We start from the raw sequence: 72,089 nt of genomic DNA on the forward strand, positions 1-72,089 counted from the left end.
ATTCTCTGATACCTCGCCTGAAAGGGACATGCTCCCTACCTGTCCTTTACTCTGCAATCATCAGCGCCCACCCCGAGCGCACTGGCGAATGGAAACTCAGTTCCCCTTGTAACCTTTCCCTTTTGATTCTAGTTCTTCCCATCCAAATTTTCCTTTGTTTCCTGCTTTTGGACCAAAACCAAAAACAAGAAAACACCAGCCCAGAATGGAGTCTATGACGCCAGATCTTCTCAAAAGAATCGGTCAGCCCCCAAAGCGCACTCTTACGACCATCCGAGTGCGGAATCTTGCGCCCGGAACCAGTCTGGACGATGTAATAGCCGCTTTTAGCGACTTTGGCGAAATACTAGACTGTGTCCTCAAGCAGCGCTACCACGGACAGCTGCTACAAGTATCAGCTTTGATCCTTTTTGAATCTGAAGCGCAAGCCGCGCGGGCAATACGCGAAATGGACGGCGCGGTGGCCGACGGACAGATACTGGTCGTGGAACTCAAAGCAAATAAGACCTCAGCTCAAATTACTACTACGAATGGCGCAGCGCAGGACGTCGGATCTAACGCTGCGGAGGTACCTGTCACACAATCCCTCCTGTCACGAATCTCCTGAAACCACCCAGCGGCGAAAAATGGCAACTCTTCATTGATGTTAAGCCAAAGGAAAACCCTAATCTAAGTTACCTTTAATACAAAGCTATAAAACAGTATAAAAATTATAAAAAGACATAGAAAACATATTGAAATATTAAAAATACTTAAGAAAATTCTCTGCATAATATAAAATCCTAAAAAAAACAAATAGTACCAGCCAGGCCCCATCTTCTTCTCTTTCTCTTTCTTTCTCATTTCCTTTGCTTTTCCTTCCCTCTTTTTTTTCTTTCCTTTCTTCTTTTCTCATCATCCACTATATGAAGACCGCCTCATTCTCACTTTAGATGATGGGGACATCATCAAATTTGGGGGTGGATGTGGTGAGCCTCATCAAAAGCACCTTCACTCTCCGCAGGCCCCAGGAATCAACTATCAAGGCAACCAACCACTCAGGACAACAACACGGAACACCAGACACAGGACCCAGGCGCCTCAACATCAAACACTCCATCATCGCCAAATCCAGACATGCATCAAACATCAATCCACATTGGTCATCAACTCAACAGCCCTTTCCTTGTCTCTTGGTTTCACACTAATGCACCTACTTTGGGATTAGTACTTGTCTCATCTTCATGCGCCTCATCCCTTTTGTTCATTTCTCTTACACTTCTCCTTGATTGAAGTTTTTCACTGTTTCAGTTTTCCCACAACCACAAGTCAACCGCCCCCCAGATTGTCTATATAAACTGCCCCTTTGTCCACACTTTTGTCCCCCATCAGCTCATCAGACAGTAGTTGGTCAATAGTTATATAGTCTCATAGTTACCTTATAGTCAATTACAGTAGCCATTCTGCCTTGACAATTATATCATCTTGCCTGCTCAACATCCAGTAACCATTCTGTGGGAGAGCATTACTTACTTCGCCATTTCATCACCTTACCCTGATATCTTCTTGATCTTCTGCGCCACACCTTTTCTTGAGTTTCATTACTCTATTGGTGTCCTCTACTCTTTAGCATTTCACCCGGAGGGCAGCCTTTTCACGCACTCATCCTCTCCACAGCTATCTCTATCCCACGGAGTAGTCCCCACAACGCGCATGAAGTTAATACCGCGGATTTCGCCTTTGATTATGTAGAGTTGGCCTTCGGTGAGGGGTGTGTCGGAGTTATTGTTTGCGCTCAAGTTGACCGGGAAAATTTTCTTTCCCTGGCTCCAAACGCCAGATGAGCTGGCGTAACTTTTGCTGCAATGTGGAGTTTGACCGTTGGGAAGTCTAAAATATTGTCGGACCTGTTTTTGTGTTGTAAGGACAGGTAAACTGTTGAGTGAGACGGGAGAGGCTGACCTTACTGACGGGTACAAATTTTCCAAGAAAATGTAAACGGTCTTCGCCTTCGAACACTGGGGAGTCGGGGCAAAATTTTAGTTCAGTTTTTGGAAGCATTGTATGGTCTTGGTTGTTCGAGCTGCGATTGACTTGGGGTTGAGGTTGGGGAATCTATCGAGTGCGTCGGAGAGTCGGATAAGTTTTAATTGAGGTTGGGCGGTCAATCTCAGGTAACCTTATGTAAACAGGTTACTTGAGGGAAGACCAAGCCAGAAAAATATGTTTGTGGTGGATTGGATTCCAGGGACTGCATTCTTGAAGGCGACCGTTGACGGGGAAGACGACAAATGGGGTCGGACGCCTCCTTGCAGTCAGCATGGCGTGATACTGAGCTGTTTACAGCGCAGGGGGGAGTGCCAGGTAAAGTGGTTTTGGTTGGCGGGGGGAATATAGGGTCTGCGCAACTGTTGCGATGGGGTCCAAATGGCCGTGTGATGAGAATTTGGGGCTTGACAAAAAGGGACTCGAGAAATTAAGCAATTATTAACCTTTAAGGGTTTTGGATTTCAGGTTATTAGTTTGGGTGTCGGGTGGTAAACCTATGGCAGAAAGATACACAATCACCAGGGATTGGGAGTTCAGTTGCCTGTAACAGCTCGAGTGGCTTTGTTGCCCACATTGTTGCTGAAGGAGATAGAAGGGATTATGCTCACAGTGTCGACAGTTGCTCCATTTAAAGCGTTATTCGTACCTCAGAATAGGTGGTGGATGATCGTAGCAGTTCGTGATTTGCTTTCAATCTTCCGTTGTCATCACTCTTAACCTTTCAAAAGACGCTCCACTAAGTACAAGTTATACAGACATAAAGCTCGATTTTCATACCCCGGCGCAATCGACAAGTCATGAACTGCATCACTGGCGCACCTTGGTTGGTTAATTCTTGTCTTCGCGAAAATTTGGTGTTTCAGGGAAAATTCAAGGCAGGGTCATCTGTAAGTCGGTTAATCCAACTGTTTTCTTGCTTATGGTAGTGGGAGCTGACTGTTGGGGGGAAGGAATCATTGTTCGAGTCTTCCGGGTTGGAGCGTAATGTTACCAATTCATATGCAGTTTTGGCAAGCAACTCGAGCAGTACTTTTCCTCAGATTGCTGTGACCTTGACTCAATATGCTTCGGATTGGTTGGAGCTTGAAAGTGGGGAGTTCTACGAGCTTGAGGGCGAGGTGTTGGTCGGCGACGAGCTGGGAAACCAGAACTTCCATTACTACACGTTGGGGTTCCAGCGTAGACGTTACACGAGATCGGCAGCGATCCCCAATCCAGTCAAAATGACCGGGTGCGGGACGATTTGCCATGTGAAGGTGGTCGACAACGAGAGACGGGACGGCGGGGTAAAATCGATAGCAAGGGTTGAGCTGATTGTTGCCCACGGTGCAAATGTGGGTCGGGGTGCTGTAGTCAAGTGGAAATAGCATTGAAACTGATGTCGGGCCGGAGTTTCAGTGTATGATAAGCGCGAGGTTCTACGTTAAGTATCTTGTAGAAGTCGACAGTTGCGTCGTAGGTGAGGGCGTGGCATTTGCTCCGGGAGTTCAGGTCCAATTGAAGGGATTGCTTGCAGGGTTTTCGGTGCGGACGGCGACTTTGGTTGTCAAAGTGAGTCGGCTTCAGCTTTTTGTGGTTGACAATGCTGACCAGTTTGTGGGTTAGGTAACTTCAGGCGAGGTAGGCCCAATCGCGGGGTATTCCAACGGCCCAAGGCGTGATGTCGTCCCGTTGGTAGATTAGTCCGGGGGGGGGGGGGGTTTGGACGGCGGGGCGCTGGCGACAATGTCTGGGATCTGGTGGCTACGCAACGGTTCTCCTATGGTTTGGGGGTTGTTGGCGTGTCGGCCTGCAATTTGTTTCCTAGCGTGTTGAAGATGTTCATCGGTTTTGTAACGGCCTGTTTTGTGTCTTGGTGGCACGTCATTCTCGCGTTGTGGTGTGTCATTGGGTGGCCCGCGGGCTCGGGATTGGGAGGGACCAAACGCAGCGTTTGACGGCTCGCGAGGCCGGGCAGGGGGTCGACGGGGGCTGGCTGCCGTGGGGGGGAAGGGGATCTCTGGAGTAACGCGTTGCTGGGGAGCCTAGCCACTCCCCCTCTGCGCAGGACAGGAAATGTTGTGGATGCCGGGTGCGGTTGCGGGGGCGTGCGGGGTGCCTGGGGGGGGGGGGTGTTGTGCGTGGCTGGAAGGGATGGCGGGTGGGCGCTTCGAGTGCGGCGGCGTAGCCGCCTTGTGCTCTAGTACTTCATTAAAATCAGCTCAAATATCTACTCCGAATACTCAGATCAATACAGCTATGGCCGGCATATTTTTCCTCAAAAGTTTCCGATTCGACGACTCTTTAAATTCGCTCATTCAAAATATGTATGACATCAATCCGTTTACATTCAAAAAACTTGCCGTTTGTATGAATCTCGAACACAGTCGAGTTGTGCAATCCGGTACTGGTTCAATAAATGCGTTGTCCTCAAAGCCGTTTATTCGTCCAAATAAGGATAAATTCAAGGCTGTTGGGAAGAAATTTAGAAATGTTGTTCCAACCAAAAATCGGACAACATCTAAAATTAATATGAGTGATCACGAATTGGATCAGCTTATTGAATCCTTAATGAAGCTTCGAACTCAGCGTCTTAACTCTGTTGAGGAATCCGAGGACAAGGACGTTGCTGAAGCAGTTGCCGAATTGTCAAATGAAGATCCGGATCCTGAAGACACCGGCTTCTTTGTTGAGGATGAAAATACATTTCATATTGGTCCTATCAATAACGAGAAGATTCGGCTAGTTCTTGATACTGGTGCTTCAAAATCCACAGTATCTGATGTTCGGCTTCTTTCAAATCTCCAACCCATCACAAAATCCATGCAAACTTACTCCAGATCAATTGATATCACTCATACCGGTTCAATGCGTTTCGGCAAATACAACATCTTTCCAGTTTATCTTGCACCATCTGGGAAGTGTAATCTCATCTCTGTTTCTCAACTCGAAGATCACAGATTTCGATGTGTACACAAGAATAAGTTATTCTTGGTGTACATGGGTACAACAGTCATCAAGCGATTTCCTCAAACAGGCGATTTATATGTTTCGTCTGGGTCTAGCGTTGTTACATCAAGAACGTTGTTCTCAATCAAAGAAAGTAACGCTCTGAAGGACTGGCATATTATTCTCGGTCACCCGTTGGACATCTATTTGAAGAAATTCTTTGAATTAATGAAAATCTCTCCGAACGAAAAATCTGGATCTTTGACAAACTGTGAGGTGTGTAGAATGGCTAAATTAAAGCGTTGTTCACATTCCAATCCCCTTCCTTCCGCATCTGCTCCATTCAAAATGATTCATATGGATGTGTTGCAGGTGTCTCCGAATTCTCGCGGTTCTTATTGATACATTTTGGTTTTAATCGACGATTTTTCCCGGTTCAATTGCATTTATTTAATGCAGAAGAAATCTCACTCCGAAACGAATATCATGTCGTATCTCAATGAAATCAAAAATACGTTAGATATAGTTCCATCAATTCTTCATACCAATCGTGGAGGCGAGTTTGGTTCAACAATCTTTCAGGCATTCTTGTCCCAGCGAGGAATTCATCTTGAGCAAGGCCCAGCCAATTCCCCGCAAACAAACGGTCTAGCCGAACGTTTTAACCAAACACTTTTAATGAAAATGCGATGTATGCTGGCGCAATGCTCGGTACCATTGAATTATTGGGACAAAGCGGCCAAATTTGCCTCAACATTAATCAATATGCTTCCAACATCTGCATTGAACTGGCAGTCTCCGAACTCGGTACTGGTTGAGGAACATGCCTCAATTGAAGAAGTAAGGCATGTTCATACTCTACTTCCTTTTGGCCTCAAAGTCTATGTACACACTCAATCCCCGTCTTCAAAAGTTCTGCCCCCCTCAAAACCGTATCTCTTCCTTGGCTATGAGCCCAGATCGGACGCTTTGCGTTTTTTCGATCCTATTTCTCGTCAAACAGTTATCAGCCGGGATTATACACCTTCCATTCTTTTGTTTCCCTACGGTTCTAAATCTGCAATGATTAAGTTGTCTGCGACTTTGCCCACGTCATGCGCAGATGTATTGAACAAGGAACATATAACTATTGATGTATCTGTTGGAAAAGGTTGAAAAACTATCAATTCCTCAACATCTAGTTTGCCGCCCCCTGTTCCTCCATTACCGTCTGCGCCTATCTCTCCTCCTGTTTCTGTGCATTCTCCATTGCCCTCTCCTCCTCCTGCTTCGTCCCCTCCTTTACAACTGCCAAATCGTCAAACTGACTTGCCGTCTTCATCCTCAAAGCAGCTTCCCACTAAAAGATTTACTTATGAGTGGCAGTCGAAGGATCAGTTGGCTCCGAAGAATATAAGTTCCAACATAAATCCGTCCAACATTGTGGAAGGATCTCGTCGTCTGAACAAGAACTTGCCAGATTTAAGCATCGCCGTTCTCTCTGAATTTCCCGATCTGAATTTGACGGAAACTGTGACGATCAGCAATGCTATGAATGATAAGGCTTCTTTGCCACAGTGGGAAGATGCTTTGTCCTCCGAGTTTCATGCACTTCAATCAAAGAACACTGGAACACTCGTTCCACCTCCATCTGACGATAAAACGATCGGGGGAATGTGGTTACTAACTCGGAAATTGAATGAATTCAAAGATGTTGTGCGGCACAAAGCGCGGTGGGTGGTTTTTGGTAACCATCAAGAACATATGTTGCATTATTTTGAAACATACTCGTCTGTTGCGCGAAACAAATCGCTGAAAATGATGCTGTCACTGGCGGTAAACAACAGCATGTTTGTGTTTCAATTCGACGTCGAAACGGCTTTTCTCTATGGAGACATCAAAGCTTCTATCTACGTGTCTCAAGTTCTAGGATGTGAGGACCCGGATCCGGCGAAAAAAGGATGGGTATGGAAGTTGAATAAATCTCTTTACGGCACGAAGCAAGCGCCGCGAATGTGGAAGGCTCACCTGGTATCAACTTTAAGGTCTATTGGATTTGAATCATCTGTTTTGGATGATGCATTGTTTCACAACGCGGACAAGTCTATCCTTCTACACATGCATGTGGACGACGGGTTGATTGTTGGTCGATCTCGTGCAGCAATTCTCGAATTTTTGAACGCGTTGAAGAAATCATACGTTTTGAAAGTTAAAGAACGACCAAATCAACATCTCGGCTATACGTTAGACTGGCGCACCGATGGCTCCCTACTGCTTCATCAGTCTGATTTTGCTCACAAGATTATTGATGAATTTAGCATGACTAATTCTACATCGGTCAAAAGTCCATCCCCGCTAAAGTTTCATCGAATTGTCGCATCAGAATCTTCGCCGTTTGACATCAAGACCATGCAGAAGGCAATTGGAATGCTCAATTATCTAGCTCTTCATACTCGACCGGATATAGCGTTTACGGTTAACGTTCTAGCCCAATTTGCCTCTTCCCCTTCCCTATCCCATTGGTCATTAATCAAGCATCTTCTCAGATACCTAAACGGTTCGGCTAAAGTCGGTATTCACTTCAAAAAAGGCCAACAATCCGACGCTTTATGCGGATGGGCTGATGCTGACTATGGGACTTCTCTAGTATCAAAAAAGTCGATGTCAGGATATGTTATAACATTTTTTGGCAACCCTATTTCATGGACAACCAAAAAACAATCAGTTGTTGCCCAATCCACCACTGAAGCCGAGTTTATTGCAATCAATAAATGCGCTAAACAGCTCCAGTGGATGTCGAATTTGATAACCTCCCTTGACATTGCTATTGATCCCCCTCTAATTCTGAACGACAACTCCGGCGCTGTGATGATAAGCAAAGAAGCTCAACTGAATCCAAACACCAAACATATTGAAATTTGATTTCAATATGTCCGTCAACTCATGATTATGAAAGTTCTCCGGGTTCAGCAAGTTTCAACAGTTGACATGATTGCTGATTGTTTAACCAAACCACTCGGCAAAATAAAACTCCAAGGCGCGTATAAACAGTTACATTTACTCAATGTGCGTGTTTAGGGGGAGTGTCGAGTTTTAAACTCGTACATTGAGTTTATGTTTAAATCTATGCATGCGGTGTTGCATATGGTTTGGTGACTCATAAGCATGACGATCGATCTCGATTCCGCCGGACTCTGGTTATCAAGACATTTTTTGCCAACAACTCTATTCTTCCCCTTTCCGTTCTTATTCCCACTCCTCATCATTCATTGCTACTCACCTCACTCACAAAACCTCATTGATTTCTACGCTACTCAAAGATAATCTTCATTGTATCAAATCGAATCAATCAAAGACTCAATCTAACAATTGTTGACTCCCCAAGCATCAGGAGAGCTAGATTCAGTCTCTGGGCAGGTAGTCATTTTATTCTATTCGTGTAAAATTGTATCGTAACTGTTGTTGACGTCATTCTTACAATTTTTCAATCTAGGCTGTTTTGTTGTGGTATTCCTTGTGCTTGCGCAGCGTCGTCGTTATACTTTGTGTCGAGATTTTCTTTTTGCTTTGGTTTATTCCTCGAGGTATTTATTACATTATTATTATTAAACAATCATGTACAATAAAAGCTAATCGTATTATCTTTTTCATTATTTAAGTGTATTACTTTTTATTGAGTTCTTATTTATTTAACTGTTTCAATAAAGTATTACTTCTACCATTTTTACACTGCGAGGTAGTAAGGGGACCAGGTGGCGTCAATTCAAGAAGCCGTGCTTTTAGGCAGATAGAAATTCAAATCGAGGGCAGGGCCGGGACTTACTGCAAAGTTCTTCAACAAATCTTGAAAGGTTCCACCAAGGGCAAGTTCGAGCCCAATAAACAAGAAATCTTGTGTCTGAAAGGCAGCTTCGATTTTCACAATGAATGGGTGAGAAAGGTTTGCCAAGATGTGGGCCTCTTTCTTTAAAGTGTCATAAAGACACGATATTACACACTTGTGCTTGGGCATGACTTTGATGGCACAAGGGTGGTTGTCTATGCGACAATGGGCGACGTAAACGTCTCCCCAGGCCCCCTGCCCAAGCCTTTTTGTGAAATGAAAGTCAGGGAGTGATGGGTGTTCTGGTTGTGGCGAGGGGCTCTGAGGCCAGGTCGATTGTGCATCACTGCCGGCATATTCCAAGAAATTGACAGAGCCGCCAGCGGCTGCGGTCAAGTCCGAAGTCTGGCTTGCTGAAGCCCACAGGGAAGGGCAAGTCTGAGGCTCAGATTTAGAAGAACAGGGATGAGCCATAGAGTCAAAAAGGGTGACAATTGAGGAGTGGCTTGGGGTAGTAAACTAGTGCTTTCAGGTAATATGGCCCCAACAAGGCTTGGATGCTTTGGATGCAATTGGTTGACAGGTGGGTGGGGAGCAATACTATGACTGGAGAACTGGTGTTTCTTATAAAAAATCCACTCGTGCATTTTTGAGAGGCGTAAGGCGGGAAAAGTTTAAAGTTTTGAAGAACTTTTGCCAATGAAATGTGCCATGGCTTTTGGAAGTTTGATTGTAGCTTTTGAGAATGTGCTGTAGCTTTTGATGCTTTCGCGGCTTTTCATAAAATTTGGAGCCGCCAAATGTTTGACCATGGTATAGCAGCAAGAGTAGACTGCTTTCTCCAGTATAGCTGCCCCTCTTTTTCTGAGGGGCGGGCACGTGCCCCTTGCGCGAGGCGCAATCCTCCGAAGGGAGTACGCGGCAAAATTTGGTGTGGATCCTTTTTCACATTTGTCTGGTCTGACCAATGGTGTATCCCGTTTATTTTTGTTGGGGTTGTAGTGATTGTTTTTTGTTGAGAATCAAAGCAGAGGAAATTGTCGATAAGTTATCAATAACATCAAAGGGGCAACAAACAATTATCTAATCTAAGTTTATTAAAACCACAGATCCACCAAAAAAAAGTTCAAGGGTTTCCCCTATACACAAGCATTTCCAAAAACAAAAGAAAGGTTTTCCCCTACAAGATAAAAAAAACAAAGTACAATAATTATAAAAGACTATATATACATGAAAAGCAACTGATTTAACGAACTCCCAGCCTGTGACATGCCACAGGTGAAAAGAGACCGGCTTTAACCCGCTCAGCCTGGCACAAGTGTGAGAAGCAAAAGTCGGGGCTGTGAGGACACCAACCCGCGCAAGTGCAACGGGGGATGCCCTAGGCTCACAACCCTTGACGCACCACTGGACTCTTTATATACTTGCTCTGTCGCTCTCCAAACTCAGTAAAATGTATCTCTCTGCCTGAATCAGCCTGATTGCCTCCTCCACCTTTTTGCCCAACCCTTGATGTTGCCAAGGAACCTCCAAAAAACATCCACGCTGCTAGCACAACTTACCTGGTTATGAAACTCATTTCCATTGCCACGGCTAACCACGACACCCTTGACCAACCTGGCACTTGGTTTCTGCCGCCCTGAAAACTCCTCAATCCTCCAATCTATTCAACAAGAATAAGTTGTGATGTGACGTCGAGACTCTTTGTTGTAAATCTTTGACTTTATTTTCAACCAGTAGTAATAGAAAACTAAACAAGTAAAAATAATCAGAAATCAACAATGAGACATAAGACACAAACAACCAAGAGTGAAAAGATAAACACAACGAACTGAATAGAGATAATATCCTAGACAAGACAACTGAACACAATGACGACGACAATGATAAGAACTCAAACTAAAGAACAATTAACTAGAAACAACATGGATTTAGTCAGAGAAACAAGATTATTAAACATTAGAGATAAAAGAAACCAACGTGTTTTACTCCTAATGTGTTTACTTGAAGTTACTGCTCCTAAAACGACTTGATGTTTCCTTGACTTGAGTGAGCTGAGTTTATTCAAAGGGTGTACGAGGTTAATGTTAAGTTGAATACTTGATGTGATAGTCACTCTGTACCTGTATCGCTGATTCTCGAATCACTAGGGCTTTCGGAGTTGTGATCTTCTTGTACTTGATTCCAATCGACTCGAGTGGTTGTAAGCGAGAAAGCCGAGAGAAAAAGAAACTTCCGAGTTTGCGAGTTCAGGAACACCCAGCCTCCACAATTGCATTTACATAATGCATATCCAAAATGCATAAGTGCTCGAATTACCCTCAACAGAAGTTAACGCAACCACGCCCTTAATCATACCGCACGTTCAGTTGGCCGCTTAGCCTGACCTTGACTAATTGTAATTGTACCACTACACAGTGCTCATCAATTGCATGAGTAACATAGTCCATTGTTCAATTAAAGTTGAATCAGGCTCGCTGGCCGCACGGATTTGTTCCCAACTGATCCCCATCCGCTCATACACAACTATCCAATCAACAGACTCTCGGAGGTGCAGTCCCGACTGATCCCCAAGCTACCCCTGATCCTGTCACTTCGTCACTTGGGCACCAACGGGTGAGAAGAACGTCCACCCAGGCAACTGTTCCACCCGCAACTATGAACCAGCCCAGAAAGATCCCAGCCTCTGTCATTGACAGCCAAAAGAACAGCTTAGGATTGTTGAGCCCAGCCAGCACCACCACCCAAAAAAAAAGTGCAATGTCGGTGCGGGCACCACCACCATCACGAATTTTGGCATGGCAGTTGTTGCACAAGCCGTCAGCCTGTCATCCTCCTCTTCCACCGCGTCAACTCCCTTGGGAAGCACTTCAAACATGCCCTTGGGACTCAAAACTCCCGACGGAATTAGCAGTGTCGTTAGCAGCTCGAGCAGCTTTCCAGTCATCTCCAAAGCGGACATGATGACTGTTGGTGGAATCACTGTGTTTGACAACAAGTCAGCCAATCAATCGCCAGCTTCTCTCTAAATTCTTTTCCGCTGGTTCCCAATAGGCTAAGCAAATCCCGCTGACCTGGTGCCATTCTTCTCCAGATCTTGGCAGATATTGCATTTCATCACATTGAAATCTACGAAGCCATTTGTACGGCGTTGATAATCAATGGCCGGGCCGAATGCTTCCAAACCGTGGACAGGGTTGTCTTGGCAATATCTGCAATGTTTATCTCATTCAAGGTCTGGTAAACAAGAAGCTTGAATTATTGTTCAAAGTCAGCTTGCGCTAACCTAAATTTGGTGAAGATTCTAGCTACTCAACCGCGAACTCAAGCTTCACAGCCCAGACAGGCTCAAATCTATGATCTGCGCGCTCAGTATCTTGTCTGGCGACGGTAGTAACCTACCAATGGCCTCTAGGCCAAACTGACGCTTCTGGCGGTGAGAGTAGCCCTCCAATGTCCCTGCAGCAGCTCTGCAATGGCCTCTAACAGTTGTTGGGTGTTCTTTAGCAGCCGACTTATGGGCTTTGGGAAGAAGGTACTGCATATCTCAATGGTGGGCGCCTTCCTATAGCCTCTAAGCTCAGCTTTTCTTTTCTACATATTGGTGCTGGCGGCCCTCTAATGGTCTGTAGGCTCCTCTTCTCCCGGCAATGACAGCCTCGACATGTACTCTTGAACGTGTCGCTCTACCACCTCCAGGATCCCACTGGTTCAAAAGAACTGCCGTCAAGCAGTGGCCTCTAAACAGAATATGCCGCCTCAACTGGTGGCATGGGCTCTTCAATGCCATAAGCCGCGCTTACGGTGGCAGTGGCACTTCTCTGATGTACTCTATGCTGGGTGTGTCGCTGCTTGAACCTTACTGTTTCATTCAGTCAGTTTGTTTTAAGTACTGTTTATTTAACTTGAAATGCCAAATGGGCATTGGGATTCATGAAGCTTTTTTCCATGTCAATGATGGGAAAAAGTTCCAGAAACCACAAATTTTTGGAGAATATTATGAGTACTGGATAAGTTTTACTAAATATTTCTCCTGACAAAGTGGGGTTGACAAAATATCTCTCCCAAGATTGGGTCTTCAAATTGATTTGCTCAACAAATTTTCATGTATAATATTTTTGAAACTATTCTATAAGCCACTTCCAGTTATTCCTGAGATATTCTCAGACAATCTAATTGCAAGCATCTTGGGAGAATGCTTTATCAAATTATTGGAAATATCCCTGGATCTGTGACTGGTTCCTCTTAACATTGGCACTGAATTTAGATTTCAAAATAATTTTTTGCACCTATGGTGTATGGTTGCTTGTGTTTAATGGCTGTTTCAGGTCCACCCAAGCACACAGATTTTTTTTTGCACAGTCACTTTGGATGATGCACAATGACTGTGCATTGAAGCTTGGTCAAACCACATTTCAACAAAGGCTTAAGTAAGACCGCAAGTTATCCTGTCAGATTTGAGCAGACCAGCAATGCAACATTGAAAGTTGGGGGAAGCTTGAATAGGTTTAAGATGCTGTGGGGGTTGGGGTAATGGGGTTGCTCCAACAAATACCCTTGAAAGTGCAGCGGCGTAGCCGCCTTGGAATCTAGTTGGAATAAAAGAGAAAAGAGACTTCTCAAGAAAAAAAAGATGTCAAGGTCAACAATATTCAGGTTTACTTTGCCTTCACACGACTGCTTGTTCTGCAATTTGGTACCACCACTGCTGGTTTAACATATTGTGTTTTCCAAATAGCTTGAAACAAGATGGTTTTTTATTTTTTATTTTATGCATTTATTCCAAGTGGCCAGATTAACTTCTGGCTGAAGTATCCCACCACCCTCATATCCCTTACAGCTTGTGTAACGGGTCTGGTTCTTGGTCCCTCCGTTGGGGTGGAGGGCAGTGTCCGTTTGCATTGGTACTGGGTGGGCTAGGTCAACAATGAGCTCCGGTTCAGAATCTGAACTCGGTTTTTACTGGACCCTGCTTCAAGATCATCCTCCAGAGGATGATGGCTTTGAGTTCTGGGCTGCGTCTGACACCTGTCAACTCAAAACTTGGACTGGATATGAAAAATATGCAATCTTCATGGATCCACCAAAAAAAAAAAAAAGAAAGGTTCCAAGCTTTACGGAAAAGAAAATACATGACAGGTGTAGCTGCTGCGGAGGCGTTCTCACTTTGAGTTGCACTGATTTTTGCTTGATGAGCGGGCTGGCGGAGTTTCAACATTAGCTTTATGGCTGCTTGACAAGTCAATTTGTCTGGAGGGAGAGGATCTTCCCAGTTTTCTTTGTTGAAAGGGGAGACATTCGCTGGAGCCAATCAACCACTGTTCCTTCGGACAACTTTTAGATAAATCAGCAAGGTGGTGAGGCAGGCTTGCGAGAGCCAGTCTTGAAAGTGCTGTAGGTAGCTCAAAATCAAGGAATCCAAGGAGGTCAAGAAAACAATGAAGACCAAAAAGATCAAAGAAAAAACCTTCAAAAAACCTGTCCACCTCCAAGACAGTCCTGGTAATCTTAGAGAAAAAATACAAGGACATGGAATGCTTGAATAACAGGCAAACCAAATGCTCAGACAATTAGGGTTCTCAAAGTTGAAAACATACAAATGTGACATACTGCCATACACACCTTTTTTGCAGGGAAGCGTTTGAAAGCCCCTGCAAATAAAGTTGTATGTTTGCATGACATATGCCGCTATGTTGCAACTTTGAGAACCCTCAATGACAAAATCAAATGCTTTGATTTCCTAAGACTGTCCCATAAGCCATAAACCATTATAAGTGTATACTTATTACTATGGCTTTCACATATTGGTTACAAGGGTGGGTCCGTATTTTGGAGGCCAAAAAAATAAATTTTTTAGCCCATGCAACTATAGATTCTACTAGGTCTGAAACATTTGAAAATGTGGTCACCTTGTGTTTTGGGTCCATAGGGCTAAGGATCATAAGGCCCACATCTGAAATGTTGTTTTTGCGGGCAGGGTAGAGTTGGTGACGGTCTATGCTGTGCGCAACTGTAGCCACTCAATTGTTGCATTTTGTTACAGATAGGATATTCAATCTGGCATATTATCAGAAATTCCAAAAATGGATCTTCAGAGAAATGGAATGTCCTTAAGGATTCCTTCAATCAGTTTTGGAGTTTAGGCCTAAAACAACAGATGAGGGTGCACATCAGTACTGCCAAAAAAAGCTTTCAATCTTTGTATCTATGCAGCTGGGTGTGTATATAGTTAGTAGCAAAAGATGTGATATTCAAATGGATAGTAAAACCAAACAAGAATAGCTTTACAATTGTGAAATTGACCTTTAGCTCTGGTTCTGCTGAAAAGAAAAAGATGAATATTGATGCATCTTTCAATTTAATGTCAACCAGAATTGCCAAAACATCTATCACTGTTTCCATCTCTTCACAATTCTCTGTCAAAGACCCTAGCACCCCTGTCTTTAGAGACCTTTTTCTGATTCTGTCACCATTTGTGACTCCCTTATATTTAGCCCATCTCCTCCTTCTTGCATCCGTTATCAGACTCCAATTCATCCCTTGGGTATTTCTAAAACACACCTGTTCTACAAGCACCTTAAAATACCCCTGCATCTACAGACCATGTTGATAATCACCCCAGACGGCACTTGAATATTCCTCAGAGCTTGCGAGGCCCCTCTGTTTTTTCTTTGGGATTAATATCCTATTGGAAGAATTCCCGCAGGATCTACGCCCCCCGTACAGAGTAAAATTTCACAGATCTAAACCTTACTGGCTGGTGAAAAGTGACTGAGATCAAGTTCTCACCAGCCAGTAAGGTTTAACCTGGCCTTGCAGATCTGGCTTTTTAGCTCATGGGAAGTCATCCATTATCCTCACCTGGAAGCATAGAAATATTATTTAGTATCATCCTTTGTGTCTCACAACAAACTATTATTGGCAGTCACAGGTGTAGATAGAAGAGACTTCATCTCTTGGCATCACAAAAGCTGACAGTGCTAGTAAAATTTCCCATAGCAATTAAATTGATCCCAGGTGCTTTATTCTTGCACCATCTCAACTCCCAGAGCCACACCCCAGACCCCATTGCCCCATGCCTCTTCCCTCATTGATTCTGGGGCCACCCACAATTTCCTGCGTGAATTATTTGCCTCCGCCATGGGGATGCATAATAATGCCACCACCTCAATTCAGACTGTCTCTTTTTTGATGAAAGTTCTACATCCAAAGTGGCATATGACATTGACCTGACCCTGAAGAAGGGGCCCCCAACCCTCAAGATTTATCATCACCTAGATGAAAGAAAACCAAAATGGCATCCTTGGCATGCTATGAATCTGAAGAAACAAACACCACATTGAATTGACCACCCAAACATTCCTCTCCAACCCCTCCAACATTTCAACTGCCACAGCAGTTTCATCAATTCCAAAAAACACCCCAACCAAAGAGGCAGGGAAAAAAAGGCAGTTTGACAAGGGGATGTGTGCTATTAAAATTTTAATGCCCCCACAATGTAATTTTGATAACCTGCCATCCACCACATCACCCAAAACTGTTAGCAAGCGTTTTTATCCCTTCGATAGCACACCACACCCCAACACTGGCATGACTACCGCTATAGCAGTATTTTACACTTGGGAAACGTCCTTAAAAGAGCAAAATAGGCCCAAGGGGAAAGATAGGAAAAGTGACAAGGTGTCAGGGCGGGTCTCTATAGTGACGCCGCCGTTAATGGAAACCTTAGAGATAACTAAGGTTCAAGCTGATCTCAGCTGTTAGCTGGAGCTTGAATTGGCCGCAGCACAAGGAGTAAAAGCCGCGCCTCCTTCTGGAGGGGCTGGTTGAGCAAATGCAATCTGAGTCCACGGACTCATTGAAAAGTCCTTCCTAGGATGGGAGAGAGGGAAGGGGGAAAGGAAAAGGCCCAACTTACCTAGTAGAAAAGGAAAGTCAGAGTCGCGAGGAAAGAGGTGAAATAAGGAAAAGGGATCAAATAAGAGCCCCAATTGTTGTGTTTGGTGTATTGGTTGAAAGCAACAATGTAGGTGGGCGTGGTAACTGATCTGGGGCCTATTCCTTTTGGAATAGCCCTCAGTACTTTACTTATAGGCCGTCCTAGACTGGCTGGCTTGTGGGACGCCATTGGTTGGACGGTGTTTGGGAAGAACTTTGTGAGAAGCCCTTGGACAATGCACACAAGATGCCCTCGTCGAGAAAAGACATTTGATGGCATCTCAGGGTATTTTCCTGGAAACCTCTACTACAAAAGACTTCGGGATGAGAGCTTATCAACAACTTCTCAGCCAAAGGTATCAACACTTAGAAGTTCCGGCGTTGCCTTCTCTTGGGGTTGCGTGAGCTCCAGGGTCGCCTGCGGCGGCACGTAGTATGCCTTCTATCGCGGCGGCCCGTAGTATGTCAGTATCTGCGCCTTCTGGGCTAGCAGGTGGCTGACACAAGGTATTAGGGGGGTTCACAATAGGATAAAAATAAAACTTGAGAGTCAATTTTAAGGCCTTTATCAACAACTTTTCAAAAATATGGCAGGATGTACAGGATTAGGTGTCCCCTGGCAATCAGAGGAACTTCTTCATTTTTTAAAAAATTGTCTGTAAAGGCCTTAAAATTGGCTCTAAAGTTTTATTTTTATCCTATTGTGAACCCCCCTATTGTGTGTGTAGACACATTAGCGCTCCTGCAATGTGAGTTTGATAAAAATAATCTGCAAAGCTTCTCCAAAAAAGCTTGCAAGCCTCTTTCCTTCCTAGAATAGTGCACTGCTAAGACATTGTGTTTGATGTTGGCCAAACTAGCGGCGGAGGGAAAAGTCACCATGGTGACCCAGACCGCCAAGGAAGTGGTTCAATAGTGTTACCAATGATAAACCAACATTTTATGGAAAACAAGCGCCATAATACTGGACTGTTGACAGGAATGGGGGCGGGCAAGTAGTTGAGGCAAAGAAATATTATTTTAAAATTCTGGGGAGGGCCTTCACTTGCTTGAATGCCTCCCTTTTATTCCGTATTAGCTATAGGAGGTGGCAACAAATGTCTGCTAGATTGTGTTGCCTGGTTCCAAGTATCTTGTTGTCTTGGCCGGATTTTGGTGGAAGATACTACAGGATCTCTGGCCACTCAGTCTTGTCCAGGCTTTGAGGGTAATGGGCATATTGGGTGATTGGCTGGATTGGCAGATCTGCTTTCAAAAATTTTAGGGCCTGTACCATGGGCTTCAGTTTTGCAAAATTTCTACCTTGATTTTCCTCTACACAAAGATTGAAAGCAAGAGGAGGGTTCAACTGTTGGAATTATTCAATTTTGGGCTCAAGACTGCATTCTGAATTTATGGTGATGTTCAGTTTTAGTTCTAAGAATTTTTTAGCAAGCTCAATTGGGAAAATTTGAATTTTCTTGCCCTAGTACAGGCCCTTAGAAGGGTAGTCTGCATGTTCTCTATACATGTGGTCCCTTCTCATTTTTCCTGTGAAGAGATCAAGGTGGCTTATAATATTTCTCCTAGTCAATCAGCAATCCAGATACCAATTCACTGAAGGCTATCCAGGCCAGGACTAGAAAAGAGCCACCAAGTGCTCTCTAGCTACACAGTAGCACTTGAGATTGTTGTTTGTAGGCCAAGAGGTATTCACCAGACCTCTTGGCCCCTAATCTGGGCAGCAGACTGCAGGTGGTGTTGGTAGATTGCCCCACTCCCCAGACCCCTTGGCTCCTGATCTAGGTGCAAGATCAAGTGCTCTAGTTGCTCCAAATGACCTATTAGCAGGGTTCAACAAGAAATTACAAGAGGTAGCAGCCAGAAATCTACAGATGTAGAGAAGAAAGTGAGAGGGTGAGCTTTTTCCCACTGGGTCTTTTAACACTGCCCAGGGACAGAATGCAGAGCCAAAACAGGAGGAATTTTTTCTTATTTTTCATTTTCTGAAGATTGATTGAAACAGAAAAGCGGGAGGCGTGAGAATTCAAGGAGGTATAATTTATGAGCTGTGAAGGGGGGATTTCCATGTAAATAGCCTATCACCTACATTTCACAGCCCACAAACTCATATGTGGTGTTCAAAATTGCAGAAGATGTTTTTACATAAAATCATAAACTGCAATTTTGGCTGGGAGATGTCACTTTTTGTTTCATGCACGCTGAAATCTCCCAGCCAAAATTGGCTTTATGATTTTATGTAAACCATGACATATGCAATTTTGAACAACATAATAGTTTGAGAGGCTTTGAATCCAGGCAGCTTCCTGCAATCTGCCACCTTAGTGGAGGACTTCCCGTCAATCTGGGATTTCAGATCTGACCCCCCAGATTTCAGATTTTTGGTAGGTCCACGGGGGAACCTGAGCTCTAGAAATATTCGAAGGTCTTTAAGCATCCTAGATCTCCTTTCAGCCATTTCCGCATCAAGTGAACACCAATCAATGGCGCAAAATAGCACGGCAAGAACTCAAACTCAAATGGACCCACCCGAAGTTCAAACAACTAACCCAAGGAGTGCTGCTTCCTCTGCTTCTTGGTTTCAACAAACAGCTCGTAGCTGCTGGAAATGACGCCAAATGAGATGTTGTTGGTGCTGTCCATGGTGTATTAAGGATGAGTGTTGGCCGGAATCAGGGTTGTCCATTGATCCAACAAGCACACATTGATTGAGTAGTCTTTGGAGCCAAGATGTTGGGGTGAGTTGATTGGAGTGAGGGCTTGGCCTCTGGTGATGCGCCAAGGCTAGATATATTGCAGTGACTTATAAATCTGAGGAGTGCAAGTGACGGAACAAACAATCTGGCGCAATCTGGAACTCTGGAATCTGAAAATCCAGATCTGACTCTGGAAGGCCTTCCAGATCTGACTCTAGAAGGCCTTCCAGATTGACGGGAAGTCCTCCAGTATCCAGAACCCCCAGGAACCCAGAAACCCAGACCTCAGACTCTTTCTTCCTCTCCATAAACCAGACCTTAACAAATAAATTTGAACAACCTGAAAATGAAGAAAAGAAGATGGGGGAAAATATTAATGATAGATTGATCAAGTGGCTATGAGGATCTGTTTTTAGAAGGGTAATAAAAAAGGTGCTGAAAAAAAAGGGTCAGCCTAAATGCACTCCAAACTTTTACTTTGTACACTCCACATTTTTGGCTTTGGGGGGCCAGCACTCCAAAAAAGTTGGAGTGCCTTGGTTTTGTACTCCCAAAAAATGGAGTCCCCAGATGGGCACTCCATGCTTATTGGAGTACACAACTGGGGACTCCAGAATTGACCAAAATAGGGGAGCACTCCAAAAAAAATGGAGTGCAAGTCCAAGCACTCCACCTTTTCTAGAGATAGTCATTCGGTACCCGCGGCGGGTACCTAGTACGGCTTCGCGGGTACCCCCTTGCACCCGCCTTGCACCCGCACAGTGGTGCCGGGTGTGGTACTAGGTACTGGGTTTTGGCCGGAAAGCGGTGCGGTACCCGGGTACTGCCTACAAGTACCTCCCACCCCCCGGGGGATTGAGAGCCTGGACTTGGTAGATCCAGCTTGGCGAAGGCCTCTCAGCAAGCTGGGAGGATTCCTCTCGGCGTATCCAGCTCGCCAAGGGGACTCCAGCTTGGCAAGGGATGTCCACCGGGCATGCTGGACGCATGTCCAGCTTGCTGGGTGGACTTGCCTCTTTGACCAGAGCCATTCCTCCGGTCGAGATGGCAGGCCTCCCGCGGTGCACGTCGACCAGCCACGAAGAATTCAACTGGAGCGCCATCCCAGCCGATCCTAATCCGTTTGCCTTCCTCATCAACCTTGTTTCTCCGCGGTAATTCATACCGCTCTCCAAAATGGCAGCCACCTTCATGCTTGTCTTTCTCATCTTCCATCTGCTCATTGCTGTTTTCTGTGTCGCCCTCTTGCTGCTGCCCTGCCTTCGGGGCATGAAGCAATCCCATTGGTTTTTCCAGAGACTATACATCAAAGATCACACGGGCCCAAATGGTAAAACTTGACGCTTCAACCAAATACACAATCACACATCTTCAGCTTCCTACTTTTAACTGCCTTTGGCTGGGCTTTTTTTTCTGTTCAAGTTTCCAAGACCCCGTTGATCTGGGTCAATGCCGGGATTGTGATGACCACGCCTCCAATTGGATGGATCAATTCCTCTGGTCAGAGGTGTGTATTCCTCCTCAACCGGAGGGATTCCTCCGGTGTGGAGTTCTGGTGCGTACTCAGGGTCAAGACACTAGGAACAAGGCCTCAAGATCATCAAGACCTTCAATACCCGGTGGGCGGCGCGAGCAACATCCTCAAGATCTTTCCAGGCTCCTGTTCTCATTTCTCTCTCTCTCTTTTCCTTCCTTTCTTTTCCTTTCCTTTTCTTTTCTTTTCTTTTTGTTGGTTGTTTTGTCTTTGACTCCTCTTTCTTGTTATTATTTCCTTACATATGTTTTTCTTTTTTTTTATGTTTCTTCCTTGCGCGCGTTGGATGGATGAGTTGGTGGTGGGTTTGTTTTGGTTTTGTTTGTTTCCTCGACCTCTGTTGCTGTTTTGTCTCTTTGGTTGTTCTCTTTCTTCCTCTGCTCATCTTAGTTGTAGGGGCGCGGCGGGCACAAGGGCTCGTCGCGCGGCATGTCGCGGCCTGAATCCAAGTTCAGTTGAACTTGGAGGAAGGATCCGCATGGTATCCACCTCTGAACCACAAGGAGTATCATCAATTCTGAGTTTTTTTGAGTTTATTGATCCCGGATCGTGTCGATCCTTCCCCGCATACTTCTGAGTTTTGAGTACCCGAGCCTTCTGAGTTTCGATCCTTCTGATCCTTCCCAATATCCCGACGAACGCGCCGGCTTCCCTCCGAGTTCCTCTTTCCTGATCTTTTCTGACCAACCAAAACCGCCGAGGGTATTCCATCCCCTCGTTCCCTCTCACCAAAAAAAAATCCCCCCCCAACCGCTATCACTTTGTTCGAATTTTCCCAATACCTTTTGCAGGACCACCAAAGAGGGCAGCACTCAGCACCATCCCCTCCACCGACTGCCTCGGCTCAGACCCGACAGGAGTCCACATTTGGTCCCCCGAGCCGGGATCGAACCAGCGACCTCAAGATTTACAGTCTCGCCTCAGGATTTCAAGACGGACTGGTGGTCTTAGGCTGGATTCTTTATTTCTTTCTCTTTTTCTTTTAGGCGATTCTCAATTACCTGAAGAGGTTTCAGGATCCGCGTTTCAGGATCAAGATTGGAAGGAGACTTTTTTTTTTTTTCTCTTTTTAGGACGTCAGCCGTGGGGCATAGGGGAGACAAAAGTAAGTCCCCTCCATAGTAGCACCTCCGGGCATCTCTACACGTCGTCGAAAGCATTACCTGCCACGCTGTGAGCCGCAATCTGTCCGCCGTTTTTCGTTCTCCAGTCTGAAGATCCATCGGAGCGTCATGGCCGAAACCAACGTTGTTGAATCCGTCAAGATCAAGCCGCCGCACGGCAAGAGCCTAAAGTTCGATGGAACGAATGTAGAGAGGTTTCTGAGCCAGTATCAGGTGGCGGCTCGTTTGGACAAGGCCTCGGGAAGAGACATGGTCAAACAGCTCTTTTTTTTTGTGGATGATAGCTTGCTGGACGTACTAGAGACTCTGGACGGCTACGACCCCCCGGACTGGCCCAAGTTAAAGGCTTCGATGCTGTCGTACTGGGAGGATATCGACGCGGCTAAATTTACTACAAGTGATATTAAATCCCTCAAGGACAGTTGGTCGGCTAGGGGAGGAGTTTCTTCAGTCTCTGACTACCAGACTTTCCGTAAAGAATGGGAGCCGGTACAGTCTTACCTAGTCGCTAAAGGTCATATTGAGTCCGTCGAGGAGATTCGGAACGACTATTATCAGTCGTTTTTGGCCGGTGTCCAGGAGAGAATCAGGGATCAGCTTTTCAAGGACGAGACGATGATCACTACGTCGGACAGGCGCTTCAAGCTTCCCAAATTTGATGTGCTTAAGAAGACAATAAACAAGGTGATGAAGAGGCAAACGGCCTTGATTTTCGAGGATCCAAAAGCCTCCAAGCCAGTAGCTTCAACGACGATCAAGGAGTCCAACAAAGTGATGAGGAAGATGGGAACGGATAGGCGCGCCAAGGACGTGCCTCAAGCGGACAAGCCCACTCCCACTATGGACGACTTGACAAGGATGTTTGAAGCTTTCGAGCAGAAACTGGAGCAGAAGCTAGCCGCCGGCCCCAATCGCCCCAATCCAACAGCAAGTCGACGGCCTCCCATGGTCTGTTACTACTGTCATCGCGAGGGCCACGGTACCGCTCGCTGTTTTGAGCTGCAGAAGGACAAAGAAGAAAAATTAGTCGAACAGAGGGGCACAAATTTTTTCTTACCCAATGGGGCTCATATCCCATGGGATTCCAGTCGACCGATTCGCCATGTAGTGGCTTCATTCCCGACCCCGCGCGTTAATCAAGCGGCGGTGGATCCCCCTGCAGATTTTAAGGTCGGGTGCGGTTCTCTTCAACCATGGTACCCCCCGGCAGTTTTGTCTCAGTCTTCTGCAGGAGCCTATGAAGCGGATCCGGCCGGGAAGAAGCGACACGAGGAACCCAAGCCCTATAAGGCACCCTCGGTCCCTAGTAGCACATTGAAAAGACCCATCCGCCGAGCGCCGGTTCCGAAGGAGTCTCAGGAAATGGAGGAAGAACCCGAACTTTTCGAGAGAGGTTCTGGCGCAGCCCCTGAGGAATCAGTTGTGAAGATTCGGGCTCCGATCCCGCGCCAAAAAGGCAAAGAGGCTCTAGGTTCAAACCTAACCCATCCAGGGAGAGAGGTCAGTCGACCGCTCCTCCAGACTATGCATATGCATATGTCCCAGGCGGAAGAATAAGCCTTGAGCTGACTTCTCCGCCCCAAACAGCCTCGTCAATAATCGACGCAGAGCCCCCTCAGATCAAGCTCAACGCACAACCTCCAAGGTGAGTGTTGGCTGATCCCCGATGCAGCGACGGTCCCACGGCTGATAGTCTGATTAATCCTACAGCACGGAAGGACACGAAGCGCATCAAGGCCGACTCGGCTCCAGCCTCAGAGGACGCATAACCCCAGCATCGACTGGAGGTAAGTGACTCCTCTGCAGAGCCTTATGATCAGATAGAGGAAGCTGACTCTGCAGCACGCTGTGAAACAGAACGTAGCGCGAGCAGCTCCCTATCCCAGTGCATCGTCTAACCGGAAGGCGCTACTTTGCAGGCAGCCCAACGTGAGAACGATAGCGCCGTTAGATGAATAACTCTCAGCTGAAAGACAAGTGCTGACATTCATCGTTGTCATCACTTAGTGCTTTCAGGTCTTCATCTCCATCAAAACCTCAGCTGCAATCCAGCTGTCAAATCTCTTCTTTATACTTTTCATTCTATCTTCATCTCTCGAGTTGTATTGCGACTCGCTCCTAGGTACATCATCCTTTCAATAAGTGTACCTAGTTTATAGCCTCAGCTAATCAGAAATACATCCTAGTTGTCTGAGTTCTAATAGATTTACAGTCTCGGTTGCTTGACTTCAACGACCCCAACCAATAACTAGGAGCGACTCGCAATGGTCGGCCGATCCTCTCGTCAGACAGTAGAGACAAGCACCACTTCTACTACGTCCACCACCGATGACAAGGACTACATCAAGTGCCCGATACTTGTTGGCGAAAACTTTCCGATATGGCAAAGGAAAATTCGGACGTACCTCAAGGTGAAAAAGCTTCTTAAGTGCATCGAAGAGCCCATGTCCGAGGAACCTACCGAGGAGGAGGAGGATAGATACGCCCGTGCTGCTCACTTCATTGGAGGCCACGTCACCGATCCGATCTACAACCACATATTCACAGAGGAGATCGAAATGGATGCTTTTCGTATCTGGGCCAAGCTTACCGATGAGTACGCGTCATCCTCAATCCTGGCCATATATCGAGTCTGGTGTAAATGGGAGGATGTCCAATTCAAAGACGACATTCCCAAGTACATTGTCGAACTTGAATCAGTCTTGGCCGAGTTTGCGGCTATGGGTTTTGATATTCCGTTGCAAATTGTCAGCTGCGCCATCATCGCTTGAATCCACAAGAAGAGACCAGCCCTGATGGAAACACTAGTCAGCAATACGGAACTTCTTTCGCAGCCAAGAAAAATCATCGCAAAACTCAAGGACATTTCTCACCATGATGCCGTTACCGCTTCGAAAGCAGCTCAACTGTATACTCAGGAAAGCTCCACGGCACTTGCTACATCAGCCAACGGGAAGCCAGGTGGTCAAGGAGGTTCAGGATTTTGAAAGAGAAAGCAACCCCCGTGTCGAGGTGGTCACAATCCAGCGGCTACCAACCATACGGCCGAAACTTGTTGGACTCTCCATCCTGATCAGTATGCTCAGTACAAGAAGGCTCGCACTGCTGCCACCGGATTAATAACGACTACCGGGGAATCTGCGCAACCTCAGGAACCTATAGTTTGACCATCCTTTGGCTATCTCACGGGTCCAAGGTCTGGTGATGACGCCCCCCATATGGTTCTCGACTCAGGCGCAAGCCATCATATGTTGAACTCACTCGAGCTATTTGGCGCCACTACTCCAGTCGCTATTAGCATCGCCACCGGTAATAAGAGCGACCAGCAGGAGCTCCTAGCCACTGCAAGAGGAGACGCCACTCTGCACTTCACGAATGGTGCGAAAATTATTCTTAAGGACGCCCTCTATGTTCTGAACATCACTCGGAACCTAGTATCTTTTGTGCAGCTCCTCGGTACGTCAGCAACCATCAGTCCCGGTCCGCTAGGTTTTGAGGTCAAGATCGACAACCATAGTGCAATCACTGTTGACACGTCGAACAACATCTTTGAGATCATTGGTATTTGAGACACAGCTGAGTTTCCGCAGGCCAACTTCACCGAGGTAAAGCGCACATCTACACCCAATGAAATGGTTAAATGGCACAATCGTCTCGGCCATGCTAGTCGCCAAAGAATTCAGGCTATGATCGATCGCCCTATTCCGACTTCTGCTACGACCGCTTGCGACGCATGCATGCAAGGAAAGATCACCAAGCTGCCGTTTGCTAGCCATTTCAAATCGGTCAACAAGCCTCTCGGGGTCGTTCATGCAGATCTCGTTGGACCTATCTCCCCGGCCACGAACGCTGGCGCACAGTATTTCTTGACAATCGTGGATCAATTCACCGGTTACATTCACACCAAGATCCTCAAGCTGAAAAGTGATGCCAAAGAAGCCATCCTTGAATATCGAACTTTCTTCGAGAAGCAAACTGGATGTTCACTCAAGAAAATGGTCAGTGACGGTGGAGGAGAATTCGTGAACAAATCACTCAGCGATATTCTCAAGGACGCGGGTATTCAACATGTCGTGTCACCTCCATATACGCCCGAACACAACGGGTTTGCGGAGCGGGCAAACCGTACAATCATCGAATTGACTCGCACGCAAATGATGCAGGCAAATTTGGCTCCAGAGTGGTGGGCTGAGGCCGTTTGCACGGCTACGGCAATCACTAACTGTCTTCCATTGCTTGCAAAATCAAGATCCTCCCCACTTGGGTTGATGTTCAAGCTGAAGCCGAACATGAACTTCTTTCGGCCGTTTGGATGTCGGGCCTGGATTGTCAAGCCGAAGCACTCGCGAGAATCAAAATTTGGAGCTATATCTTGGAAAGGCATCATGTTGGGTTACGACAACGACTTCTCAGCGTACAGAATATACCGCCCAGAAGACAAGTCCTTTGTAACTACCAAGCACGCCCAATTCGATGAATCAGATTTTCCTCAATGTGGCGCAGCGAGTCGAAGTCTCAACTATTATGGACTCAACAAACTCCCCGCCTTCCACCACTCCGAACCCCTTCCTTACTCGGAAGAAGAGGATAATGAGGAACGTTTAAAGGATAGGCTTCAGGAAGAAAAAGAGCAGGCGGAAATCCGGCAAATCATGTCTGACCGTTCACCGTCGCCTGCAGACCGATCACGGTTCACCGAAGAACCTGAAAACCGCCCTCTTGTTGAATCCAGGACGGTTCCGGCCATAGACGGACAACCACCAGCACCACGTCGACTGATAGTCATAGGCCCAAGGCCCCCGACGTTGATCAATGCTGACATTGATCCAAGTAACATTCGAACAGACAAGAGGAGACATGCTTATCTGACCAAAAGTCTTGAACCCTCAAATCACCGTGAAGCTATGTCGGCGCCCGACCAGCAGCAGTGGAAAGAAGCTGAGTTGAAGGAGGTAATCAACATGAAAAACCATCAAGCCTGGATCGAGCAACAAAGGCGGGACACGGACTTACCAATCCCGGCCACTTGGGCCTTCCGCAAGAAGCTTGGACCAGAAAACCAAGTCATAGAATATAAGGCGAGGATTTGTGCTCAGGGCTTTTGCCAAACGCACGGCTATAACTACGGCGAAACATATGCTCCAACGGGCCGCCCTGGTTCCTTTAGACTTCTCCTCTCTTTTGCAGTCGACAATGACTATGAAATTCATCAGCTCAATGTTCGGAGTGCGTTTCTCACCTGTCCGCTGGAGGATGAGGTGACGCTCTTGCCGCCGCCCGGTTTAGACTGTCCACCGGGAACGGTCCTTGAGCTCAAGAAGGCTGTCTACGGCCTTCGCCAAGCCCCGCTGGTCTGGTACAAGCGGCTTTCAACCTTCCTGAAGAAAATCGGCTTCACAGTCTCTCTTGCCGATCCGTGTGTTTATTTTCGTGTCAACTGCAGCGGCAAGGAAGATACGTTCTTGTACGCGCACGTAGACGACTTGATTATGATAAGCAAGAAACCGGAAATCTTCAAGGCCGAGATGGAAGATGAGTTCAAGATCAAGTATCCCGGGGAAGCCACTTTTCTACTTGGGATGAACATTGACAAGACTAGTGAAGGAGTTCACGTTCATCAAGCCCAGTACATTGAGCGCAAGCTGGCGGAATTTGGGTTCGACACTCTAACTCCCGCATCTTGTCCCTTGAACCCCAAGGCATATCTCAAGAAGGCATCGGAGGACGAGCGCAATGAGTTTAAAAACCTTGGCGTCAATTACAGGGCCCTTGTTGGCTCGTTGAACTATCTTAGCGTATTCACTCGTCCCGATATCTCCTATGCGGTCAGCGCGCTTTCTCAGTATCTCGAACACCCGGGGATCCACCACTACTATGCAGCAAAGCAAGTGTTTAGGTATCTTCTCGGTACTAAGACGCTCGGGCTGACCTTCAAGAAGAATTCGGACTCGCGACTGAGAGCTTTTGTGGATTCGGATTGGGGAAATTGTCCCGACACGAGAAGGTCCACCACCGGCTATGTCGTTCTAGCAGGCAACCATCTCTTATCCTGGAAGTCCTCAAAGCAGCCGACAGTATCACTCTCAACGGCTGAAGCAGAATACAAGGCCCTCTCTGATCTTGGTCAAGAGCTCGCCTGGTACAAGAGCTTAATATCGGAAATCGCTACTCATCCAATTCCCAGCAACATCAAAGTTCTAGTTGATAATCGAGGCGCCATTGACTTAGCCAACAGCGAGACGTCCCAAAACAGTTTCAGGACGAAACATATGGACATTCGCCTTCATTTCGTCAGGGAACTAGTAGTCGATAAATTGATTCACCTTTGCTACGTTCAGTCAAAGGACAATGCTGCGGACATCCTCACCAAACCGACAGGAAGATCAACAATCAGAAGATCGCTCCCTACCATCGGCATCATGGATCCCTCAACAGTTGCTTCAAACCTACAGGCTCGAAGCAAGGTGGGCTGTGAAGATTCGGGCTCCGATCCCGCGCCAAAAAGGCAAAGAGGCTCTAGGTTCAAACCTAACCCATCCAGGGAGAAAGGTCAGTCGACCGCTCCTCCAGACTATGCATATGCATATGTCCCAGGCGGAAGAATAAGCCTTGAGCTGACTTCTCCGCCCCAAACAGCCTCGTCAATAATCGACGCAGAGCCCCCTCAGATCAAGCTCAACGCACAACCTCCAAGCTGAGTGTTGGCTGATCCCCGATGCAGCGACGGTCCCACGGCTGATAGTCTGATTAATCCTACAGCACGGAAGGACACGAAGCGCATCAAGGCCGACTTGGCTCCAGCCTCAGAGGACGCATAACCCCAGCATCGACTGGAGGTAAGTGACTCCTCTGCAGAGCCTTATGATCAGATAGAGGAAGCTGACTCTGCAGCACGCTGTGAAACAGAACGTAGCGCGAGCAGCTCCCTATCCCAGTGCATCGTCTAACCGGAAGGCGCTACTTTGCAGGCAGCCCAACGTGAGAACGATAGCGCCGTTAGATGAATAACTCTCAGCTGAAAGACAAGTGCTGACATTCATCGTTGTCATCACTTAGTGCTTTCAGGTCTTCATCTCCATCAAAACCTCAGCTGCAATCCAGCTGTCGAATCTCTTCTTTATACTTTTCATTCTATCTTCATCTCTCGAGTTGTATTGCGACTTGCTCCTAGGTACATCATCCTTTCAATAAGTGTACCTAGTTTATAGCCTCAGCTAATCAGAAATACATCCTAGTTGTCTGAGTTCTAATATCAGTGACTCAACCGGATACTCCGCCTCCGGTGGCGAAACCGGCGGGCCCGAAGGTCCGTTTCGAGAGGGATGTAGCGAGGGAACACCCGAATGCCGTGGATGGGGCCCTTAAGAAAATCTTCGACTTGCCAGTACCTCATTTGATGGTTTCTGAGCTTCTGGCGATCTCACCTTCTGTGGCTGAGGGCGTGAAGAAATGGGTGTCGCGTCGTTGTGTGGAAGTGGGTTCCGAAGAGCTCAAGGTCAACTCTGGAACACTGGCGGAAGGCAATGAGGTGCGGGAGTTAGCCGTAGATCCCAATCTGTACTCTTGCCCATTGGGCTACTTATCCTGCCTCATCGGCGACGATGAAACCCCGGCTGTCCCCCTCATCGATTCCGGATCTCAGTTGAATTTGATATCCGACTCGATGGCCACTAAGTTCAATCTAAGCCCGCGGGTCAATTTTCACTCAGCTGTCTATGGAATCAACAACCAAGCTTGCAAACTCATTGGCGTGGCAGAGGACGTCCCTATCCGTGTCGGGAAGACGTTTGAGCGGACCTGCCATTTTTGGATTACAAGGAACAATGGTCCTTTGATTTTGGGACGCCCCTTCTTGATGGACGTAGCGGCCACTCTCTCTTTCAACCCACAGTCGGGCGAGAAGATAATCATTCCTGACGCCAATGGTCGGAACATTGAAGTCTCGTTGTGCTCGACAGGGTCAGGACGATGGGAACGGGATTTCCCCGGTCACGGACGTAAAGCTGTTCTGAGCCACGCGGCTCGGCTCCCGGAAGATCCCTTGAAAGATCGACATTTTTTATGAGCACAGTTGGTTCGGTACTTGGCGGTTTTAATCTAGATTCTCGAACTCTCGCCGTCGAATCGACTTATCCTTCAGAGTATCATCAGCCCGCTTTTCTTTCCACTGCTTCCTTCATTCATCAAATCAGAAAACCCAAAAAACATTTACAGATAATCAAAAATAGCAAAAAGAAGATCGGCTCTCGGTTTTATTCCAGTTTCAAGTCTCAGCTGTACACTATAAGAGGGATGGGAGAGGAGGAAAAGAATGTTCCGCGGGGCATTGGTGAGACAGAAGTAAGTCCCATCCAATATGCACCTCCAGGGTTCTCTACACACGTCAAAAACATTACATGCCACGCTGTGAGCCGCCCTTGTTCGCCCTGCTCTCTTTCCAGAATCAGCGGTAACCCCAGCAATGGAGATCGTCTCCGAGATGAGAATAAACTATCCTTGTTTCATCTCAAGAAGGCCTCAGCCCCATTAAGGGAACCCTCTTTAAATTCTCAATTCTCGGCTCATGAGAAGTCTCAAGATTCGACCCGTGATTGTCTCCGCGAAGAGAAAAAACTACCTCTCCTCCGGGAAGAGGCTAAACTAGTTACGTCTTGTGACGGCCTCCGTGAAGAGGGTAAACTAAATACGTCTTGTGACAGCCTCCGCGAAGAGGGTAAACTAAATACGTCTTGTGACGGCCTCCGCGAAGAGGGTAAACTAAATAGTTCGGAAATCTATCCCCGAGGGCGTTATCGGGACTTCGTGACACCGCGGAGGATTGGTGAGACAGAAGTAAGTCCCATCCAATATGCACCTCCGAGGCGTGATGCGCACATTTTGTCAAAAACCCTACCACGTGCCACTCTGGTGAGCCTTTCTCGGGATGCCAATAACTTTCCTTTAGGAGTTGGTACCGCGGATGATGTGATGCTCCGCAACGAGCTTAAACTATGTAATCACCGGGTGGACTGCGAAGGTGGAAAAGTGGAATTTGGGCCATCGTGGAGGGCATTTGGTGTCAAAGTAAGTTCTAACCAATATGCACCTCCGAGGCGTGATGCTCCTGTCTTGTCGAAAACTCTATCTCGTGCCACATTCGTGAGCAACTGGCAACCCATCCGATTTTCCTTCTCAGACAAGGTGGCGTTTGAGGATCGAGAGGAGCATCGTACAAGCCTTTTGTTGGAAGCCGGGCTCGGATCGCGGGCGCGGACCGATCTCTTAGAAGCATGGAGGGCAGGCGAGTACTTGGCTTTCGCTGCCAAGTACAAACCCGTCGCCAAGAAGGTTAAACCTGTGAATCAAGCCATGCCCCAGGGCCTGAATCCTCCCCTTCGTCGGCCTCCGCTTTCTCGCGACCCTTACTGCGGACTTTCAAGGACGCTGGGCGGGCCGTTTGTTCCGAAGGGACGAGTTACTCACGAGCGGCTTTCCGTGGTGAATTTCGGGCCGGAAGGTTGGCTTCGTCCGGATGAACTAAACCTGATCAAGAATGTTCTAGCCAAAAGAAATCTGTCAATAGCTTTCACCGAGGAGGAGCGCGGACTACTGAAGGAGTCCTACGGCCTTCTGTACATTATTCCGGTAGTTGAACACGAGCCCTGGCAGAAAAAGAAGATCCCCATTCCAGCCGCCAAACTCGAAGAATATACGCGGCTCATTCGGGAGCGCGTCCGTACAGGACTTTACAAGCAGTCGACCTCGTCCTACTCGAGTCCGGTGTTTTGCGTTTTGAAAGGAAACGGCAAGCTCCATGTGGTCCACAATCTACAGCCGCTCAACAAAGTCACGGTGCGCGATGCAGGGGTTCCGCCGGCGACAGAGGAGTTCGTAGAGTCCTTCTCCGGTCGCGCCTGTTATGGCCTTGGTGACATCATGGGTGGGTATGACGAGCGTGCCCTGGATCCCATTTCTAGACCACTAACGACTTTCGATACGCCGTTGGGCCGGTTCCAGCTCACCCGCTTGCCTCAGGGAGCCACAAACTCTGTCGCCGTGTACCAGGCACAGATGCTGTGGATCCTTCATGCCGAAATCCCGGAGCACGCAGGGATTTTCATCGATGATGGGGGTATTAAGGGCCCAAAATCCGATTATGACAACGAGTTAGTTCCCTGGCACTCCGGAATCCGGAGATTCATCTGGGAATACGCTGAAACCTTAGAGCGGATTCTTTTCCGAATTGAGGAGTCCGGATTGACTGTCTCCGCATCAAAACTTGCGGCGTGCGTGCCGGCATTGGAGATTGTGGGCCACGTTGTTTGTAAAGAGGGCCGCAAAATGGCCGCCAGCAAGGTTAATAAGATCCTGTTGTGGCCGACTCCAATCAGCGCTACGGAAGTGCGGGGATTCCTAGGCGTCGTGGTCTATGTGCGCATTTTCATTCCGTCACTGTCACAGATTTGCCTTCCTCTCCGCCGATTAACCCGCAAGGATTCTGAATGGAGCTGGACCGAGGACTGTGAGCGGGCCTTTCAAGAACTCAAGATCTTGGTTGGAAAGGACATAGTCCTGGCTAAGATAGACTATGGACCGGACGCCGGGAAACTTAAGCTGGCAGTGGACTCTAGTTTCCACGCCTCTGGTGCTGTGCTCACTCAGGAAGACTCAAACGGCTTGGATCGCCCGGCTCTCTATGAGTCTCTGCTCCTTTTGGACATGGAGTCAAGATACTCGCAGGCCAAGCTCGAGTTATGTGGTGTCGCACGTATTCTGAAGAAACTACAGACGGTCCTGTGGGGCCAGCATTTCGAGCTGCAAGTGGATGCTCAGTCCCTGATCCAGATGATCAATGCCCCGAGTCTGCCGAATGCGCCGATGACGCGGTGGGTTTTGTTCATACAGTTGTTCTCGTTTGACATTGTCCATCGCCCCGGTAAATCATTCACCATGCCCAACGGTTTATCTCGCTGCCCACAAGGCGACAAGGAGTCTGACCCTCCTTCCGATTTTGACGAGGATGCTTCTTTGATTCGACCCGCTCTCGCTTTTTCGGCTCTGAAGGACAAGTACACTGGATACCAGGACGGTTACTGGCGCCAGATGGAGTTATTTCTATCCACGTTAATGCGGCCGGACGAATTTCGTGCTTTGAAGCGAAGGTCCTCGGATTTTTTTGTGCAGAATGGTAGACTTATGAAGAGGGGGAGTCCGCTACCTCGGATTGTCATCACCATCCCCTCCAAACAAGAAGAGGTTCTCCGGCAGCTACACGAGGATTTGGGTCACCGCGGAGCAACGGAGACTTATCGGAGGATTGCCAAGCGCTTTTGGTGGCCATCGCTGAAACAATCTGTGGCGCGTTGGTGTCAAAGTTGTGACGCCTGTCAGAGGCGCAGTCTTCGAAGGCCTTTAGATCAGCGCTACCCGACTGGAGAATCCACTGTTTTCGGGCGGGTGGCCATGGACGTGGTGCATTTGAAGGCCAGTGGCGCTAAGTATCTTATAGTAGCGCGCGATGACTTCTCCGGCTGGGTGGAAGCTAAGATTCTGAACAATTTGACTGCTGAGGCGGTGGCCTCTTTTCTTCAGGAGCATTGGACCATGCGGTACAGGCCCGCGCAATCGTACTCAACAGACGGCGGCTCAGAATTCGGAGGTTCACTGGCGGAGATGCTTCGGGCTTTACCCGGTCAGCACCGCGTTTCCACCCCCTATTACCCTGAGGGACAGGGAATGATCGAGCGGGGGCACGCGCCACTGAAATCGGCGTTGGTTAAGCTAGCTGGCGAGAGTGGCAAGAATTGCCGCAAGTTTCTTCCGTTGGTCCTCTTCGCCGACAGGATTTCGACCAAGCGCACTACCGGCTACTCTCCGTACGAACTGGTTTTCGGGCAGAGGGCGGTTTTGCCTATCGACCTAGAAATGGAATCTTATCTCGGGGTTGATTGGGAATCAGTACGTACCACGTCGGATCTTCTAGCGGCCAGGTCACTGCAGCTCGAGCGAAGTGAGGAGACGCGGGGTATTGCGTACCAGAAAATGATGGAGGCGAGGGGCGATTTGGTACGCTATTGGGCTGACAAGCGCTCAGACCGGCTGCGAGAGGCGCTCGAGCCTGGAGTAATGGTTATGGCCTACAACCGGTCATTAGAGACGCAATGGGGTCAGCTGTTTGCAAATAGTTGGAACGGGCCCTACCGCGTCATCCGCCAGGTCGAAGGAGGTTCTTACGTTCTGGCCGAGCTAGACGGCACCGAACTCAAGCGGAGATTTGCGGCCAATCAGGTCAAGAAGTACTACTCGCGCGAGAAGGGGCAAGGACAAAAGTAAGTCCTCCCATGTGTATGCCTCTCCAGGGCTCTCTACACACGTCGAAAACATTACATGCCACTCTGTGAGCCACCCCGTCTTGGTTTTCCCTTTCTTTGTCCGGCAGCATGTAGTCGAGGAATGGCGCGCAGTCTAGGGACAGACTGCAATCTGGGAGGAGATGTGGAGTTCTGGCGCGTACTCAGGGTCAAGACACTAGGAACAAGGCCTCAAGATCATCAAGACCTTCAATACCCGGTGGGCGGCGCGAGCAACATCCTCAAGATCTTTCCAGGCTCCTGTTCTCATTTCTCTCTCTCTCTTTTCCTTCCTTTCCTTTCTTTTCCTTTCCTTTTCTTTTCTTTTCTTTTTGTTGGTTGTTTTGTCTTTGACTCCTCTTTCTTGTTATTATTTCCTTACATATGTTTTTCTTTTTTTTTATGTTTCTTCCTTGCGCGCGTTGGATGGATGAGTTGGTGGTGGGTTTGTTTTGGTTTTGTTTGTTTCCTCGACCTCTGTTGCTGTTTTGTCTCTTTGGTTGTTCTCTTTCTTCCTCTGCTCATCTTAGTTGTAGGGGCGCGGCGGGCACGAGGGCTCGTCGCGCGGCATGTTGCGGCCTGAATCCAAGTTCAGTTGAACTTGGAGGAAGGATCCGCATGGTATCCACCTCTGAACCACGAGGAGTATCATCAATTCTGAGTTTTTTTGAGTTTATTGATCCCGGATCGTGTCGATCCTTCCCCGCATACTTCTGAGTTTTGAGTACCCGAGCCTTCTGAGTTTTGATCCTTCTGATCCTTCCCAATATCCCGACGAACGCGCCGGCTTCCCTCCGAGTTCCTCTTTCCTGATCTTTTCTGACCAACCAAAACCGCCGAGGGTATTCCATCCCCTCGTTCCCTCTCACCAAAAAAAAAAACCCCCCCCAACCGCTATCACTTTGTTCAAATTTTCCCAATACCTTTCGCAGGACCACCGAAGAGGGCAGCACTCAGCACCATCCCCTCCACCGACTGCCTCGGCTCAGACCCGACAGGAGTCCACACCGGTCAAAGAGGAGAGCCAGTGCTTGCCGGGAGGAACAGTGGCCTGTTTGCCCTCCAGCTTGCCGCAAAGGACGGCAACAAACTGGATGGAGCAAGCAGGACAGCAGGACGCTGCCACACCAAAAAATATCACGGGTGGTACCCGCGGTACCCGCCAGCGGTTACCCGTGGTACCTCCCAGGCGGTGCTGGGTGCGGTACTAGGTACCTGAAATTGGCCAAAAAGCGGTGCAGTACCTGGGTACTGCTTGGTACCCGGGTCCCAAATGACTATCTCTAACCTTTTCTGTGAAGGATTTTGGCTTTGCACTCCAGCTGGCAAATACCAAGTGAAGTGCATTGGGGTGCACTCCAAGTCTCCTTTTTTTTGGAGTGCCCACAGCAATCACACCTCTTGATGACCGGTCTGGACCGTTCATTGAGGGGACTCACACAACCGGTCATCCAGAGGACTCATACCTCTCAATGACCGGCGTGGACCGGTCATCAGTCACACCTCTCGATGACCGGTCATGACCAGTCATTGAGAGGGCTCACACCTCCCAATGACCGGCACAGACTGGTCATCGAGAGGACTCAAACCTCTCGATGACCAGTCATCACCGGTCATTGAGAGGACTCACACCTCTCAATGATTGGTCAGACCGGTCATTGAGGGGACTCACACCTCTAGATGACCGGTCATCACCGGTCATCAAGGGTTTGGCATTCCTTATTTGTCATACTTGTCTACTTACCTTATCTGCTTACCTTTTACTAAAAACATCATCTGCCTATTCCTGATGTTTTCTACTAAGGTCTACCCTTTTTGAGACTCGAACTCAAATCCATGTTTTAGAAGAACAGCGCTCTACCATTAAGCTAAAAGGATACCTACCTAAATAATAAACATCACTGCTGCTATACCTTTATTACCTACCCCCTCTCTACTACAACCCCCCCATGGGTTGTATTTATATGTGGTTTAAAGATTTAAATATCCAATGACTCTCACCACCCTATACCTACCGTACCCCTGCAGATGGAACGTGATCACTCCATCGTAAAATGGAAACAGGGGGATATCATCCTATGCTCCTGCTCTTATCCTATCTATCTCAAGATGCTCCTCACACATACCCTGTAGCTTCTAACTCTTTCCTCCTGATTTAGCTTATCCTATTTACACTACATCCTCCCCCCTCATACATCATACCAAACAGCTCATTTTACTTCTCTCAATTGCCTGCTGATCTTCTGTTAGCCTCTCATTTTACTATTATAAATACTTGAAAGCTCTGTTTATGAAGCTTAGGGCAAAAAACCCATCAAAACAAGAGTTTTGGGCCCTAGCACTACAACTGTGCTGATGTAAACACTAGTAATGTAAATTACTAAACTTGTTAAGTGGTAATTTGGCCACTACAAGGGTTTTAAACACTCTTTAAAAAGAGGAAGATTTATTATGTAATTAATAATATATAATTATTAATTACAGGGAATAAATTTGGCGTAGAAAAGTAGGTGGTAAGCGCTTAAACTGATTGGCTGCATGTCAGAGGCGGAGGTCTTACGGCAACTACTTTTAAGGTTAAAGCTTGTAAATATGCTAATAAGGGATTTTTGATATTTAAAGGTTCAATCCAGTGGATTTTACGTGCAGGGGATGGTTTAAAAGGGAAAAGTGGCTACAAATGTAGCTGGGAGAATATTCACGGCAAACTTACAGTTTATGGGCGGTGAATGGTCTGGGGGATCTTTTCCTGAGGGCCAAATAGGCCTCTATTTATAGAGGAGACTTCAGTGGGCGTAAACACTGAGTCCTTTTCTCCCTATGGGAGTATCCAGGGCTGTAGCCGTGAAAAGGGCTTGGCTGTGGGTATTTTAATTGTATTTAAAATAGACTAATTTCCCTGACTCTGTCACATGACATGTTTATAACCAATTGTCATGTGAAAGAGCTTCAGTAGAAGTCTACATATTGTGTTTTGAAATAAGTTTGGACTCAAAATCGTGAAGTTTAGGATTTTTAAATGAATTAATTATGGGGTCAAAACCCAATGATGTCATCATTGGTTATTTTGATGATGACAGTACTGTCATAATCATCCCAAGCGCAAACCTTGCCAGACCAAGCGAACCTCGTCAGACCAAGCAAATCCCGCCAGACCAAGAAAATCCCGGCAGACCAAGCAAACCCCGCCACACCAAGATTGACATGTCACAACACGGCATCGACCTCTTTGCAAGGGCACACCCACCGCCGCGAATGGGATATCTTTCCGATGCGGAGCGCGATCGCGCCCACGGCCAAGACGGCACTGACGCAGTTCTTTCCACAGTGAGTTCCTCCCTTTCTTGGTTGTCCACATTGATTATTGGTTACGAACCTTGTTTTTGCTTCTGCCAGCCGCAGAAAGCGCATTGCAGCACTTCCTTCAAGCTGTACTGCCCCAAACCGGGCAACCCAAAGTTATCGAACACTGTAAAAACAAAGAAGGTCTTTGCGATAACCTTTGATATAGGATCTTTGAATCTCGACGGTTTCCGCAGACTTGTTGCAGCAGAGGCTGGAAAGATTGTGGACGGTTCTGACGGACTCATCCGAAACGCGCTCACCTCCGGATCCCCACCCATTTTGTGGCAGGTCTCTTTGGCCTTCAAGACAACCCCGGAATTCCACAAGAAGTACAACTACACGGTCAACAACGAGGAAACTTACGCTCGTTGGATCCAGACCATGAGAGACACCCACGCGGATCACGTCCACGCCGGCCTCCACGTTGAGATGGCTGATCTTGCCGCCATAGCAAAACAGGCAAAGATTTCGGTCGATATCAAAACACACGTTTTGACTCAGATGGCGGCTCAGAACGCCAGCGGCAGTCTCAGCTCAAACGCTAATAATCTTTCAGCCAGCGACTTCAAGGGGCTTGATGTTGTCATGAGCCAGCTTTATGCAAAGCACCCACCCAACGTGAAGTACCTCTTGAAATGGCCGGTCTTCATTGATCCAAAGGACCCCACCCGATACATCCCCTTGACTACTCAAAATACCCAACTTTGGGCGCATGATATTGTAAGTTGCCTTTGTCTCATTCTCTTTTGCTTGTCCTGGCCTGAACTGATTCACTGCATGAGCTGGATGTAGTTACAAGAAGTTGTAGGGGTTAACTACAATGCTCCCCCATCGGCGCTTTGGTTTGAAAAGCTTTCGGCCTACAAGAAACGCAAGATCTCTCACGTAATCGAGGAAGCCTCCCCCCAAGCCAATCGCAGCTCTTCCCCTTCCGAAGGATTGGTTGATTCGCCGGTGGCTGAGCCCGATGAGGACCTCATGGCACAGTACCTCGATTTCGTCAAAATCAAGCCGAGTAAGAAGGATGACGTCCTCAGCATCCTCAACGAGAAGGATATTTACCATCCTGCCTACTTTCAATCAGAAAGCATCACTCGAGATGAAATGGCCCGTTGGGGCTTGTCTCCTGGCATAATTGCCCAATTGCGAGACAACACCAAAAAATTTGAGAAGCGTCGCGCTTCTCATTAGACCTTTTCGCCGTATCTCCTCCTCTTTGTCGCCTGTTTTAGGATCGCTCCTCGCTCTGGATCGCTCCTTGCTCTTTGTCGCCAGTTTTAGGACCATATAAGCAAGACAACACCAAAAAAATTGAGAAGCGTCGCGCTTCTCATTAGACCTTTTCGCTGTATCTCCTCCTCTTCGTCGCCTGTTTTAGGATTGTATTTCGCACTCTTCTCTCTCATCCAGCATCCAGACTTGTATTTATCTCTTTAATTTCATTTTCAATAGGTTCTCTTCCATCCGGTGTAGGGACTCTTGTGGGACACTAAATGTTTATTTGGTGAAAATATCCTCTGAGGGGGAAATAAATTGCTAATAGGTTGAAAGGCTATTACAACTTACGGGTGGTTTGAAAGACCTGCCCCTCTAATGGTACTATGCAAATAACTAAGAGTCTTGTAATCAATATTTATAAAGATGTGGCTGATTCCAAGATAGATCTTACTTTTGTATAGTAATCTCTATCAGACCTAGATTCCTCAAATCACTATTCTTGCAGATCTGTTACAAATTCTGATGATGGGGGATAATATAATCCAGTGGGATTAATTATGTAAAATACAATTGTTGTTGATGTTGGGTTGTTGATGAAAAGGTTGGTAATGATCTCTTCCTTAAACAATCTCTTGATAAGGCACTTTAATCAATACTAGAGCTCCTGGTTGCTACTACACTACTACTACTTGTTATAATTGTTGTTGATGAAGTTGGTAATAATCTCTTCCTTAACAATCTCTTGATAAGGCACTTTAATTACTACTAGAGCTCCTGACTACTACTACTACTACTGACTCAAACTTAACACTACCACTACTACTACCACTACCACTAAACTACCACTAAACTACCACTGTAACTAAACTAACCACTGTGACCAAACCTTCCTAGGCTGATGGGGAAAAGATCTGATGAGGGGGGGAAAGAGGCCTCCTTATATATTGAAGGGTGAGGGAATTTAGCTCCAGGGGAACTCCTTGTGAGGGCTATTTTCTGCAGGGGATATCAGTTGCACAGCAAGATATGCATGTGTTGCACTGCCTGCCAAACAATGAGGTAATGGATTCTGCAGGAGGGGATATCAGTTGCACAGCAATATATGCATGTGTTGCACTGCCTGCCAAACAATGATGTAATTGATCCTGCAGGCAGGCTCCTTGAACACCTTATCTGCCTGCATATGCTGCACTGCATGATATCATGTGTTGCTAGGTGACCCAAACAACCTTCCGTAACCTACCATATGCCTGCATGTCCAGCTGTTGCCTTCTTCCATCCAGAATATTGGGGGTCAAAGCCTCTCCTCCCACCTTGCTCCATCCTTCCTTCTTCCTCCTCCCTAATTAATACTTACATCCATATCCCATCATACTGAATCCTAGACCCTTATAAAGTAATATACCACCCTTATAAAGATAATATACCCTTACAACACTGCCTTACTTGATACACCACACCATCCTCCCTTCCATTCCTGGTTGAGACATGTGCTCCCAATACCTTCCACCTCTTCTATTGATAACATCCTTCCACCTCCCTGCCATCCTACCTAGTCATGGTCCTCCATTCCATCCCTGATCACGCCGTCCATCCTACATGATCCTAGTCTGCCGTTCCGTCCGTGCTAACACTATCCCTCATCCATCTGTCTGTATCTGTAATGAATCCATTCCTCCCATCAACACATACACTGCTTGTATTATATATAACTTCCTCCTCTTATAATGAATGATAGCTGTATCTATGCTGTCTCAATACCTCTGCAATGTGCTTTTGGCATTGTCACACCAATGGAGCACCACACCAGCATCCAGACTTGTATTTCACACGCTTCTCTCATCCAGACTTGTATCTCGCACATAAACCATTAAGCCTCTTTCATCACCAACCTCGGCGGAGGAAGTTACATGTGTGCAAAACAAATTTTTATTGGTTGATTTGGCAAAGCGCAACAAAGAACTTGGGACAGGACAAAGAGAGGACAAGGACAGGGTTTTATTTGACAAGTGGACTGGAGCTTAGGACAGGACACTGGGGCTGGGGACGAACAAACTGGGGCTGGAGACTGGAAAACTCAGGTTGTTTTGGACTAGACATGAACTCAGAACTCAGATAAGATGTAAGAAAAGTCGGAGAGAGAGAAGAGATCACATTTGGACTAGTGGTGGTTTGGAACTGGAACACAGTATCCACAGTGACGGTAGAGTTTATAGGACAACTTATTGGTCATGATTTGGGCGGCGACTTGGCGGATCTCCCATTCTGGGTCGTCGGTTTGGTTCAAAAGTTGAGTTGCCCTTAAGTCCTGCTTGATTGCCGCAAAGCAGAGCTTGATTGGGTTCAGTTCTGGGCAGTAGGGTGGCAAGAAATGGATTCGGACCCCGGCGGCGTTGCAGAGCTCTTTGACACGTTCCCCTCGGTGGATGGTTGCGTTGTCGCACACAATGACGGAGTTCACATTGGGGTACCTGTTCATCCAAGGGAGCTAGAACGGAGTGCTTGTCAGCTTGGAAAGTACGAGGAAGAGTCGTGGCTCACATGAGGAACAACACTCACCAAGCTGAATTCTAGAAAATGCTCGAATTTATGACCGGTAAAGGTGTTGAAAGTAGTGGTGAGGGCCAATAACCCGTCAAGCGAGATCGCTGGGAGTAGACTGATTCGATCCGGGTTCTGGTTGACGAGGTACTTTGACGATGGTGTTCCTTTTTCTGACCTTGCGTAAGTTCGGAGGAGGTCCTTGTCAGCAAAGGAGCATTCATCTGAATGCCAGTGCACAAAGGTAAGATTTCAGCTTGCTTATTTTCATAACAAAGGAGTACAATACTTACCAGTGAATACCAAGAAATCTGCAGGGAAGAACTCCATGCGTTCAACGTATGCATACTTTGTAACAAGTGACTTGCGGATATTCTTTGTGTCTGGTTTCTTCAAGGTAATCGACAACTTCTTGACGAGGGTCCTGTAAACGCCGGAGGTACTGAGAAGGACACCGGAGGATTCATACAATTTCTCTCGTATTTCGTCCAAGAAGAGGCCAGGCTCAGAACGAACGAGCTCAATCATAAAGTTGCACTCATCGCGAGTGAGACTCGCCGGGCGACCTCGTTCTTGGTAGTCGATTGGATCTCTGATGACGGAGCGCGTTTCTTCAAAGAGGTGCTTCCAACGGCAGAACGATTGAGGGGAGAATTGAACACCCAACAGTTGCTGGATGGAGTCCATTGGGAGGCCTTGCTGGGACATTTGAACAACAGTGATTTTGGTTGCCGGGGGGTGGGGACGATAGACCATCGAGTGAGGTGCTGGTGGGAAGGTTGCCAGGGAAGGGGGCTGAGGTGATGCGGGTGGGATCGAGTAAGGGTTGGTTATGAGGTCGGTGTTGGTGGGATTGCGGTGAGGGTTGGTGGAGGATATGGCAGCTTCCCGGATCGGAGATATGATATCATATCACTGCTGTGTTGGTCAGAAACAGCAGGATTAAACCTGTAATATGCATGCTAAGTACATACCTCAGAAATCCGAAAAAGCAAAAAAGTCCAAGCTTTTTTCAAAAGACAATAATACTTTCACGGGGTATTTTTACACGAGTAATATTACTCATTATTGTACAACAGTTTAATTTTATGTACTTTAATCCAAGTTTATTAAAGCCTCTGAATCACAAAACAAAACTTCAAGGGTTTCCCCTACGAATCTTCAAAAATCACAAAAAAAAATCAAGGGTTTCCCCTTTACAACCTCCAGGAAACAAAGATGAAGGGTTTTCCTTCTACAAAAACAACAATATTACAACAACCAAAAACAGAGCAATAATCTGCACCCAGCCACCTAACATCAGCAAGCTGATGCACCGTGGCCCACCATCCATCCCTGTCTAGCAGGGTTAAAAAATGGTGAGAGGATGACTCCCAGCGCGCCGCATTGAAGGCATTATGCAAAGGGGGGCCACCGAGTAGAGCCCCTCAAACTGCGCAAGTGCAACAGCGGAGGGGGTGAGGACAAACCGCACGCTGGAAGTACAGCGGCAGAGGACGCCCTGGGGTAAACAAGCAAGCAAGCCGAGGCCCATCTTATAGACGATCCGCCACTGCCCTACCAGACTCCAGCAGCAAACTCAACTGCTGCATTCATCAAGCCATGACAACTATGCCACCGCCATGCCCCTCCGATGCCTCTTGACCTGCGGGGCACTGCTCTCACTGGCTAGGCGTTGTCAGCAAGACCCTTGTTTGATATTAGGTTGGTCTTATGCGTATTTCTTGGTAATATTGACCGTGATGACAACCACAACTTGGCTCACATACATTCTGTCCGACCAAAAAAAAATTGCATTGAATCTCATCAGCAACTGTTGTCAGAGCATCAAGCTACCCTCCATCCTCAGCCTTGCATCAGCACTATCAGTATCAGTGTCGGCATTGGCACCGGCGCCAGTATCTTTGTCTTTCGCCTGCGCCCTCAACAAGGAACTCGCCCTTTACTATTGCAAAATTGCTATCAACCAATACCACCTCGCCTCTGACCATCCCCCCCGACGCCGGACACAACAAGGGCCAGAAAGCGCGTGCCGAGCTCCGCATCCTCGGCATCTCTCTCGCCCTCCTTGGCAGTATCGGATACGCCCTCTACGAGATCTGGTACAAGCGCACGATCGCCTGGTCGGACTCCTACCTGACCCCGCTTGGATCAGAAGGGGGGGAGAGGAGGAGGAGCAGGGGCAACCGAAGGGCAGATTGGAACCGGACGGGACGCACGGCACGGCGCCGCCCAGCCTCTACGGCCAGGACACAGCCTGCTTGACGCAAACCTCATGAAGACCATGCTCGGCCTCGTGTCACTCTGTCTGCTCTGGATCCCCAGCCCCCTGCTCAACTGGTCGGGCATCGAGTGCTTTGAAGTCGTCAAGGACCCAGTGATCGCTTGGATGATCTTGGGCATCATCTTCATGGGCGTACTCTTGTAAGAGCCTCCCCCCTCTTCGAAGATATGTTCCAGAGCTCATTGACCGTGTCTTTGCCTCTGTCTTTCTGTAGCAATGCTGGCTTCATGATCCTGATAGGCCTTTGGGGCCCAGTCTTAGCAGTTGAGTCTACCCTTCCCTGCTCTCCCCACCACCACCGCCAAAAACGCCCACTTGGTTTTCCTAGACTAGAAAGACTAAGGTCCGCAGACCCACTTAAACTGAAGCTCCTCTACCCCTCTTCAGTCCGTAGGTAGCTTGTGCACCTTGGTCCTGATCACGATCGTCGACCACACTATCATCGGCGCGATCAACTCCCACGAGTCCGACCGGGCCGTGCCCCCCTTCGGCATCCTCAGCTTCATCGACTGCCTCTCCATCCTCAACTTCTAGAATTCATCCTCCTCCTCTTTGTCTCTCATCTTCCCCTCCACCCCCATTTTTTTGTGGATAAGCATGTTGTGTACTTTTAGTCTTATGTGGAGTCTGAATGCACCTTCATGACCATCAGCATCAGTACCATCATCATTATCATTGTATTGGCAATCAAACTTGTAATATTTTGTTGAAATAAGTACAAATCATACATCTTCAATATCTAAGAAGCTTGACAGCCTGGTCCATCACTAGATGCAGAACCGCTTGCTTGTTGGGGAATCAAGGAACTTACCGGAGACGGATCCTTGAAGCCAAAGAAATCATAAATGGTATCGTCCCTCTTGAGCTGGATCAGGGGGGTCAAGGGAGAGAGAGACATGGGCCCAGCGGACATCCTCGTCCTCGAAAGGTTCGGGCCGGGCTTGGCGAGTTTTCTGGGGAATCAATGTTTTCACATCTGCTTCTCATTAAATTATAATCCTGACCCTCCTGATATATCTTCTCTCAGCCTTCCTCCCATTTTCAATTTTTTTTTTTTTGGCTGGTGAAGCTGCGTGATGACGTGTAGATAATCTGATTGTTGTGTTAGATCTGGTTTGCCCACCCATACAGCATTTACATATATGAATCAAAACTTCTCCATTGAGAATCTTTGGGGCCAAGTCTCAAGATGGCTTTGCCACTGAAAATCTAATGTACAAGCCTCTTTTCATCCCTTGTTGAGGGAATCATTGACATGGAGAGGCCATTGATATACATTGCAATTCCCTCCTGATTAATTCCCATTCATCATCATGTGTGATTGTTTATTCTCAATTTCCATATTATTGGCCTGCTTATCTTGAGTTGTTGAAATTTTTGAACATTCAATCAGGATGATGGTGGGAATAAATTGACAATTACTTAGTGCATTATGGGTAAACTAAAACATTCTAAAATATGCTGCAGAGGTCAGCCTATGACAGAGAGATTGCAGCGGCAAAGCCGCCTTGGCCTCTAGTTACATAATAAATCTTCCTCTTTTTAAAGAGTGTTTAAAACCCTTGTAGTGGCCAAATTACCACGTAACAAGTTTAGTAATTTACATTACTAGTGTTTACATCAGCACAGTTATAGTGCTAGGGCCCAAAACTCTTGTTTTGACGGGTTTTTTGCCCTAAGCTTCATAAACAGAGCTGTCATTTGGGGGCCTCATCGTGTTTTTTTTACCCAGAGTACCTGTCAAGGATAAAACTGACTTTTTGCAGAGTTTATTCCTTATTTTTAGCAATTATCCCCATAATTTTGCCGTCAGAACTCCAGTTTTTACATAAAAACCAATTAAATCCACTAAACAAGTACGATTTTTTTGCTTGTTTTTGCCTTATTGCGCATTAGAGATAAAACCAGTAAAATATACACAAAAAAAGTACATAAACTAAACTACCAAAAAAAATATTTCTGCCGTTTTATCCCTATATTTCGACTTTAGTGCCTGCTCCCGTGCCAGCCGCTAAACCCGTCGATAACTACCCGGATACTACCAAATCCGCCAATCCGAAAACCGCGGCCGAAAAGAAACAAGCCAAGCGTACCGAGTCTCTCCCGCCCGGCTTCTTCCTTAGCCCATACCAGGAGCGACGACGACCTCACCCGGCAACGTTACCCGCTAGGATCATCAAAAACCAATTCGACCCAAAAGCCGCGGCGCTCAAATTACTCAAAGGTAAAATCTTTCACTTACCAAACCAAGACATAAATTAAATACAAAAACCAAACTAACTAAAGTCCTCTCCTGATATGGTTGACACCAGATCAGGAAAAGACCACTCAGCAAACCCTCCCCCCACCAAAAGAAGTCGAGGAAGGCGAGACCGAGGAGGAAGAACTCAAGGTAGTAACCGAGGCACCCCCTCGAGGTTAGTCGACACACCATCTAAATACACTAACGCCGAAGACTCTATACTGACATCACTTGGCCCCAGTCCTCAACAAAGCGCAGGAGGACGCGATAGCAATCTTCAGAGCGACGAAGGCCGCCTACCTGAATGCCAAGAACTACGACGAGATGGACTTACTCAAATCATACCTCGAGCAGGTAATCTCGTCGTTCCGGGTCGTACAGAAGTTCCTCCCGTGGAAGGAGATCCTAGCGAATCACTCGGATGGATGGAACCCTTACACGGAACGCAAGCACATCAAGGTGCTCAAGAACAACAAGCAACCGACAAAGGAAAGCAAAGAGCGTGATCCGAAGAAGCCGTACAAGATCCCAAAAATTGACCGAACCAAACCGGCAGCGTCGGGATCGAAGCCAAAACCCTACGAGCAAAAGCCAAAGAAGAGAGAGAACAAGTGGAAAGAGACTTTCCGCATGGCCCGAGTGCTCATGGAGGTCAAGGATGCGATCGAGGAATAGGTAATAATCCTAATAACCCCATACCGGTACCCTCCACATCTAAGCATAGTAAACCCGACATTATGAGCAAACAACCCCATCTTTCCAACACAGAGCATGCAGTTTCACACCTTAACCTGTTTTCTAATACAGAGATTGCTTCTCCATCTGCTAAAGAGACCGCATTACCTACAGAGCCTGTCTTACCAATACCTAAAGAGCATGTTCTACAGTCTGAGAAAGAAACTATCTTAATTTCTGCAAAGCAATACAAACACGTTACCAAACCAGAGAAACATAACACAGTAAAAACAAACACTGTTATGAGGGAGACCCAAGCAACAGGAAACAGTAACAAAACAGTGCGCCAAGAAGTCCAACGCTTGAATAAGCAAGGACAACCTAGTAAACAGCCAAAAGAGGTTAAAGGGACCAACAAAAAAGAAAAGACAGAAAACCTTGAAGAGCTTATTGACCCAAATGAGCCTCTAGCACGAGTGGAAGATTTTTTTAATCAAATTTTGATTAAAAACATAAAGCACATTGATGGTAAAATCAATGCAATCCACCAGAATGTACATGATAGCGCCTTTAAAATCAAAAATTTAGCAGAACATGCGGTGGATAGCGCTAAAGACATTAAAATTATTGTACCAGAGGTTAAGAAAACTACAGGCATAATACAACAAATAAGCAACATAAAATTAGGACTTGTAGATTACAATAATAAATTACAAAAAGTCACAACAGAAATTCAGACAAATGCTAAGGAAACTTCAGTAATTGCGACATTGAATGCAATACATACTGACATTAACAGATTGGATATTACCAGTAAATTGGACCAATTAAAAATAGATAGTGAACATGAGTCAGAAAACCGTGAAACTCAAGATGAAAACATACTTGAGATAATGGACAAAGTTGATAAATTGGAACAACTTATTATACATAACAGTGACAGTATGGCAGATGAAATCATAAAAATTAACAATAAGTTTGATGAAATGCAGAGTAAATTTATGGCCAACATGGACAACATAGCACAAAAAATTGGCAATAATATACAAGTGCAACCCCAATTTCAGACACCATACAAACAAGGAATAAAAGATGTACCACCACATCAATCCAGCAATCCCTTCAGAAGAATGGCAGAGGAGGAAACACCCTTGAGAAAGGAGTACACAGTGCCACCAACACCATTTTTCAAGGAACAATCATATAATCCAAGTATCCAAACCATGAGGGATAACTCTAAAGATGTACCCAGAATTAAAGATTGGCCATCATTTAGAGGTGAAGGAGAATATGATCACCTGGACTTCATTAAGACAATTGATTTGTACCAAGAAGATTTTGAGCTTAGTGATTCCTCAATTACTGGAAGACTCAACAGCCTCTTCAAAGGTTGCGCCAAGCGCTGGTTCACAGACTTACGCTCAACCCACGGCAAACAATCTTGGGAATGGTGGAAAGACCAAATTAATAGTAAATGGGGAAGCCCAGCATGGCACTTCAAAATTGAAAATAAATTTGATGAGAGTACCTTTGATATTGAAAAGGATAATCCACTTAAATGGGTTATATCTCAGAAAGACAGATTGAAAGCCATTTGGCCCAATTTGACAGACAATGAAGTCCACCTGAGAATCCTCAAGAAATGTGGAGGAGATCTAAAACATGCCATTAAAAGTAGACTACCCTACAATGCAAGTACAGAGGATATTAGTAACACATTAGAAGATATAACTACACGTACACGCATTGGCAGAAGATATAAGCCTAAATATCAAGGAGATAAAACGGAGAAAACAGAGGAGAAAAAACCATCCTCCTCGAAAGACCAGAGTTATCAGAAAGATAAGAAATGCTACAACTGTGGTAAAATGGGACATACTTCACCAAACTGCCCCCAGCCAAAGAAAAACATTAACAATGTTGAAATAGAGGCAGAAGAAACAGCAAAAGAGAAGACTCAATCAGATACAGAGGAAATACATGATGATGGGTCTTCAGTCTCATCAGGGTCTTGTAACATGATTAACATAGATATAGAAGTGGCTGAAGCTGAAACAGAGCATAATTTACCACAAGCATGGCATCCTGGACAACCTATAGGAAATATCCAGGAAGCCAGACTGATGAAAACCAAGCCAACAAGAGGAAAAGGCTACACAGCTGGTAAAACCAACATTACACATATACTGTTTAATGGTAGGGAAGCAGAAATGTTACTTGACAGTGGTGCATATTGCTCAGTAGTACCTGAGACATGCTTGAGGAAATTATGCCCAGACTACAAGGACATTCTTCTACCACTAGGAAAAGTAAGAATCAACAGTGCCAGTAGTACCATGAAACCAATAGGAGTATTTGAATGCCCCATAATAATCCCTCACCCAACAGGATTAGTCAGAATGACAGTGGAATTTATTGTAATAGAGGATGCAGTGAGCAAACACTTCATACTAGGAAATGATTACTTAAATATCTATGGCTTTGACATAACCAATAGCAGAGAAGAATACTTCACTATTGGGAATGACAATAAAAAGAAGAAATTCCTATTTAAATCCAAAGAGCCTTTACCTGTGGAACAAGTAGAAATACAGGATGAAGAACAAGAAAGATTTGGAAGAGAACAACTAGCAGAAGCCAATTTTAATGATAAACTGAGCGTAGATCAACTACTACAGTTACGCAACATGCTGTATAGAAACAAGGCTGCATTTGCATCAGACAAGGAGCCACTAGGGGCAGTCACAGGCCACGAAGTGGACATTAAATTAAACATAGAGCGCCCCTACCCACCTTTGCTAAAGAGACCAGCCTACCCAGCAAGCCCCAGAGCAAGAGAAGAGCTTGCAAAACACTTGGAAGAGCTGGTAAGGCTTAATGTCCTTAGAAAAGTAGGGCATAATGAAGAAGTGGAAATAACCACACCAGTAATTATAACCTACCACAATGGTAAATCACGCATGGTAGGAGATTTCCGTGCACTGAACACCTACACAGTCCCAGACAGATATCCTATACCAAGGATACAGGAGACTCTGACTAACCTAGCTAAAGCAAAATACATTACAAATATTATGGATGCTTTGAAAGGATTTCATCAGAATGTAGTAACAGAACGTGCAAGAAAATACCTGAGAATCATAACACATAAAGGAGTTTATGAGTACCTTAGAATGCCTTTTGGAATTAAAAATGCCCCATCACATTTCCAAAGAATGATGAATACCATCTTCTGTGAAGAACTTGGACTGGGATGGCTAATTATATACATAGATGACATAATTATATGCTCTGAGACTTGGGGAGACCACATGAGCAGAATAGAACTGGTTCTTACAAAGATAATTAATGCCAATATGAAAATCTCCCTGAAGAAATGTGCATTTGGATTTGCAGAAATTAAAGCACTAGGACACGTAGTTTCAGGACTAGCATTATGCATAGACCAGAATAAAGTAGCAGCAGTGTTACAAAAACCAGCACCTACAAACAAAAAAGAAATGCAAAGCTTTCTTGGGTTTGCCAGCTACTATAGACAACACCTAGAAGGCTATGCAGCCATGGCCAGAAGCTTGTATGAGATAGCTTCTAATGATACTGCCTTTGAAATGACCACAGAAAGACATATGGCATTTAATAAAATAAGAGAACATCTGACTAGAGCACCTCTATTATTAATGCCAGATTTCAAGAAACCTTTTGTATTATATGTTGATGCCTCAATGGAAGGACTAGGAGCAGCACTCCATCAATTACAAATCATCAATGATAAACCAGTGGAAGGTCCCATTTGTTTCATATCCAGACAACTCAAGAAAACTGAAGCAAGATATGGAGCAAGCCAACTAGAATGCTTATGTTTAGTCTGGGCCCTAGAGAAACTCCACTACTATCTAGATAGAAGTGTATTTGATGTCATCACAGACTGTATTGCACTAAAATCACTCATCAATATGAAAACCTCTAACAGACATGTGCTTAGATGGCAGATATCCATTCAAGTGTACAGAGGTAACATGACAATAATTCATAAAGAAGGGAGATTGCATAAAAATGCAGATGGACTCTCTAGATGGTCCCTACCAAACACACCAGATAATCCAGCCTGGGCGCCTGAAGACCCAGAGGAACTGCCAATTATGGGAATTAGCATTACTGAACTAGAAGATGAATTCTTTGACAAAATCAGAAATAGTTACAAACAAGACAAGAACTGTACATTACTAGTACAAATATTGTCCAAAACAGATTCAAAGGATGATGACCTGATTGCAGCATTAGATACAGCATGGAAGAAATCATACCAAGAAGGAAGATTTCACCTATTTGACGGTATCATCTACCACAGATCCAAACACACATGTGTACTAACAGTAATGGACAGAGTATTGATCAATACACTACTACATGAATGCCATGACAGTACATCATCTGGCCATCTATCTTCAGACAGAAAAGAAGACAGAGTAAGAAACCTAGCATGGTGGCCAACATGGCAACAAGATGTAGAAACATACTGCACTACATGTGAAAGATGCCAGAGAGCAAATAAGGCAACAGGCAAAAGGTTTGGACATATGATGAAAATAGAACAACCCACTAGACCATGGGAAACAGTTAACATGGACTGGGTTACAGGATTACCACCTGGAGGAAAGAAAAACTATAATGCATGTCTAGTTATTGTAGACAGATTTAGTAAAACACCTATATTCTTACCATGTCACAAAGATGATACAGCTATGGACACAGCTATAATGATTTGGCAACAAGTGATTTCATGGACAGGACTATTCAAAAATATCATCAGTGACAGAGATCCCAAGTTTACATCAGATCTATGGAGAGGACTGTACAGCCTATTTGGCACTAAACTCTCTTTCTCAACAGCCTACCATCCACAAACTGATGGACTAGCAGAGAGAATGATTCAAACCTTGGAAGACATGCTAAGGAGATTCTGTGCCTATGGATTAGAATTTAAAGACTCTGATGGATTTACTCATGACTGGGTTACACTATTACCAGCCCTAGAACTAGCCTACAGAACATCAACCCATGCATCAACAGGAAAAACACCAGCTATTCTAGAGAAAGGATGGAACCCCAGACTACCACAAGACAGCTTAAAAAAGGACTTGGTAGAAGTACATCCCACAGCAGCAAGCTTCAAGAACATGCTGGACAAAGCCAGAAAACAAGCTCAACAAAGCATGGATAATGCATTTGAATACAGCAAAGAAAAATGGGACAAAAAGCACAAAGTACCCAGCTTCAAAATAGGAGATTTAGTATTAATATCAACTACAAACTTTACTAATATTAAAGGACCTAAGAAGCTTAGGAATGCATTTGTTGGCCCATTTGTAGTCAAGGCATTACATGGACCAAATGCAGTAGAAGTGGAACTATATGGAGAATTAGAAAAGAAACATCCTACATTTCCAGTAAGCTTACTCAAACACTATAATGAATCAGATGCTGAATTATTCCCTTTACGCAAGGAAATACCTGAAGCAGAAGTACCTCCACTTGAAGAGTCAGAGGAGAAGAAAATTCATAAGATCTTGAAAGACAAGAAGATCAGAGGAGAGAAAGATGAATTATATCTTGTAAGATACAGGAACCCAATTCATGAAGATGAATGGATACCAGAAAAAGACATTAAAGATGCGGATAAATATCTAAGAAGATTCAAGAACTCTAAACACAAAGATTAAATTATTTCAGAATTTAACCTTTTTTAGAGGGGGCGAGTGTCAGCCTTAGTACATCAAGTATCCAAAAGACTGCAATAACTCAGTAAATAATAATAATTATTAAATTATTATTGCAGAATCAGATTCCTCATCATAAATTAAGGGGGGTCACCCACTTAAAGTACCCCCTTATTCCTATTCCTTCATGTACTAATTGTATAAATAACAATTGCCCACAGAAAGCGCCCAAAAATAGTATTACATACAAAAAATTAGTAAAACAACTAGAGGCCAAGGCGGCTTTGCCGCTGCAATCTCTCTGTCATAGGCTGACCTCTGCAGCATATTTTAGAATGTTTTAGTTTACCCATAATGCACTAAGTAATTGTCAATTTATTCCCACCATCATCCTGATTGAATGTTCAAAAATTTCAACAACTCAAGATAAGCAGGCCAATAATATGGAAATTGAGAATAAACAATCACACATGATGATGAATGGGAATTAATCAGGAGGGAATTGCAATGTATATCAATGGCCTCTCCATGTCAATGATTCCCTCAACAAGGGATGAAAAGAGGCTTGTACATTAGATTTTCAGTGGCAAAGCCATCTTGAGACTTGGCCCCAAAGATTCTCAATGGAGAAGTTTTGATTCATATATGTAAATGCTGTATGGGTGGGCAAACCAGATCTAACACAACAATCAGATTATCTACACGTCATCACGCAGCTTCACCAGCCAAAAAAAAAAAAATTGAAAATGGGAGGAAGGCTGAGAGAAGATATATCAGGAGGGTCAGGATTATAATTTAATGAGAAGCAGATGTGAAAACATTGATTCCCCAGAAAACTCGCCAAGCCCGGCCCGAACCTTTCGAGGACGAGGATGTCCGCTGGGCCCATGTCTCTCTCTCCCTTGACCCCCCTGATCCAGCTCAAGAGGGACGATACCATTTATGATTTCTTTGGCTTCAAGGATCCGTCTCCGGTAAGTTCCTTGATTCCCCAACAAGCAAGCGGTTCTGCATCTAGTGATGGACCAGGCTGTCAAGCTTCTTAGATATTGAAGATGTATGATTTGTACTTATTTCAACAAAATATTACAAGTTTGATTGCCAATACAATGATAATGATGATGGTACTGATGCTGATGGTCATGAAGGTGCATTCAGACTCCACATAAGACTAAAAGTACACAACATGCTTATCCACAAAAAAATGGGGGTGGAGGGGAAGATGAGAGACAAAGAGGAGGAGGATGAATTCTAGAAGTTGAGGATGGAGAGGCAGTCGATGAAGCTGAGGATGCTGAAGGGGGGCACGGCCCGGTCGGACTCGTGGGAGTTGATCGCGCCGATGATAGTGTGGTCGACGATCGTGATCAGGACCAAGGTGCACAAGCTACCTACGGACTGAAGAGGGGTAGAGGAGCTTCAGTTTAAGTGGGTCTGCGGACCTTAGTCTTTCTAGTCTAGGAAAACCAAGTGGGCGTTTTTGGCGGTGGTGGTGGGGAGAGCAGGGAAGGGTAGACTCAACTGCTAAGACTGGGCCCCAAAGGCCTATCAGGATCATGAAGCCAGCATTGCTACAGAAAGACAGAGGCAAAGACACGGTCAATGAGCTCTGGAACATATCTTCGAAGAGGGGGGAGGCTCTTACAAGAGTACGCCCATGAAGATGATGCCCAAGATCATCCAAGCGATCACTGGGTCCTTGACGACTTCAAAGCACTCGATGCCCGACCAGTTGAGCAGGGGGCTGGGGATCCAGAGCAGACAGAGTGACACGAGGCCGAGCATGGTCTTCATGAGGTTTGCGTCAAGCAGGCTGTGTCCTGGCCGTAGAGGCTGGGCGGCGCCGTGCCGTGCGTCCCGTCCGGTTCCAATCTGCCCTTCGGTTGCCCCTGCTCCTCCTCCTCTCCCCCCCTTCTGATCCAAGCGGGGTCAGGTAGGAGTCCGACCAGGCGATCGTGCGCTTGTACCAGATCTCGTAGAGGGCGTATCCGATACTGCCAAGGAGGGCGAGAGAGATGCCGAGGATGCGGAGCTCGGCACGCGCTTTCTGGCCCTTGTTGTGTCCGGCGTCGGGGGGGATGGTCAGAGGCGAGGTGGTATTGGTTGATAGCAATTTTGCAATAGTAAAGGGCGAGTTCCTTGTTGAGGGCGCAGGCGAAAGACAAAGATACTGGCGCCGGTGCCAATGCCGACACTGATACTGATAGTGCTGATGCAAGGCTGAGGATGGAGGGTAGCTTGATGCTCTGACAACAGTTGCTGATGAGATTCAATGCAATTTTTTTTTGGTCGGACAGAATGTATGTGAGCCAAGTTGTGGTTGTCATCACGGTCAATATTACCAAGAAATACGCATAAGACCAACCTAATATCAAACAAGGGTCTTGCTGACAACGCCTAGCCAGTGAGAGCAGTGCCCCGCAGGTCAAGAGGCATCGGAGGGGCATGGCGGTGGCATAGTTGTCATGGCTTGATGAATGCAGCAGTTGAGTTTGCTGCTGGAGTCTGGTAGGGCAGTGGCGGATCGTCTATAAGATGGGCCTCGGCTTGCTTGCTTGTTTACCCCAGGGCGTCCTCTGCCGCTGTACTTCCAGCGTGCGGTTTGTCCTCACCCCCTCCGCTGTTGCACTTGCGCAGTTTGAGGGGCTCTACTCGGTGGCCCCCCTTTGCATAATGCCTTCAATGCGGCGCGCTGGGAGTCATCCTCTCACCATTTTTTAACCCTGCTAGACAGGGATGGATGGTGGGCCACGGTGCATCAGCTTGCTGATGTTAGGTGGCTGGGTGCAGATTATTGCTCTGTTTTTGGTTGTTGTAATATTGTTGTTTTTGTAGAAGGAAAACCCTTCATCTTTGTTTCCTGGAGGTTGTAAAGGGGAAACCCTTGATTTTTTTTTTGTGATTTTTGAAGATTTGTAGGGGAAACCCTTGAAGTTTTGTTTTGTGATTCAGAGGCTTTAATAAACTTGGATTAATAATATACTAGAGTCCAAGGCGGCTTCGCCGCTGTAAATCCCAGGTCTAAATCTTCAGGTGCCTTGTCTGACTGAATTAAATGAGTCTAGGCAGATTAAGAGGCCACACTTACAAGCCAACTCCATGGCTCTCAATTCTCGCAGGTCTCTCTAGCTGATGAAATTCACTTGTTGCCAGTTGTTTCAGCTAGATTAAATTTTGGTGACTAAACATGAGAAAATCAGTTGTTCCCTCTGACTCCCATTTTCATCAATCAATTGGGACCTGAATCATTGCACTGCAGTTCATATTCATTTGAAGAAAATTGTGATAGTATTGCTAATTTAAGAAGTGCCGCAATTCACTCTATAGAAGAATTAGAATTTTGAATGACTGCAGCTTGAAACATGTACTTGTTACTTGCTAAAGCTTAATCCCCACATAATTGCTTCAAATTTCTTCAATCCCATGTTTATATAAATCTTCAAGTACATAGGCCTTGTGTGCATCATCCCTTGATTAAGATTCAAATGCTAAATTGATGAGCTTTTCTGATGCAAGTGGCCCCATTAATTTCTGTGGGAGCATGAAAAACAATTGGTGGAAGAACTTAGAAATATTTACAGACTCAGTTATCCAGCTTGGGATCAACAGGCCTATGGACACACCCCCAAGCTGATTGAGCAGAAAGCAGAAGAGGTTGATCTTGCAGAAGTTTCAGGTGGATTAGTTTCTGTTCCAGGTGGAGATAATTGTTTATGAGTGGACTGATATGCTAAATTTGTTGTTAGTGTAGCATATTGTTATTTTTTCACTGCACTACATCAATAATACTTTTATCCTTGAATTTTTTGCAAATAACAATACTTTCTTGGTTTTATTCTTTTGCAGTGAGTTTAGATAAAAGATAGCAAGTTAAGAATAACTAAATCCATATTTTATTGTGGTTGACCATCTTGTCTTATCTCTGAAAATAGATGCACTAAGAGTTAGTGTATGTATGATAGTAGATACAACAACAGTTATTGCATCTCTGAGATTAACAATAGGACAAGGCAAGTCCCCCATGTGATAATCACAATGGAATTTGGTGAAGAATCTGGTAATGATAGGAATATCTTGTGGATGATAAGGTTAGGGGACCTGACTGTTGATCAGAGCTAAATGCAGTAACAAATTTTTGGGCCAAGTTTCATGTATTGACATCTCATTCAAGAAATTTTCTGGATGAGCACAGTTGAAGCAAGCATGAAATACTTATTGCAAATATGATCAAAATCCAGTGCAACAAGAAATAGGACAGCTCAACCATGCTTATGAAAAAACATGATGAACAGAGAGAAGAACAATTTAGGCTACAGTGGTCAGGAAAACATGGTCACAATTGAAGTGGAAAGTGATCAAATTCTTGACTTGATTGGGTGTTTTAGAAAGTGGTACATGCTATGCAGTATGTCAAGTCAAGTGATATTCATGCTGAATCTTAATTATTACTGTAAGAGGCTCCATTAACCTGAAATTCAGCATTGTATTGCTGCACTTGGATAGCATTTATGGAGTGTTGCTCTTGCTGATGTTTCTGTTCCTGCTACTGTTGATGTAACACTTGACACTTGACCAGAGATTTTTACATGATTGGATTGCTGCCACAGTTGAGCTGCTGGTTGATTTTGCACAGGTGCTGACTGAAAATACTGGTGACTGACATTTTCACACAACAAGCGCAGGGAAAGATCAAGCTTCAATAGTCAGTCTAATGAATTGGCGGCTAAATCATCAAGTTTTGAATCAGCTGTGGGAATGTCAGTGTGTGATCTTTGTTTGCCTTAACTTAGATAAGCTTTAGGGCAGAGCGATTGGAAATAGATTCTAGCCACTCAAGGGAACAGTTGGAGCCAAATCTCAGGCTTCAGGAGATATGAAATGCACAGAAACAAAGTTAGTCCATGTATGAATGTATCTTACTTGCTGAACTTACAAAGAAGAGAAAAAAAAGATGGAGCGGGAGAAGACACAGCAAGCAAAAGAGAGGGGGAGGTGCAGCAGAAAAGGAACACGCGAATGGGCGGGAGAGAGGGTCAGGAAGCGTTGAGAAAATCGCGCAAATAGCCGTTGAGGTCCATCCACCCGCTGCACGTCCTCACCAGAACCATGAGCTCTCCGGCCGGCGGGGAAGGCTTTGAAGGGGAGGCCGCCGCGGGGCGCTTGACCTCGACGAGCGTACACATGACCGACCTCTCCTTGGCGGGGCTACCGGAGCCGCGGCACCAGAAGGCGTAGCGGGCCTGATCGCCGACGCCGGCGACGGCCAGCCGGGCTTTCGCGGCTTCTGGAGAGCGGGGAGTCGAGTCTGCGGGGGACAATCCGAGAGTGGCAGGCGAGACATTGGGCGTGGATGAGTCATTTGAGCGGGTCGGCAGGGTTGGGCTCCTCCGGCTCAGCTAAGTGTGGCTGTGGATGAGGAGGAGGGTGGTCGGGAGCGGGGGTGAGCAAGACGCGGTCGGACGGGCGCCGGGAGAGGGATAGTGTCTTCGGAGGCCGTCTGGGCATCGCCGCTAGATCAGACTCCGTAGGACTGAGCAGTCCGTTACTCAGTTAGGCCGAGCTGAGCGTCGACAGCGCGGTCGCGGCCATGTGTTCCAGCAGCAGAACTGGCGGCGGAGATGGGCTGTGGCGCCAGTGCGGGAATGGGACCAGACAAGGTCGGCGAGCAGGATGGAGCCCTTGCTCTGCACCCGCTGGCTCTCCAGGCTGGGGTCTCACAGCGGCGCGGGGATCCGGGAGCGGTGGAACGGCGGGCGGAAGGGGTAGACGGATATCAACAGTGTCGTCCTGCACAGGGCCTTGCTCCGTCCTGCTACAGAAGACCGCTTGTATATTTCTCTGCCCCCGGATCGGCTGTAACGAGGGAGGCTGGGCCAGCTGTGTAGTATTCCCAGTGAATGCAGCAGCAAAGACAGACGTGGTGAGGCCTGAACAGATGCTTGAAGGGCTGGCTGGAGACCAAGGGCGTGGCGGAGGCAAACTTATTGCCATACCAACGATTGGCGGGGAGCTGGCCGTGAGCAACAGTTGAAATTTGTGGAGTGTCCGAACCAGCTTCCAACAACAGTTGAGTGGCTTGGTGTCAGACAATGGCTGGGTGGACTGAATTTGAGGCAGGACAGCTGTTGGTAATGGCGGGTGGTGGCCAGATCTTGGACGGATATATAAAGAGGCCATCTGGCCACTCTGTTTGTCCCCCCAGGTGTTTCTGTTTTTGCTGTAATTCCAGCTGGCAGTACATCCTCGCGCTCCTCCGCTGTTGCACGTGCGCAGTCTGAGGGGCTGAAGAGTGGGCCCCCCACGGGTCTGCAGCCTTAGCTGCGGGCCGGGGGCCTTCATGTCCATCACTTTTGACTTGTGCGCTTGATGCGGGCTGGGTGGTGAGCCTGGGGGCACGGCTTTGCCGATGTTGGAAGGCTGGTAGAGATTTAGATTTTTCTTATGTAAAATTCCCCTTTTTTTGTATCCTGGTTTTTGTAGTGGGAAAACCCCACCTGTTTTTTTTTTGAACTTTTGTTGATGGGGAAACCCATGATGTTTTTTTTCTCATTTTGTATAATTGTAAGGGGGAACCCTTGATCTTATTTTATTTAATTTTGGAAAAACTGTGTCTTTAATAAACTTGGATAATTATTAATTACAGGGAATAAATTTGGCGTAGAAAAGTAGGTGGTAAGCGCTTAAACTGATTGGCTGCTTGTCAGAGGCGGAGGTCTTACGGCAACTACTTTTAAGGTTAAAGCTTGTAAATATGCTAATAAGGGATTTTTGATATTTAAAGGTTTAATCCAGTGGATTTTACGTGCAGGGGATGGTTTAAAAGGGAAAAGTGGCTACAAATGTAGCTGGGAGAATATTCACGGCAAACTTACAGTTTATGGGCGGTGAATGGTCTGGGGGATCTTTTCCTGAGGGCCAAATAGGCCTCTATTTATAGAGGAGACTTCAGTGGGCGTAAACACTGAGTCCTTTTCTCCCTATGGGAGTATCCAGGGCTGTAGCCGTGAAAAGGGCTTGGCTGTGGGTATTTTAATTGTATTTAAAATAGACTAATTTCCCTGACTCTGTCACATGACATGTTTATAACCAATTGTCATGTGAAAGAGCTTCAGTAGAAGTCTACATAATACTTTCACGGGGTATTTTTACACGAGTAATATTAGTCATTATTGTACAACAGTTTAATTTTATGTACTTTAATTGTTTTACTAATTTTTTGTATGTAATACTATTTTTGGGCGCTTTCTGTGGCCAATTCTTATTTATACAATTAGTACATGAAGGAAAAGGAATAAGGGGGTACTTTAAGTGGGTGACCCCCCTTAATTTATGATGAGGAATCTTATTCTGCAATAATAATTTAATAATAATTATTATTTACTGAGTTATTGCAGTCTTTTGGATACTTGATGTATTTCTAAGGCTGACAATACTCATGCCCCCCGATATATCATTTATGCTTATTCTGCATTTATTACTACCTACTCCTCCTACTTGTAATTACAATAGGTCCAATCATGGCCAGTATAAATACAAAAGAGGCTATTATTATATATATAAATGAATGTGTATATAGTGAGAGTTCTAGAGATTGAATCACCAGGAAAAATCAGTAGTCACTAGATGACAACTGACATGACACCTGCTCCAGCTGGCTATCCAGCCTCTAGTGCAATTTTCACGAGCTGATCCTCAGCTTTGTCCCAGGCACAGCTGCCTCCAGTCTTGGCGCAGGACAAGCCACTGCTCAGCCTTTGCCTGAGCAAGAACGGGCATTGATAAATGCACACCTGTCCTCCGGGGGCACGCCCACGACCAAGCCTTTGCCTGAGCAAGAACGGGCATTGATAAATGCACACCTGTCCTCCGGGGGCACGCCCACGACCATGCCCTTCGAACAGGGCGTGTGGGACCGTGCACCCTTTATCAAGGGCGTGCACGCCCCCACATAGGCGTGCACAAGCGTGCACCGTGCCTGCTCGCCGAGAGCCCCTCGGTGGGTTGGCGCAAGTACATATACCTGCTCGCCGAGAGCCCCTCGGCGGGTATGGTGTATGTATCCCTGCTCGCCGACAAGGATAACTCTCGGCGAGCAGGTATACAAACACCTGCCCGCCGAGCCTGCTCACCGAGAGCCCCTCGGCGGGCAGGTGCATGTACACCTGCTCCAGGCATACAGATCCCACCTCGCCGAGAGCCTCTCGGCGAGCAGACCTGCCCGCCGAGCCTGCTCACCGAGAGCCCCTCGGCGGGCAGGTGCATCTATACCTGCTCGCCGAGAGAAATCCTCGGCGAGCAGGCATACAGATCCCACCTCGCCGAGAGCCTCTCGGCGAGCGGGTATACATACACCTGCCCACCAAGCCTGCTCACCGAGAGCCCCTCGGCGGGCAGGTGCATTTATACCTGCTCGCCGAGGGAAATCCTCGGCGAGCAGGCATACATATCCCACCTCGCCAAGAGCCTCTCGGCGAGCAGGTATAGTTGAACCTGCCCGCCGAGGGGCTCTTGGCGAGAAGGTATACTTGAACCTGCCCGCCGAGGGGCTCTTGGCGAGCAGGCTCGGCGGGCAGGTGTTTGTATACCTGCTCGCCGAGAGTTATCCTTCTCGGCGAGCAGGCAAGGCTCTCGGCGAGCGGGGATATGTATGCCTGCTCGCCGAGAGGTGTATGCCTGCTCGCCGAGGATTTCTCTCGGCGACCAGGTATACATGCACCTGCCCGCCGAGCCTGCTCACCAAGAGCCTCTCCGCGGGCAGGTGCAAGTATACCTGCTCGCCGAGAGGCTCTTGGCGAGGTGGGATATGTATGCCTGCTCGCCGAGGATTTCCCTCGGCGAGCAGGTATAAATGCACCTGCCCGCCGAGGGGCTCTCGGTGAGCAGGCTCGGTGGGCAGGTGTATGTATACCTGCTCGCCGAGAGGCTCTCGGCGAGGTGGGATCTGTATGCCTGCTCGCCGAGGATTTCTCTGCGCGAGCAGGTATACACGCACCTGCCCGCCGAGGGGCTCTCGGTGAGCAGGCTCGGCGGGTAGGTGTTTGTATACCTGCTCGCCGAGAGTTATCCTTCTCGGCGAGCAGGCAAGGCTCTCGGCGAGCAGGTGCATGTATACCTGCTCTCCGAGAGGCTCTCGGCGAGGTGGTATCTGTAACTGCCCGCCGAGGGGCTCTCGGCGAGCAGGTATACTTGCATCTGCCCGCCGAGGAGCTCCCGAAGAGCCATGGTGCACGCCCGTGAACGCCCATGTGGGGGCGTGCACGCCCTCGCACGCCCATACAGGGGTGTGCATGCCCTTTTTCCCTTTATCAAGGGTGTGCGGTCCCACACGCCCTTTTCAAAGGGCGTGGGCGAGGGCTTGCCTCCGGGGGACGGGTGTGTGTTTATCAACACCCGTTCTTGCTCAGGCAAAGGCTGAGCAGTGGCTTGTCCTGTGCCAAGACTGAGGGGCAGCTGGGCCTAGGCCAAGGCTGAGCAGCAGCTTTGCCTGGGACAAAGCTGAGGAGCAGCTTGTGAAAATTGCAAGCTAGAGGCTTCAGCTGTGCCAAAATGGGCACTGAGCTGTGTGCCAGCCAGCCCTGAACTAGCAGATGGAGTAGCTTTGGAGCTGAAACCAGAGCTGTGTTATGTCAGTTGTCATCAACTGACTACTTTTTTTTCCTGGTGAATCTGACTTAGATCAAATAGATTCATATTACCAACACCGCAACAGCTACGCTACACTACAAAAAGCGGCATTATAGCGTAGCGTAGCAATGTCCCGCTATTCCTACAACCGCATAGCGAAAGCGGAGCGGGATCTTTGCTACTATCAGCGGTAGCGTAGCGACAGTCCCGCTACGATAAATTGGAACTCCATGTAGCGGAGCGAATTTTTTTGTGCTATTGCTGTAAAATAGCGAAGCTGTAGCGCAGTAGCGCACCAATGCGCTATTCTCTGCTGTTAGCGGGGAAACCACGCTTTACCGCTATCAGCGCCTGAAAAGTGCATCCCGGGCGCGCGGCGCAGTCTCACCAATCAATGTGTGATCGGACACAAGATGCACCCTGAAGCGGTGCCCAGAACCTGCCCTGCCCTCTTTGAGACACCAGCTTCTTACCCAAAATATCCATCTGTACATCAGCCAGGAGCTCTCTGGCTCCTCGAGCAATTGAAAGGTGCATCAGTTTGCACCTCTGGATTCGTAACGGTGTCAGGGCTGCCGGCGACTTTCAAGATTGCCAAGCATTGTTGGGCGCGGCGGCCGAAAATCCCAAGTTCAAATCTGACCTCAAGAAATAAAAATAATACTATTCCTCCCCCTTAGATGAAATAACAGTTTTTTTCCCCCTGCCCTTTGAAATGAATGGTTTTTCCCCCTGCGCTCAACGCTATTATAGCGAAAAGCGCACTAGCGCTCTGAACTCGCTATTCAGCGGCACCAAGCCGCTAAAAAGCGGCTATCTAGCGGGTTTGCCGCTATGATAGTGGTTAGCGTAGCGGTGGCCCGCTCTTTGCCGCTACAAATAGTGCGCTATTATGATCTGGGTTCCCACCCCCTATTCCTGAACAAAAAAGCGAAGCGGCATGGCCGCTCCCCTCAGCGTAGCGAAGCTGACCTGGAATTCGGTACGCTTCCACTACGCTCCCGCTTTGCGTAGCATAGCTGTTGCGGTGTTGATATCACTCGGATTAAACACCATATTTGTCGTTCTATCCACGATTCTATTAGAACTGCTGCCGTCTAGTGTGGCATCCGTTGAAATACTTATAGTTATGTATTGAAACATAGATAGGAAGTCCGCATTCCAGTGCACTGCATCCGTATTTATGAACATTTATGGTGTTCGAAGTTAGTTTGCATAATCTTATGCATGCAAAAATCACAAAATCATAAAATATTTTTTGCAGGGGATATGACGGTCTGATTATGTAATAAAAAAATTTCCTCACCAAAATATTTTTATGATTTTATGATTTATGCATGCATAAAATTATGCAAACCAACTTTGAACACCATAATTACTATGAATATTAGAGATGCTATCCCTTGAAGAGATCAGGGTATATTTTGAGTTGTTTGCAGATCCTGTAGGTTTATTATTATAATGACAAATAGTATTAGCACTATGATAGCTCCTACATAAACAATCACCAGCACTAGTGATAGATATACTATATTATGGAGAACAAGATAGGCTGCCACTAGTATAAATACTGTAATCAGATATACTGCTGATGTTACTGGTGATGTCGAAGTAATCACTATTAGGCTACTTATTATTGAAAATATATAGATGATATTCAGAGCTCAATTCATTTTGCTTCCCCCACTCTTATCTTATCATACAAATCCTAGATACTGAACATCTCCCTTAAAACCACATCTACCCTCCTCCTACCCCCCCCCCCCCCTCCCATTACCTGCCATGCAAAATACATGAGTATTAGGAGGGAAACCTGATACCTTTATATGAACAATTTATATCCTGCTCGTACTTATTATTATCACCCTACCTCCCCCCCCCCCCCCCCTATCACTCTCACCCCCCCCCCCCCCCCCCATTATCTACCTCTCCACCCATTTCTTTTTTTAGATTTTTATAAATCAAGAACCGGTCATCCAGACACTTCAAGGATAATTAAATTTCCCAAAAAAAATACTCAAAGTTTGAGGTTGGGAAAATCATTGAAAAAAAATCACTCCGTACTGAAATAAAATGCAAACTGAGCATGCTCAGCCAAAAAAATAAAAATGTGTCAGACTGAGTAAAAAATAATGGGGCACATTTTTGGGGTGATTTGTTGGATGGGCCTGCACAAGGCCCGCATGGGCCACTGACAGGCCCGTTGGGCCCATTGAAAAATTAGTATTTGTTTGGAATTCCAATGCTCTGCTAAAATGTGAAATGGGTCAAACTGAATAAAAAACATGGGGGTACATTTCTGGGGAGATTTTTTGGATGGGCCTGAATGAGGCCCACATGGCCCCCACAAAGCCCACTGGGCCCATTGAAAGAGTAGCCTTGGTTAAGAAAGCATATGCTCAGCTAAGAAATAAAATGTGTCAGACTGAGTAAAAACCCTAGGGGCACATTGTTGAGGAGGCTTTTTGGACAGGCCTGCATCAGGCCCGTATGGGCCAACAGGGTTCCAAGGAAAAGGAAAGGGCCTGGACATACATTCTGTGAGTGCACAAATGTCATACAGATGGCAGAAGCCCTTCAATATCTTCTGCTGATTAGTGGTCAATTGGTGCTGTTCTGAAACATCATATGGGCATTCTTAACCAAGACTACTTCTGGGTTGGCCAAACCAGCTTTGGGTGGGCCCTGACGGGCCTGATTCAGGTCTGTCAATAAGCCCTCCCCAAAAGTGTGGCCCCATGTTTTTTACTTGGGTTGACACATTTTTGCTTCTTAGCTGAGCATAGGCATTCTTGACCAAGGCTACTCTTTCAATGGGCCCAGTGGGCTTTGTGAGGGCCATGTGGGCCTCATTCAGGCCCGTCCAAAAAATCTCCCCAAAAATGTACCCCCATTTTTTTTATTCAGTTTGACCCATTTCACATTTTAGCAGAGCATTGGAATTCCAAACAAATACTACTTTTTCAATAGGCCCAACGGGCCTGTTAGGGGCCCATGCGGGCCTTGTGCAGGCCCGTCCAAAAAATCATCCCAAAAATGTGCCCCATTGTTTTTTACTCAGTCTGACACATTTTTATTTTTTTGGCTGAGCACGCTCAGTTTGCATTTTATTTCAGTACGGAGTGATTTTTTTTCAATGATTTTCCCAACCTCAAACTTTGAGTATTTTTTTTGGGAAATTTAATTATCCTTGAAGTGAGAGGACTCATACCTCTCAATGACCGGCGCTGACCGGTCATCAGTCACACCTCTTGATGACCGGTGAGGAACTCTGTCCGGTGCTAGGCCGGCAGCAGTTGGGGGAGGGGAATGAGAAAAAAAGGAAACCTAAGAAGCGTTTGCCCTCTGGGGTTATTGGCCGTAAAAAAGCGCTGAGATTCGTGTAAGCGTAGGGGGGGGGGGGGTTTGATTTCTGACGGCTGGAGTAGCGCGTCGGCGATTTTGTTGTTGAGAAAAGAGCCGGGGATACTGCCGGCGGGGTGTGATCTAAACCAGAAAATTGGAAGAGATCTGTGTTGCGGGGAGGGAGAATGAACTTTAAGGAGCTGAGACTTTGGGCAGACGGTTTGCCAAGACTTTAAACTTAGAATTTGATGGAGAAACTGAAAATTCTGGTTCAGAGTGGGTCCATGCCGCTCCAAAGCCTGAGTTCAAACTGAACTCAAACCTTGGAGTTGGTGACATGTAGCAGACATCTCATCACGACCTAGCGCGCACGCGCGCGCTACAACAAACAAAACAGCAGAAACAAAACAAACCAAAATGAAACAGAAACAAAACAAACCAACCCTCCTCATCCAAAACCTAACCAACGCGCGCAAAGTGTAAAAGGAAAAAATAACAAAAGTTAAATGAAAAGAAAATTAACAGGAAAACAAAAACCATCAACAAAGAAACAAGGAGAAAGAAGGGAAAGAAAAAGTGGGAAGGGAGAAGGCCTGAAACGTCTTGAGGATGCGCGCCACGCTGCACCATGAACCTGGGAAAGTCTTGAAGGCTGAGATCTTGAGCTCTTGAATCTTGACGTCCTCCGGCGCGCGTCATGCGCGGCAAAAAAGTTTGATCCCCACACATGTAACCATCTGTCCACCACACCGGTCATGACCGGTCATTGAGAGGGCTCACACCTCCCGATGACCGGCACAGACTGGTCATCGAGAGGACTCACACCTCTCGATGACCAGTCATCACCGGTCATTGAGAGGACTCACACCTCTCAATGAGCGGTCAGACCGGTCATCAAGGGGACTCACGCCTCTAGATGACCGGTCATCACCGGTCATCAAGGCCAGACACATCTCTCGATGACCGGTCATCACAGGTCATTGAGGTGAGTCACTCTTGATGACTGGTCAGACCGGTCATCAAGGGGAATAACAACTCCCCTGGATGACCGGTTGGTCTGACCGGTCATCAAGAGGAGGTGCTACTCCCCTCGGTGACTGGCACAGACCGGTCATCAAGAGGAGATGTTACTCCCCTCAATGACCGGCAAAGACCGGTGTGAGAATGAAAGCTGGTTGGCTGGTGAAGAATGTCCGCTAACCGCCTCCTTCAAGAATATTGATGTCTGGGCTGTGTGATTGTCGGTAACTTGGCTCCGCACTGCTACTTTCCGCTAGCCTTCAGCGCTCCTCTACTGAGCCCAATCTATAGCGTAATAATCCGCAAGTGAATAAAGCTCCGCACATCACAAGCACAATAATCCGCAGGTAACTCTCGAATAAGGATAAGAACACAGATATTCTCTCAATAACTCTTGTACGTCCGTAGTTGTAAGTACAATGATGATGAGTGTAATCCGTAATACAATAGGATAAAGAAATGATGATAATCCTCCTAAGATTCTGAAAAAGAGAGCCGAAAAACCCTTTCCGTCCTCCCCTCTACACACATCGCCGTTCCCACCCAATCCCGCACGTCTGACACTTTCCCGCACTAGTCTGCCTACTCCGCCCGCTATCCCGCTTGTCACTTTCCCAGACTCCGCTCCTCTCCGACGCTTGCCCTCCCACCGTCCTCTGTCTAGCCCCCGTCAGTCGTTCTCTCGCCACCGCCTTCACCCCGGTTCCGCCCGCTGATGGAACCCGCTTGAGCTGTCATGGCTCACCCGCTGACGCGCCGCTGCTACCAGTCCACGTGTGTAGTCCCGCCACAGTCCAGCCCTGTCTTTTTCCGCTCCAATCCGAATACCCGATCCAAAATCCGCAATCCGCAATCCGCGCATGACTTTCTGTAAGCTTTCCTAGCGTGCTTTCCTGACCTCATCCTCAGTGCTTATGTCACCGGAATGCACCATGCCTGAGAGGCTTTGTGCATTCCCCGCCCGCGCTATCCCCGCGTGGACATTCTACCGCGCTCACCTATATAAATCACCACATCTGCCCAAGTTTTGAAGTCCTGCCCCCAGGATCTTCCCACACATTCGCCCGCTCCCACACTCGTCATACATCCCCATACACATCATCCTCCTTTCCCACACATCTCTCCCCGCTCAATATGGTAGCTTGCAATCGCTGTACTCAACTTGGATTACCCTGCGTCTACTCCTGCGCTGGTCGTGCGTGTAACAACTGTAGGGATTCGAAACGCCGCTGCTCCGCCTTCACTCCCAAATCCGACAGCTCCCGCAGAAACCGCGAATCTCAAAACCGTCCACCGCCGTCTGGATCCTGAAGCTCTCGTGCGGAACGTTCCCCGTCTGTTATCTCGGTCAGTTCCCGCACCAAGTCGCCCTCCGCACACAGTGAAGATCTTATGACGCTGCCACCCAATCGTGCCGACTGCTCGAGCGCCAAAGAGTACGTCCAACAAGCCCAGGTGTGGGCCCGTAAACACGGCGTCAACAGACCTTTAGTCAACGAGCGTCTCAAACGTCCTCAAGAACCCACATCGGCACCTGCTGCTGGACCTTCCTTGGCTGCCGCGCCTTCTCCCACTGCTGGTTCGAAGCGCCCCTCGGCGGATTCTACGGATCAATCCTTGAAGCGTCCATGCCCAGCCGGTTCTCAGACTCTGGTTCTCGCGGCCCGTCTTTCCGCTTGTCCACGTGACCCAACGCCAATCGTTCTCTCTCCAGAGCCCACGTTTCCCCAGGCTCCCGGTAAGTAAATTTCCGCTTCTACTTGTCGAACCGTTGCTAACCATTGACCGCTTTTTCCGCTCCAGCCACCCCAGCAAGGGACACCGAGATGGCACCTGAAGACTCGTCCCATACTCCTTCTGGCTCGCCGCCCAGCTCCCCGCAGTCCATTCCGCACGCCGAAATCCCGCAAGCCAGAACCGCCCGCGCCGCCTCGATCCACACGTTGGAGTCCACGGACCCGCCTTCTCCGCCGGCCGATACCACTCCAAAAGCGCCTCGCCTCCTTGCCCCGTCAGCCGCTACTGTTCGCGCCGCATCTCCTGACTCTCCGACTCCACGCCCTCAAGCCTCGTCGGTACCCATCCACCTGCCGCCGCCTGCCGAGCCTGCCGCGGATACCAAAGCCGCGTTGCTAAATCGCCAACTCGCGGAAATCTCCCGCGACCTACGCGACACCTTCCCCGACAACCCCCTCTGGGAACAAGCCGTGTTCCCCGCCGCCGCCGTACTCGACTTCATAGGCGCCTTCCGCGATATGTACCGCGCTCTGCTCCACATCTCCGCGATAACACCTGCACAACGCCGCCGTAGGTACGCATTCTTCCTCGTCGGCATCAACCAGCTTGTCAAACAACTCGAGCTGGCCATTGTCGTTCCCGCCGACAAACGTACTCTACGAGCTCGACAGAACATGGAGGAAGCGTTACGGAACGAGCCGCACCCCGCACAACCCACCGCCGCAGATTATGACGCTCCTATCCCTGCGGAGCGTACCCGCCGCTCCTCTGACTCCAGACTTCCCTAGCTTCCCTTTTTTTTTTTCCGCTTTGTCTTCTCTTTCTGTTGTCGTCTCCCCCTTGTATATAGCTCTATCCTGCGGAAACAATGTTCGTAATACACGCGCAGTCTATGTTCCGCACCCGGATAGTTTCCGCCTAGAGAGAGCTACCAAGAATCCAAAGCAAAGTAAGCAAAAACAGAGGTCCGCCGTCCCGAAAAAAAAATTATTTATAAGTGCCTGGACCGCCCCACAATGAGAACCACTTAGTCCCCGCACTTCCTTTTTCCATTTTTATCCTTCTTTTTTTTTTCTTTTCTTTTACCACCTTTTTACCATACACCATCCAGAAAGAAACCGCAATCCATGAGAGAGAGAAACCAGAGAAAACGCAATCCACGAAAGAAAAACCAGAAAAGCCGCAATCCACAAGAGAGAAATTCAGCAAGGTACCTGGTCCGCCCCAGAAGGATTTTTCCGCACAAAATCCCCGTACCCCGCACCTAGAAATACAGATAGACAACAAGCCAGTGAAACGCATAACAAAAATAAAACCGAACTCTATAAGATAACAAACATTCTGGGGTGGCTATGTAACCTGGCTGTAGACCAGATAGCGCACCCCCTCACCAATAATCACTTGTGGCTTTTGCCTGCCACAGCTTTCCCCGCCCCAGCCTTTTTACCGCTTTCCCCAGCGGTCCGCAAATGCCGACTCCGCCGCAACGGCGGAGGTGCCTGATCCGCACCGTCCTCCTCCGACGCAGCTTCCGAACGGGAATCTTCGTCGCTAGCCGCCGCGCCCGTGCCCTCCGCACCCTCTGAGCTCGCTAAAGAAAAGGCGTCCTCAGGGACCCAAACCTCCTCCTCAGAGTCATCCGATTCCGCGGTCTGATCAAAACCCGTAGAACCCCGTGCGTAAAACCGCTTGACATGCGTCGCCGCCGCCCGCCGCTTCAGAAGCGTCCCGTCCAGTTCCTCCAGCTGATAACTTCCACCAGGGAATTGCGACACAACGCGATAAGGACCATTCCATCGGTTAGCAAACAACTTGCCCCACTGAGACTCGAGGCTACGATTGTAAAGAAGAACCAATTCCCCCTTGCGGAGAGAATCCCGCAAGCAATGAGAACACCGACGGTCCCAGTATTGGACCGCCTTAGCACGACTCTCCTTAAGGCGCGCCGCCGCCTTTGCGATAACTGAATCCTGCCGCAACAACTGCTCCGCTCGCGCCAAAAGCAAATTGTCCGCCGATTTAACTTTCCACCAATCCACCGCCAGATACGTGAACATCTCTATATCTACCGGCAAGACCGGCTGGCACCCGAACAACATCTTGTACGGCAAATACCCCGTCGTCCGCTTAGTGGAAATCCGATCTGCGAACAAAACAGCGGGCAGATACTGCTGCCACTTCTTACCGTCCTCGCCACACAATTTCACCAGAGCGCTCTTTATCGGCTGATGGCCACGCTCAACCATTCCCGCACCTTCAGGGTAGTACTCTGTCACTTTGCCAAACTTGGCACCGCACGACTCCACCAATTTCCGCAAGCCACCACAAAATTCCGCACCGCCGTCCACCGTGATGAGTCGCACACTCCCGAACCGCGCAAACCAGTCCTCTTCCAAAAATTGTTTGACTTTCGCCGCCGTAAGATTCACCAGAGGCCGCGCCTCCACCCAACCAGAAAGATCATCTCGCGCCACGATCAGGTACTTGAACTTCCCTGCCTTGATGTGCACCGCATCCATTGATATCCTACTAAATAGCGTGTCCGTTTCCGTAGGCTTCCCAATCTCTTTAGGCAAACGCTGACTACGCCTCTGGCATTGCTCGCAACTCCGCACCCATTGCCGCACACTCCTCGTAACACCCGGCCACCAAAACCGCAACTGAATTCTCTGTCTAGTTTCCGCTTCGCCTCGATGACCCAGCTCCTTGTGTAAACTCCGCAGGACAGCTTCCTGGTCAATGCGCCAAGTCACTACCACCAGGTGCACCGCTGAGCTCCGACGCCATAGTTGACCCTCATGCACGAAGAAATTTGCTGCTTTACGTTTGATCCAGCGATGAACTGTCGGACCAATTCCCGCAGGATAACAAAGAGTCGTCAGGAACACCACCAAGTACTCATACCTTGGCGTCTGAGTCACTGGCAAGCCTCCACCCTCCTCCGCGACCGCGTCCTTTGTCATTCGCACATCGAGAATCCGCCGCTCCACGTCCAGCTGTTCCGCCAGCGCGAATCAATCCTCATCGTCATCCAGGGGAATGCGGGAAAGCGCGTCTGGCATCGTGAACGCCTTGCCCGGCACGTGCACCACTTCAAAAGAAAACAACTGCAAGAATGCCACCCACCTCGTCATTGGGGCATTAGGCAGTGACAGACAATTGATCATCCGGACCAACGCCTCCGCATCGACCAGTAATTCAAAATAGACGCTCCACAGTATGTGCTGCAATCTCCGCACAATTTTTGCCACTCCGCACAGCTCCAACTTTGGCTGGGAATACCGCGACTCCACATCCGTAAACGTCACCAATTCATACAGCACGGGCCAATCCTTCCCGTCTTCTTCCTGGGTGAGTACTCCGCCCGCACCAAACTCACTTGAGTCCACTGCCAAACAAATTCTGCCGCTATTGTAGTTGAGTTCCTTTAACAAGATCTTTCGGCCGACTATGTCCTTCAGCATTGCGAACGCCTCATCACACTCTTGGGTCCAGTTCCACTCCGCATTCTTGCGTGTCAATCTCCGCATTGGACTCGCAATTTCCGCAAACCTCTCGATAAACATGCGCACGAAACTACATAACCCAAGGAACTGCAGGATATGAGACGCCGTGCGTGGTTTTGGCCAATCCAGTATCTTGTTTTGCTTAGGTTCTGCGACCCGCCGTCTGTCTTTAGACACCTCGTGCCCTAGGACCTCCAGCGCCGGTACACAAACCGCAAACTTCTTTCCTGAAACCGTAAGACCCGCTTCCTTGATCCAAAACAAAACCCGCTCCAGCGCCACTGCATACTCCCAGATAAACCAACGAATATTAGGATTTTCCGCCAACGCCGCTCCGCCGTAATCACTCCTTGGTCCTTTCACGGCCGCATCATCAATAAATATTTGCGCCGTGTGAGGTAACTCGTCCTGAAGGATCCAGGACATCTGCGCCTGATACACCGCCACCAAATTGGT

The 72,089-nt window shown here is 47.2% G+C and overlaps 3 protein-coding genes across 3 annotated transcripts; 2 read left to right on the forward strand and 1 right to left on the reverse strand.

Annotated features, from left to right (window-relative positions):
* Nucleotides 1–11,556: 11,556 nt before the first annotated feature.
* PtA15_12A235 (uncharacterized protein) lies at nt 11,557–12,183 on the forward strand (the record flags this gene model as incomplete). Its single annotated transcript, XM_053161823.1, has 3 exons — nt 11,557–11,727; nt 11,853–11,993; nt 12,067–12,183. The coding sequence occupies 3 exons, from the start codon at nt 11,557–11,559 to the stop codon at nt 12,181–12,183; spliced, it is 429 nt and encodes a 142-aa protein (XP_053025802.1).
* A 31,584-nt stretch (nt 12,184–43,767) lies between these two features.
* PtA15_12A236 (uncharacterized protein) lies at nt 43,768–44,301 on the forward strand (the record flags this gene model as incomplete). Its single annotated transcript, XM_053161824.1, has 3 exons — nt 43,768–43,907; nt 43,982–44,085; nt 44,162–44,301. The coding sequence occupies 3 exons, from the start codon at nt 43,768–43,770 to the stop codon at nt 44,299–44,301; spliced, it is 384 nt and encodes a 127-aa protein (XP_053025803.1).
* A 9,351-nt stretch (nt 44,302–53,652) lies between these two features.
* PtA15_12A237 (uncharacterized protein) lies at nt 53,653–57,584 on the reverse strand (the record flags this gene model as incomplete). The annotated part of the gene is made up of 5 exons (XM_053161825.1): nt 53,653–53,799; nt 53,924–53,972; nt 54,047–54,214; nt 54,348–54,571; nt 57,501–57,584. The coding sequence occupies 5 exons, from the start codon at nt 57,582–57,584 to the stop codon at nt 53,653–53,655; spliced, it is 672 nt and encodes a 223-aa protein (XP_053025804.1).
* Between the last annotated feature and the right edge of the window lie 14,505 nt (nt 57,585–72,089).

Source organism: Puccinia triticina, chromosome 12A (assembly GCF_026914185.1).
Source record: "Puccinia triticina chromosome 12A, complete sequence".
Taxonomy (NCBI): domain Eukaryota; kingdom Fungi; phylum Basidiomycota; class Pucciniomycetes; order Pucciniales; family Pucciniaceae; genus Puccinia; species Puccinia triticina.